The sequence below is a fragment of the Hermetia illucens genome, chromosome 3 (assembly GCF_905115235.1).
Source record: "Hermetia illucens chromosome 3, iHerIll2.2.curated.20191125, whole genome shotgun sequence".
NCBI classification, from domain to species: Eukaryota; Metazoa; Arthropoda; class Insecta; order Diptera; family Stratiomyidae; genus Hermetia; species Hermetia illucens.
The window spans coordinates 88,036,163-88,108,251 of NC_051851.1; the positions used below are offsets into that span (position 1 = coordinate 88,036,163).

Here is a 72,089-nt window from a genome sequence, read left to right on the forward strand (position 1 = left end):
GAAAGGAATTAAACCTCAGAAAAGGCTTACTACTTGAGCATGTATAGTTTCAATTTTATGCAGTGCATACCAGGGGGCGGTCATAGTCATACATTGAAACATATTTTTCCTATGTATTGAACTGGTTTGGGTAGATTCGAATTATTTTAATGTCACAGTCAACGGAAATTATATCACATCACGTTGCTGTTTCATAGTCTTCGTTCGATTGAAACATGCTTGAGATAATTAGGGTGTGAAATTGGTTATTGGGGATAATATCAGGACAATATGTTATGCTAGATTCTCAAGTGTTATGGAAAATACTCCAAAAAATGCGGAAATTGTGAAATCCATCCAATTCCAATGAGTGGACTTCAGTTTTTCATTTGAATTCAAGACTATTTAAAGTAAATGCTCGTAATTTAATAAAAAAACAAATATCACCGAACCGAGCGCATATACTTCTTAGCTAGTTTGTATCTTTTGTAACACATCGTTCCAAGTTTCCAACCTGTTTTTCGCTGGCTGCATATGTATTCCCATAGTGTAGCCATTGTTGCCTCAATGTCTCCATTGTTGATGCGACCACTCTACCAACAACCGACTCGCCAAAAAACCAGCAGAAGGAGATGTTTCCCACCCATCAGCCGCGTATAACCGTCATCATTTCCGAGCAACTATAGCATCACTTTCAACAGTCGTCAGGTCCTCCCCCTTTCGGGGTGTTCATGTATTTACAAGAGATCTCTGCTTCAATGTATTTACCATGTCGTTTGCTGCAATCCGGTTCGCCTTCTTCGGGCATAACTCTGCCTCTTGGTTGGCTACCATGCCAAAGAGGCCGAAGGTTTGCCTAGGCCGCAGTCACCTGAATACAATACAATAACTCTAAAACTTTTGTATATTGTACATATTGCAGATACGACATATTGCAAGAGTTGATGATGACGAGGAGGATATTTTGTTGCCAAAAGACAAGAATTTTATGGTTTCAGTATCAATCGGAGGTTTGACGAGCCATGACGTAAAAAAGTGGATTGGTTGGTTGAGATTTTTAGTCCTTGACAGAATTCTGGAGTTGTTGCATTCAGGATTTTGATTACAAGTGTTTGGAAAAGTGTCCTTTAGGCTGTGTTTCAAATATACACTGTATACGTTGGTGCTCTCTATTAGGATTGATATTGATATTTCCGGTCAGTTCTGAAGTGTGTTCGTGTTTTATTGCGTCACCGTTGCAGAACAATGTTCATTGAAGTGTTGGCGTTTTAATTATCAGAACAAAGTGGTGTAAATTCAAGAACAAAATAGTGAAGTGAGAAAATAGTAGGAAAATTGACATGAGCTTGCCAAGTGGAGTGGATATGTCGAACCTTATGTCCCAGCATCCCGTCCTCGGGGCTCTCCCGCCTGCATTCTTCCTTCGTGCTGCTTCTGAACGTTATCAACGAACACCAAAATGTGCCAGATGTAGAAATCATGGAGTTGTAAGTACAGTTTTTCTAATTAATTTTTTGATTTGGCCTTCAAGTTAATTTCATTGCTCTCTAAACATTTTTGCTTGACCTTCCTTGATAAGAAATACACTCTTTGTGGAGACAAACTAGTCTGTATGTTCATAGGATCAAAATATTTAACTACCGCAATGTAGCCTTGACTGTTTGTGATATATAGTCAAAGTATGTGTTCGGAAACTGCAATTAGCGTAAGGTATCTCTTTGAAGATTGCATTCAATCCAGCTTAACATAAACAATTGTTAACTGCTTCCGACGGCTCTAGAAAAATCTGACGCCTCAACATCCAAACATGAGAATTGCTAATGGTTATAATTTCTTAGAGATTAGATTTTCACCTGCTACTTGCAGTCCAGCCTAATAATCTAATCTAATTAATAGACAAGGGGTACCTTCGTCCAAACTACAATTTTTGGTTTTAAACGTATATATATATTTCGGGAGCAACTGACCCCATTCATCAGTACAGTATTTCTTACTTATTCCTTTAGGAAGGTATACGGAAAAAGATGGAAATACTATTAAGTGGTACTCAGAAATGATCAAAAAATTGTGTGAATTTTTAGAAATAAAACTTTGCCGGCAGCCTGTTTTTGACTTCCTAGCTATCCCTTCCATCGATTGTTACATCTTTATAGACTGTATCAAAAACTAAAGAAGGGAACAGCTGGCTTACGAATCGATGTCAATATGCATATGTCAAAAATACGAGTATAGCGGTTCTGCGCTTAATTAACAAACAATCTCTTTTCTTTATACACATTTGAAGGAGTTTATTAACTGTTCGATAATTTTGCAGTTGGGTGTCATAAAGTTTAAGACGACAAGGAAAAAAGTGAGAATCAGCGGGAGGGGAATATTATACCAGAAAAAATATTAATTTTGAGATGAGGAACTTTAGAGAGGTTTATCATGCAATAAAGAGGATATAACCTGTACAATACGGACAAACCCTAGGAATTTTTTGAAATTCATATAGTTAGCAACAAAACTTTAATATGCCAGAATTTCACTAATGAGCCAATATAAGAACAATAATCTACTTACAAATTTTCCGTTTTTATTTGAATTGTCCTCAAAACCATATTCTCAGTAAAGTTGTTTGGTATTTGAGAAAAGGCTTAGATTTCATCAGATTTACGAAGTCTTACTTAGAGTCATTTAACATTAATAAAAACGGTGCTTGAAATTTTTAAGACAAATATCTTTCATTGAGTAATAAGCGTTTTTTTCATTCGATTCAAAACCATATGCAACATATAAATATATCTAAATATATAAATATAAAAATAACAGAATAGTTCCTTGTCAATTGACAAAACGTTAATTTGTTAGTTACAATATTTTTTAACTTTTATTAACTCCTGCTTAGAGCTGTTTGTCACGACTTTTACAAAGTGGGACTACCCACTCTTCACAAATGCTTATTCCTTTCAAAGGTGTCTGCGGAAGTTATATACCCAACTTTTCTACAAATTTTAACTTCACACATGATTTGTTCACTTTACTGCTATATTTTTTAAAGTAATTCTTTTTCATATTAGTATGAAGGACACTAAGAACGATTCTGGAACAGTGAAAATAATAAGTTCCTTGACTGCGAGCTTTACTAGAGGTTTTATTAAGCAACAATATTATTTTAACATCGGCCATAATTATGTTTAATACTTGCTTATCGTATATGGCTTTGTAAGTCCAATTCTCCAAACGATTTTTTCAATTTTTCTAAACAATTTCAAAATTTTCCAAACCAACTTAAGAGTTTTTCAAATCGATTCCAGACTTTATTCTTTTAAATTGAAAAATTTCCCATTTCAAATTCAGAGTGCTACCACGCGCCCTCTTGAAATTTTATTATTTCTTGTGTTATTACCTCTAGTTTCTCTACTGTTGGATGGATTTTATTTCAGAGCTTGTTGCTGAACCTCATTAATATTCACTGATGACTCCCCTGAGTCCTTCTTCCTTTCCAAGAATAAAAAAAATGTAGTTAAAGTGACGAAAAGTATGCATATGGTTGCTATTAGTCCAAAATGTGAGATAGAGAGCGTCAACTATTCCTATGCGCCATCGCTGTCAATTCCCGGCGAACCGATATTAATTTTGACATTGGTCGTATAGGGGAGGAGTATAGGAGTCCAAAAACGGTCAGTTACTTTAAGGACTTATTCCGAGAGCATTTTGAGGCTTAGATACCTGTTTAATAAAGTTAATAATAGTATATTGCCATATTAAATGAAAGTATATTTTTTAAAAATTAACTGGAAAGCTCCTGGAATCATCATGCAACGCGGTAGTAAGGGTGTGCTATATAGCATGATTACCAAGTTTCGTAGAAATCGAACTTGTACTAACAGAGTCACCTCTGTGTGGATTTATTGCACTCTAAGAGTTTGAGTGTCAGTTTCATACGAAAGTGTATGGTCTAACAAACCAAATGTATAAACATTATGAACTAAGTACAAATGTGCATTAAAATATACTTATATATTCATATTTGAAGGGTTTAGCTTCCGGTCTCCAGACTTGTTGATTAATTAAAACTAGTTTATTATCGCTAGATAATTTATAAATTTTCGTTTAGTGCAATTTTAACTTTTCGGGAACCATCTTACCTGGAAAAAAGATAATTTTCTTTTAATGCGCTCTGCGTTCAGATACATTCCCTGCACTGGTTACCGAAATCGATGAGGAGCACAGGAAGCTGAAATTTTAATTCCTGATACTGTTCCACAACGATCCGAAGGCTGCTAATGTGATCGCTACAGCAGAATTCAGAACGGAAACCAGATGCTTTCTGTCGATCTGCTTTCGAAGTGTCTTTTAGTGTGTTCCTAGTGTCTTTGCGATGGCAACAACCACACTAAACCCCCTCCAGCGCGTTGTGTTCATCGCTCCCCGCACAGCTTTCCACAGTCATCCAGGCCTTGTGGTGCCCTTTGGGACTTGGCCAACACCTTCATCCACCCCTGAGATAAACAGATTTTTAATAGCGCTCCAGTGCTCATTAATGTTCTCGATTGGGCTGTTTGAAGTCTGTGCGGTTTATATAGCAAAACAGTTTTCCCATTGCTGGATTGGTTGGTGTTGGATTGGTATCCGCAGCTTTGGGCTAGATTTCAGGTGTATGTGTATATGGGCATGCAGATTCTTGGCTTGAAGTAACCGATTTGTAATATTATCGCTTGGTAATGATTGAATGCCGACGGCTGATTCATTCAAGTGGCCAAGACGACTGTCGAGTGCCGATGTCGATTATCCGTTGCGGATCTGATCCGTCGGCTGGATTTGGTGTGAAAAGATGATTTCGATTTTATGCCCAAAAGCAATATAACTTCTAAGGAGTGCTCGTTCACAGAAATCATGATTCTCTGTTCTTTCCATGTGAAAATATTGTATGTACTGTTAATATATATGGGATCTATTGTTTTTATGGTTTTATATAAAACAATATCTTATTAAAAATGTCTGCCAGTCGGTCCCACGCACTTTTGCCGGAAAGTTGAAGTTGTGAACGCCTAAACCAGCAGCGAATTGCATCCTTCTTCCTTATGGTTTTTTTTTAGATTCAAATACTTGAGAGGAAATCGATGAAATTTTGTATAAAACCAAAAAAACAAATAACTCCAATTTTGTAAAGGTATAAAAAAAACTTCCGCGCATAACGGTATTTGTAATTAAATACATTTTATTCGCTTATCTATATGGTATATAATGAACATTGTAAATGATTTTTAAATTTCTAAATTGCTGTTAATGAATTTCTTATTTAGATAGTTGCCACTTTTGCAAGTGTTGTGAAGCTTCCCTTTTAATTTTAGAGCTCATTTAGTCACCATATTTGAATAAGACACATCAAGCACTGACCTTTATTTACCAGTGAGTGGCAAAACACTTCAAATCCTTTGCGCAATTTAATTTGGTGATAACAGCATGAAATTTATTGTATGTGTCCTCTGAATGGTGCTCATTTGAAAATTCTGCCTTGCGCCAGGGACTTGTTATAAAGTCATAAGAAAGTTTGGGAAGATTTCTCTATTTTGGAGACAAAACAAGCAATCATTGCAAATATTGGTCGTGAATTTCACCTGGCACTAAGGAGAGAGGACAGCTTTTCATTCATTTCATTAAGGCCATTTTTTTGCTTCTGGTAGTTATATCCTTCACAGAGTTCAAAAAAGAAACTGAAAGTCATCTCTCCATATCAGGTTTCTGGATGATGTTGTATTTTCTATGCCACAATAGTTGCTTTGCATAGTCTCGTATTCTACCAAATATATTGATAGTTGAAGCTGGGCGATGGCAATTTGGTTAAAAATACGAAATCCATCAAGTCGCGAAGAACAAGATCAAGAATGTTATGTTGACACTATATAAACTAAGACGCTCCTAGCTTCTTTGGTCTGAATTGTGTTTGGAGTTTTGCAACTACTCCGTTCTCCTTTTCCGTGTTAGTTACAGCTGTGTCAATTATATTAGTACTGCTCCATGCATTGTTTTCATCCAACAAGGCTTGTAAAGTAATCAAAATGTCGTTAGCTGACCCGTTGTCACAAATCAAAACTTCAAACTGCAAAGTCCTTTAAAAATTTGTGAGACAAACCACCTGATGTTCTTTATTTTGGATTCTCTTTCCATTAAAATGCAAACTGAGTTCCTCTTCGGCGAAAAGTTCTTTAAATCAGTTCTTTACCTCATCTGCATCCTTCATAATTCGATGCCAGCTTTGAAGAACTTTCGATGCTTTTCTTTTTGACACACCCAGTATTGTTACCAATTGAGGTGCCGGTTTTTTGTAATTATACTTTCGGTGCCGAGTATACTCTTCTGCATCAGTGTAATCAGTACTGCTATTATCTTCTCCAGTACTATCGTTTGTAAAGTATTATTCTTGGCTTGTTAAGTATCCTGATTTCCTTGCTCATTTTGAAGGATGAACTTCGTATAACCTACACGACCTCCCGATTCAACTTGTTTCCAGTAAAGCTCCTTGTCTTCTTTACATATCTAATGTTCTTTCACTTTTGTAATACTAAAAAAATGTTTGAGATTTCTTTCAAACTGTTCAATACTTTGCTTCCTGTGAGTTCCAACCCATTTTATTAGTTTGCGAGCCTTTGAAGAAGTTTATTGAATTGAGACGGTAGGGAATTTTAGTTTCTCCCATATAAACCTAAAAATTGACCAACAATGTCTCTATTTAAAGGCATTTTGCACATAACTTCATCCATATATTTTTTCATCTCTGGAACTAAGAGGACAATTGATTTCAAATATCAAATAAGTAATGACAGATTTATAAAAAACATTAATACAATTTAATATCAACAACGTCATTTCCTAGGCACAAATAACAACAAAACAACAAATAAATTTGCTAAATTGTGTTACTACTCACAAGCTACAAACATATGAAATCCAAAACCGAACAACACCAGAAATAAAATAAATCGAAAAAAATTTATCAACGGCAAGTACAGGAAATTCAAAATTTGAAGAAAGTGTAAAAAAATTATAATCCTACATGCAAAAGGAGTTGTAAAATTTTTGATCAACAAATATTGTTGTGTGGGCTGTGAAATGAAAAGTCTGGATCAGTACTTTCCGAAGCTAAGGTTTTGTTTGCAAAAAAGGGGGAGGGGAGGGGTGGAAAGTGATGATTTCTTTAACGGACCCATTCTCAGAAACTACACAACCGAAAAATCTAAATAAATCATGAAGCTCCCTCTATATGGTGCCCAGGCCTCAAAATATTCTCCATATCGATTCTGTTTAAAGTTTAAAAAGTGTGCATAGATCTAGATAGGATGTACGTTGTTGTTGGAAGAGAAGGTTCGGGCGAGAGGGATAGTCCACACGAGGGAAGCTTTTCTTAAAGAAGAGGGAACGGGTGAATTTACGTTGCACATTTTCAAGGGCAAGACAATCACCGTTATGGGAGGGAGAACATATCACAGAGCAATTCCTTACGAGGGAATTGAAGAGAGCTAAGGAGGGTTGGATAGAGTCAAAATCAGAGGAGGAGCGAAGTATAAAGCCTGACAATTTTGCAGCTCGATTGATGACATCGAAGCAATGGGTGTCAAAACGGAGCTTATGGTCGAAAGTGACTCCGGGGTCTTGAGTGGAATTTAAGCAGGATAAGGAATGCCCGTTAAGAGAGTAGGAGAAAGAAGTGGGTGAGGATTTTAGGTAGTAACAAATAGAGTGACACTTTCTGACGTTTAGCGCTAAACCATCCAGCACCAACGAACCAGAGTGTCCAGGTTAGATTGAAGGGAAACACAGTCCATTGGCGACAATATAGCGGAAAACAGCTTAAGTTCGTCTGCATAGAGCAAACAGGGACAAGTAAGGAGGGAAGGAAGATTGTTAATAAAAAATAAAAATAAAAAGGGACCCAGAATAGATCCCTGTGGGAGGCCAGAGGAGGGGGAGAAGGAGCGAGAAGTATAGCCATCAAAAGAGACGTGGCAGGATCGGTTGGAAAGGTAAGAGGTAAGTAAGCCATAAAACAAGTGGTATGGGAACGTTTAGAGACGAGAGTTTGGATAGAAGTATCTTGTGATTTACAGTGTCGAAGACTTTAGCGAAGTCAGTGTAAATGGTATGCACTTCTTGCCATGAATTTAGACATTTGGCGACGAAGTTGGTAAAGTTAAGCAGGTTGGAGGCAGTGGACCTACGTTTAACGAAGCCGTGTTGTTCTTTCACTATGTGTTGGCCAAAGTGGGCGGACAACCAGTCACTGACATATCTTTCCAGGATTTTGGAACAAGAGGAGGAGGAGAGGAGGGAAATGGGACTGTAATTCTCGGGAAGCGTACGATAGCCACTTTTCTGTATGGGGATGATGAGAGGCTTTGTCCGCAAGGCGGGAAAATGATTCTCTTCGAGGCTTTTGTTGAAAATAAGAGAGAGGGGAAGGGAGATGGACTTACCAGTTTTGAGCAAAAGAGGTTTTCAAGACCATTGTAGCCAGGTCGGACATTGGCATCAAATTTGCCAATGAGGTACTCGACAAGGATAGGGGTAAGAAGGGGAATGGTAGCCGATGCGGGGCATCAAATTTGCCAATGAGGTACTCGACAAGGATAGGGGTAAGAAGGGGATTGGTAGCCGATGCGGGGCAGGCTACACCCACTATCGGGAGGGATTCGGTGAAAGGAGGGGGAACATTGACTGACGAAAAGTAGCGGCAGAGTAAATCACAAGATAGTTGGGGGGAGTTAGCAGAGAAGCCAGAGAATTTAATGGACGGAGGGGATAACTGGACAGGGCGGCGGGAGTTGCGAATGTGGGAGCAGAAAGGTTTCAGGTTTCTGCGCTTGAGTGAGTCTTCCATCATCATCATCAACGGCGCAACAACCGGTATCCGGTCTAGGCCTGCCTTAATAAGGAACTCCAGACATCCCGGTTTTGCGCCGAGGTCCACCAATTCGATATCCCTAAAAGCTGTCTGGCGTCCTGACCCACGCCATCGCTCCATCTTAGGCAGGGTCTGCCTCGTCTTCTTTTTCTACCATAGATATTGCCCTTATACACTTTCCGGGTGGGATCATCCTCATCCATACGGATTAAGTGACCCGCCCACCGTAACCTATTGAGCCGAATTTTATCCACAACCGGACGGTCATGGTATCGCTCATAGATTTCGTCATTGTGTAGGCTATGGAATCGTCCATCCTCATGTAGGGGGCCAAAGGACCAAGGATTCTTCTCTCGAACGCGGCCAAGAGTTCGCAATTTTTCTTGCTAAGAACCCAAGTTTCCAAGGAATACATGAGGACTGGCAGTAAGAGCTTTGACCCTATGGTGAGACGTTTCGAGCGGAACAGTCTTTGTAAGTTGAAATAGGCCCTGTTGGCTGACAACAACCGTGCGCGGATTTCATCATCGTAGTTGTTATCGGTTGTGATTTTCGACCCTAGATTGGAGAAATTGTCAACGGTCTCAAAGTTGTATTTTCCTATCCTTATTCTTCTTTGTGTTTGACCAGTGCGGTTTGATGTTGTTGGTTGATTCGTCTTCGGTGCTGACGTTGCCACCATATATTTTGTCTTGCCTTCATTGATGTGCAGTCCAAGATCTCGCGCCGCCTGCTCGATCTGGATGAAGGCAGTTTGTACATCTCGGGTGGTTCTTCCCATGATGTCGATATCGTCAGCATAGGCCAGTAGTTGGGTGGACTTGAAGAGGATCGCACCTCTTGCATTTACCTCGGCATCACGGATCACTTTCTCTAGGGCCAGGTTAAAGAGGACGCATGATAGCGCATCCCCTTGTCGTAGACCGTTGTTGATGTCGAATGGTCTTGAGAGTGATCCTGCTGCTTTTATCTGGCCTCGCACATTGGTCAGGGTCAGCCTAGTCAGTCTTATTAATTTCGTCGGGATACCGAATTCTCCCATGGCCGTGTACAGTTTTACCCTGGCTATGCTATCATAGGCGGCTTTAAAGTCGATAAACAGGTGCTGTAACTGTTGTCCATATTCCAACAGTTTTTCCATCGCTTGCCGCAGAGAGAAAATCTGATCTGTTGCTGATTTGCCTGGAGTGAAGCCTCTTTGGTATGGGCCAACGATGTTCTGGGTGTATGGGGTTATCAGGCCTAGCAGGATAGTGGAGAATATCTTTTAGATGGTACTCAGCAACGTGATACCTCTATAATTGTTGCACTGTGTGATATCTCCCTTTTTATGTATGAGACAGATAATGCCTCGTTGCCAATCGTCAGGCATTGATTCGCTGTCCCATACCTTGAGCACAAGTTGATGAACCACTTGGTGTAACTGGTCGCCTCCATATTTAACCAATTCGGCTGTAATTCCATCGGCTCCTGGCGACTTATGATTTTTTAGCCGATGAATTGCACGGACTGTTTCTCCTAAACTTGGTAGTGGCAGTATTTGTCCGTCGTTTTCAGTTGGCGGAACCTCCAAATCGCCGATGTTGTGGTTGTTCAGTAGCTCATCAAAGTACTCAACCCATCGCTCTAATATGCCCATTCTGTCGGAAATCAGATTTCCCTCTTTGTCTCGGCAGGATGAGCATCGAGGTGTATAAGGTTTCATCCTGCTGATTTGTTGGTAAAACTTCCGTGCCTGGTGCGGTTGCTCCCTGTACTTTTCTAGTTCACAGACTTGTTGGTTCTCCCAGGCTTCCTTTTTCTGTCTGTGAAGTCGCTTCTTCGCTCGACGGAGTTCGTGATAAGTCTCTGTGCGTGCCCGGGTTCTTTGAGAATGCAACATTACTCGGTATGCGGCATCCTTCCGTTCCGTTGCTAGCTTACATTCATCGTCAAACCAGTCGTTCCGACTCCTTTTGCGGCTGGGGCCAAGTATGTTTGTGGCCGTATCCATGATAACGTTCTTCAGGTGATTGTGAAGATCATTTGTTGATGCTTCCTCTCCAGGTCCTCTGTTGACTGCGGTTATTGCGGCATCCATTTCTCTCTTATAGGTGTCGCGGAGAGTTGTGTTGTGGATGGCTTCAGTGTTTACTCTCACCTGATTGTCAGAGGGGATTTTAGGTGGTATTGTTATTCGAGCTCGGAGCACCATGCCAACGAGATAGTGATCCGAGTCTATATTGGCCTCCCTATATGTTCTGACATTCATCAAGGCTGAGAGGTGGCGGCGTTCGATCAACACGTGGTCAATTTGGTTGAAAGTGGTCCCGTCTGGAGAGGCCCACGTATGCTTGTGGACCGCTTTCCGCACAAACCAGGTACTTCCAACAACCATTTCGTGTGACCCTGCTAATTTAATAATCCGCAGTCCGTTATCATTTGTTTTTTCGTGTAAGCTATGGGAGCCAACGTATCGCTTGAATACGGGCTCCTTCCCTACTTGGCTGTTAAAATCCCCAAGTATGATTTTAATATCATATCTGGGACAGGCTTTGGGGGTTCGTTCTAATGCCTAGTAGAAGGTATCCTTCTCCGACTCTGCAGTCTCCTCTGTAGGGGCGTGAACGTTTATGAGGCTTATATTTCTAAACTTGCCTCGCAAGCGCAGAGTGCATAGCCGTTCGCTTATGTTTTCAAAGCCGATAACAGCAGGTTTCATTTTTTGGCTGACTAATAAACCTACTCCGAGCACATGGTTTACTGGATGACCGCTATAATATATGGTGTAGCGGCTCTTCTCCAGGAAACCGGTCCCTGTCCATCGCATCTCTTGCAACGCTGTTACATCAGCCCTATATGGGGACAGGGTATCGGCTAGTCGCTCGTCAGCTTCATCTCTGTACAGGGAGCGCACGTTCCATGAGAAAATGCGCAAATCGTTATTCCGTGTTCTTTGCCGGGTCCGTCGTTTTAAAATCCGTCCTGTCCGAGGCTCCTGTTGTGGCTTCGTAACAAGTTGTTTTCCGTGTAGGGTTGTCAGCCCTACCCAACTCCCAACCTGGAGGCACGGGGGAGGAGGAGTCTTCCATACTGCTCAAATATTCGTTTCTGGACTTACGTATTAAGGATTTGACCGATGAAAGTAGAGATTTGAAAAAAACTAAGTCAGTATCGTTTCTAGAAGACAGGAACTTCTTAGTAGTTAGTTAGTAATTGACTTCAAAACCGTCTTTAGGTTCAACCTAGATGGGCAATAAGAGAAATCATGGTACTCCCAAGTTTAGTGGAAGACGCATTATTAAGTTATATTAGGTCAAAGTTGTCACTTAAGCGCAAGTGGATATTCTTGCATAATAGATGCATATATTATGTGCTAGGTATTAATGGGACAGATTTTCACTCAAATGTTTTTATAGGAGAAATATACAAAACCCTTCATACCTGAAGCGTCCACCACGATGCCAAAAACTGAAGTTCAAAGTGTGTCTCTGTTGATGTTCATCAAGGAAGCGGCCTCTCATCACCCCTCTTTGTTCTTGTTATGGACACCGTTACACGGCACATCCAACATTCAATGCCCTATACGCTGATTTATGCAGATGATGTTTTCCTAGCATTAAATAACAAAAACCATCTCGAACAGCTTATCCAAAAATGGAATGATTGCCTCATGCAATATGGTCTCAGATTGAATCTAAACAAAACTGAATTTTCGACGACCGGTCCCCATGAAGCAGGCGCAATCACTGTTAGCGGCGGTGATCTGCCCAGAATTCTGCGTTTTAAATAGCTTGAGTCAACGCTTTGCTTTGCTTCAACCTGGATGAAATGGTGTGACAGAACTGGTGTTCTTTGTGATCGACATATCAATCGTCCGTCGTGTCGCCCTCTCTGGTTCTGAGTGTTGGTCGACTATAAAAGAGAATGAACGGCGTCTTGCGGTAATGGAGATGACGATGTTGCGTTGGACTAGTGGCGTGACATGTTTTGATCATATCTGAAATGGGGATATCCGCGATCGATATGGAGTTGGACCGATCGTGGAAAAACGTAATTCGTGCTAACGAGAATTCACTTGCTAAGATTAGTGTGGACATCGAAGTCGATGATAAATGGCCACGAGGTCAACCGACACAACAGTGGCTTGATGCGCTGGATGGGAATTTAAAAGCTTCGAGATTGCATCCAGATCAGGCATATGATAAAATAAAATGGCGAAACCAATCACGACGGATCGACCCAGCTTGTGAATGGGACAAAGGCTGGAGAAAGGTAATGCACCTGTTGAGAAATTGGCGGCTACATATGTACTATTTCATTAAATTTAGTTTTAAATTGATCATACACCAAATGGGAACGTTAGTTAGTAAATAGTTATTGAACAGTTTCGGGCCTACAGGTCGACGGCAAATTAAAATAAACAATTATATCAAAGAACTTCCATGATTTTCGGCAAAGTGAGCAATTATGTATTTTATTCAGCTAATGTAAACAACGTACATACCCATGTCCATACTAGGAGAATTCAATTCCTGAATTTTAAGAATATGAAACTTACTGCAACATTTCTCTTTAAGTTTAAGGACATACTAGACTCTCAAAAGAGCAAAGCCCACATATATCGCGTCAGTTCCTACATTACTCTTGTAATTAAACGCTGCCTATTAAAAAGCCTAAATCCATTTCATCCCTCATGAAATAGCAGCGCACCATCAACAAGCAATTCAACCCTTTCAAACAAATGCACAAATTTGTTAACTAGTGCATAAATGCACACTTATTGCCGTTATTCATTATTCACTCATTGTACGTACTCGTAATTATTGCAAACATAAACGCAACATCACACAGGCTGCATTTATTTGCAGACATTTGAAGTTCTCACATCGCAGGTTTATACACTACAAGTTTCCAATTACCCACTCATTAACTTTCTTTCTTACAATGTCACATACGAGGACCTCGTAAACGTACGGCATTCAAACGAAACCATTTTTTCAAACATTTTCTTTTCAATTACCATTTTCAGGTAAGTGCACTCAAAGGACACAAAAGGTATTGCCGTTGGCGAGATTGCGTTTGTGCAAAATGCACATTGATCGCGGAGCGACAACGAGTTATGGCAGCACAGGTAAGAAACGTTCTAATGCAGTTTACGGATTTTCATTTAAAATTAATAATTGTAAGCAATGTTCGTGGACTTAGTGAGTAGTGAAAGGACTGTGTAAGCGAGCAGAGATTAGAGTACGCATTGCTCAGTACCAGTTTAGTTTTCACCATTAATGAAAATATAGAGAGGACATAAAGCATTATGCATACAGGCGTCAGGACAAAGTGAATTGAAAATGTTTATAGTCAGGTAAGGGTTTAACATTTCACATGCAGATGATGTCAGTTTCGTGGGGTAGCCGGGTTGCTTAAACGACAGCTCTAATCATGAAGATACTCTTATTGGTGAATTGGTGGATAAATGGGTAATGGAGTAACGTCCAATCTGTTCTTCCTGGGCCCATGTGTTCTTATGTTATTATATTTCAATTCTAACGTATTCCGTTAAAGTTCACTTCCAACATCGAACCAGCTATCAACGGATCGAATAAACCAACTCAATTTGAGACTGATCATTTGACACACAAGTCATAATTCTGAAAAAAATTATTCAGTTATGAAAACTTTGAATTTAGATATATGGTTGCCATAAATCCCCATGTAGAACACAGTCCATTAACCACACCTGCACGCTATTGCTGGAAACGAGCTTCCGGCGCCGAGCACTTGGTAAGGATTACGCTCGTCTTCTACTGCTCCGCGTAGCTTTAGGTTGATCTATTTGTCCTCCATTTTGGGAAAGCAATGCAATGCAATGCGTATGCTGGCGAGGTTTTTCATTGTCAGTCACGCCTGAACAGTCCATATTCCACCCGGCCGGCAGTTGGACTGAAAACACCATCCACGTACCGGGAAGTCGGACGAAACCATGTGTTCAACTCTCTCCGTGAAAAGCTGGCAGGTTACTTTGTAGCTTCTACTTTTTGCCTTTTTTCGTCGGGTTCTTCTTTCATGGAATGTATTTCTGTTATAGGTACCAGTCGTTACCATCCATTTTTTCGGATGCCTATTCCTTTTTACGAATAGCCTGGAGAGTTCTTCTTTTATGTTCTGCATGTGCAGTACATCCTTCTTCCCTTATTTATTTTGTCTTTTCTTAAAGCCCCAATTCACAGACAGTTCGACCTGTTAGTTACGCCGGAAGAGCCCGTAGTGCACCCGGACGCCGTTTGAGCTAAAAGCACTATTCACGTATCGCCAAACCAAGCGGTATCATTAGTTCAACTCTGGACGTGGAATTCGTTAAGACCCAAATTTAAGATACTTCGGTGAAAATTTATAAAAAATGTTTACCAGCGGTAAAAACGCTCACAATCTAAGCAAACGTGAAACTTTTACTCACTGTCTAATCTAACATGTCTGACCGATTAGCCGACTCATTTTGCCTTCGATCATCGGCCGCTTGAAAGGCCCACACTGACAGGCCAGCTGAATGCAACTCACGTTCCGGCCTTCGGTCAACTGGGTGTGTATTCAGGCGTAACTGGCATACCGAACTGAGCGTGGATGGCGTCCTTTTGGGGGCACTGTGACCATCCGATGTGCATATATGAACACAATGTAATCATGGCATTGTATACTGTCATTTCCTGCTTATGGCAGCAGGCCGAGTTAAAGGGAATGGTTCGTTGCAGATAACCTAATTACAGTACACACAAGGACTGACTTTCGAAATACGGTAGCTGTTAATTGTAAAGTAAATGTAAATTATAGCCAAAGAGGATGATCTCTTTTTTCACTTCGAAAACCGGCTCTAATTCTAGTATCATGGAAAAGTATACGCCCTTAGATTGGAGAAAGGAACCCGCAATACAACGAGAATCCAAAGTGGAGTATTGCATTATTAAATTATGTTATAGACAAATCTCAGGGGAGTTCAGTACGGCACAATTAACAGCAATACCCAACAGAGGAGTTAACTATGCTATCAGGAAAAAGGATCCTGAAGGAATAAGTCGCTAGTGTAGAGCATGAAGAGGATGCATCCGAAAGGACATCCTGCATATAATAAAATCACACGAGTTCATTCCAAAATTCTAAATAAGCACAGCAGGATAATTGACGAATTTAACAAAAAGCTTGTTTAGCATTTCCCACCGATAAGGCAAACGATATCATCCTAATGATCAAGTAGTGATATGATGAAAGCAAATTCTTTGAAATAAGGAAGGATCAAAATGCACAAAGAAGGCAATGAATTCAGCGAAATCATAACCATCCTTCCCCAGCCCCATCTTCTAAACAAAATAAAACGGCTTCACATAAAGAAAGGTAAAATATCCGCTAAAAACAGGCAAGAAGTCATCATCGGACGAGCAAGAAAGGATGAATGTAGCCGACTTTGAAAGCCTTTTTGAGATCATTCCAGTACTAAGAGCATCGGAAACCTAAATTTTCCTAATTAAAGTGTTGTACCTTTGAATCACAAGGCACTTGCAATTGAAATATTTCCAATCTTCAGCAGTTTATATTTGTTAAGACCTCATTCAGCATACATATATATAATCATACAGACTGGGAATATCATACATCATCAAGTTTTGTGGAAGACCAGCTTTCCATCTTTGGACGGTTTCTACACCATGAAGGTTATCTACCGAGCAAGTAGTCCTGTAGCATTCCCACTTACCTCGGCATCTTCAGGCAATGAAATGCTCTGATTCTGTGAGTTTTGCCAGGAATTAAAAAGAAGTATGAAAAGGGACGAATTGGAAGCATTGCGAACTCTTGGCTGCGTTCGAGAGAAGAATCCTCGGAAGAATTTTTGGCCCCCTACATGAGGATGGACGATTCCGTGGCCTACACAATGATGAAATCTATTAGCGATACCATGACCGTCCGGTTGTGGATAAAATCCGGCTCAATAGGTTACGGTGGGCAGGTCACTTAATCCGTATAGATGAGAATGATCCAGCCCGGAAAGTGTATAAGGGCAATATCTATGGTAGAAAAAGAAGACGAGGCAGACCCTGTCTAAGATGGGACAATGGCGTAGGCCAGGACGCCAGACAGCTTTTAGGGATATCGAATTGGTGGACCTCGGCGGAAAACCGGGATGTCTGGAGTTCCTTATTAAGGCAGGCCTAGACCAGATACCGGTTGTTGCGCCGTTGATGATGATGATGATGATGATGAAAAGGGACCCGTAAATTAGAAAATCAGTTAAATGTTTGTAAGGGTTTTGTGTAAAACAAAACTTTCCTAAAATCGGTTTACTGTCTGACTGTCCACTTGTCTCTCTGTCTGTCACACGCTTTTTTTTTTCTTAGAAGAGGTTATAATGATTGGCACCCAATTTGGTGGAAAGGTGGGAACTGTGAACATCTACGCATATAATAAGTGACATCGTCATAGGGGGAATTTAAGGGGAGGGGGGTCACCATACCTGCGAATATAATCATGTGGGGCACCAAATGAAAGGTTTCGATTAGTACGAAGCTGCCACCATTCGGTTCGTAGGCTCCGAAAGACCCTCTGTACTGATATTTGTTCAAATAAAGTTAATAATAGTATATTACTATAATTTTTAATATGTTAAGTTCATCCTAGAATCATCAGTAATATGAAGCATGATCTTACGAAATTTACTACAACAAAGTTACAATAGGTCAAATTTGTCGCTTGAGCGCAAATCCTAAGACTTTGAATGTCAGTAGCACGCGAAAGTGAATATTCTGACATAATATATGCATATACACTACGTGCTAGATACTATTGGGACAAATGTCCATTCAAATGTTTTTGTATAAGAAATACACAAAACCGGCTTTCGGACTTGTTTTTTATTCCGTGGATTACAAAATGTAAATTTGTACCACCTTCTAACGTCTGCTAAGTATACGCTCTTTAAATAGTATTTTCTACAGTGTAGTTAGCAGGAGTAGTATCGCAACACAGCGTATATTATGCAATAAAGGTGTAAGCGCAGTCGAGCGTAAATTTTGCACATTGAGAACATAGCAGAGTAATATCATAATAATACGCACGAAAATGCAATGGCGGAAAAATATTCAAAGTGATGGTTTCGCTTGTCTAAGAGTTAAATTTTGGTATATGCAAAAATACTTTATTCATGGTAGCTAAAAAGTATTTTCCTTAAAAAGAAATTGTTTGTCAAGCAGGAGAGAATTGGCATATATGAAATTAATAAATTCCAGAAAAATGTAGCGAACTATTGGGTTCCTAGAAAAAATCGTTGAATATGTTAGAAAGTCCACTGAAACTCTTATTGTAGGAAGCATTAAGCAGGATATTAGAAAGCAAAAAACAAAACTAAGTGAACCAATTTCACCAAAAGAAAGACTGATAATGATGATTACATAAATATAACTGGAATACTTATCAAATTTAATATAGAGTGGATTGTTTCATAAATGAAAATGAACTTTTGAAAAATAAAAGGTTTTTATCTTTGCCCTCGTTTTTGCCTCTCGTAAATACAACTTATACATCAACATTTCTAATGAGCTTAATTTATTATATTCTGAAACAGATCGGAAACCCGAAGCTGGACGCTTAAGTTATGAAAGGTTTTGTGTGTTCATTTTATGAAGGCATTTGAGTGTGCATTTGTCCCATTAGTATGTAGCACGTAATATATGCATATATTATGCGAAAATATCCACTTTCAAGTGATATTGACACGAAAGTTGGTAGGATCATGCTTTATGTTATAGCCTACAGTACCGCACATTATCGGTATGTAGAGTATTTCGCAGGCTAGGCACCATAAAGTGGCAACATCTTGATTTTTTCAGATTTTTCGGTTGCGAAGTTTCTGAGAATGGGTCCGTTAAAGAAATAATCACTTTCAACGCCCGCACCGGAAAGTGCTTCGGAAAGTACGAAACGTTTCATTTATACCTCATATGGTGTAAAAAAAAATACACCCCCTTTTGCATGCTTGGGGACGCTCCCCTCTTAAATTTGGCATAGAATTATGTAGCTCACTGTATGCTTGAGCATTTGTAGTTCCCACCTTTCCATCAAATTTGGTGTCAATCGTTACAACAGTCTCCAAGAAAAATCCATGTGACGGACAGACAGGCAGACAACAAACCGATTTTAGTAAGGTTTTGCTTCGCATATGGCATATTAATTTTGCTCATTTTTTAAAACAACCTAACAGTGGGTTGCTTTCGCAAAATTTAAGAACCCAATTTTTTTGATAATTTTCAAACGGTACAAGCGAAAATTGGCCGAGCGAATCCTTTGTTGTATTGATCGTTGTTGTAATACAATGCAATAGGGTGCAGTTATTGCCGTCGCTAAGTCGACGTTGATTTTAAAGTCTAAGGCCGTGTTTAGCGGATTCAAGATTAGCGTGGCCGAGACTAGCTGATTGATTGGACAGCTGATACGCTGAACATGGGAAAATCGTTTTTGTTGTTTGACTCGTGAAGACGTTAAAAACAGTTGGCGCGGTGAAGTTAATGAGAATTGGTCGATTTCGTGTCGTTTTTCTAGTTGGTGAATTAAATTTTGGATTTCAATTTTCGTACATTTTGGTTTTCAATTTTCTCGGGAACATGCCAGTGAATACGTTTTGAATTCCAATTTTTTTGAAGGTCGATATTAGTTTAGATATCTTGATGGCATTGAGGATGGATTCCTGGGATTCATCTGCTGGAGGTAGTTAGAGGTAAAAGGTATGTCGAAAAACAAGTGAACCGCTTCCAGTAGCAGCTACAGCATTTCGGAACTGGACGACAGGAATCGAAATTATTTTAGTTCCTCGAATTGATTAGTTTCTCCTTGAGTTATTTAGTTGGTTGACTTATAGTGCATTTTAGGAAGATAATTTAAGGAACTCCTGATTTTGGCCAATATCACAAATAATTTTTATTATTTGAGTATTTGTTATGCATGCATGAATGCAGAATTGTCTATTAGGAGAATATCGTCCCCATTAAAAATAGGGAAACGCTCAACTTGTAACCGGTGGGCAAGGAGTAACTAAACAATGTAAGAGAGTCTTGAAGGGATACTGTAACTAAATCTGTCAAGCTTCTAAAAAATTCTTGGGAATTTAACCATGAGAACTCTAGAAAGGGAAGGGCGCTGAAGTTTGGCATGAATTTTTTTTTTTTTTGATGTCATTATTATGTTTTTTATTTATTATTCTTTTACTTACGAATTTTATGCAAGAATGTTATCGTCCTTTAGTTTCCTTTTTGTTTTCTTCGATAACTTTATGTATTTGCATATTTTATCCTTTTATTATTTTATCATTCTTCCAAAATTTAGTGTTTTCTTCTTCTTAGAATACCAAGAAATACACATTATAATGAGCTCTAACTAAATATTGCTGGTTTTAGGTCTTCCTTTTCTCTTACTCCTCTCTAGCCCCACACAACTTTCACTTTAATAAGGGCATGCTCCAATATAATAGCGTAAGGATACTAATGCAGGGAGGCAACCTCGAAGGCCACGTCTCATCATACATTTGATCGATCGGGGGATTTGATGGTCGTGGGTCCTCCCTTTCGATCATGGCACTCCACATGCACGGTCGAGCCATTTTTTTATCCATCTTCATTCCAGTTTTGCGCGGACTCCCGCATCGGAAAGGACACCAGAATTTTTGTAAAATGACACGTGACGGATCGACCCAATGTGGTACAAATATCAACTTAATTGCAATTCATAATGGCCTTACAAAAGTTTCCAACATCGTTTGGACAATAAGTGATTCGCAACTCAATACCTTAGGTCTCCAAACCGGTATCTGCTCAAATAAAATTAATAATGGTACATATTAATTTTATTGAAATTTATCCGAAAACCGTAAATAAGATCAAGGGCAAAAACATGTTTGACTAATTAATTAAATTTCACTTAATCTAAGTTTCCCAAAACCTTTTTGCTAGTGATACATCATTAGAGATGAATAGTATATTCATCACTGACGCAACAGAAATTAATCCTGATATGGAACGGAGTTCCTTACGTAAAAATGTGTATCCAGGCAGTTAGAAAAACTACTTCTTCGTTTTCTCTAGCCTTTGTCCCCACGCCTAACGCCATTAGCCTGACGCAACATTTACGTTCCGGATGGGACGGCCAATATTCAGACTATAGAGGGTGGCAGAGCGAACAATACTGCAGTAAATTTTAGGTTTGGGACAATCGTTGATACATCGATCACAAAGAACACCAGTTGTGGAATGCGGCCAAGAGTTTTTTTCTTGCTAAGAACCTAAGTTTCCGAGGAATACAAGGGGACTGGCAAAATCATTGTCTTGAACAGTAAGAGCTTTGACCCTATGGTGAGACGTTTCGAGCGGAACAGTCTTTGTAAGCTGAAATAGGCTCTGTTGGCTGACAACAACCGTCCGCGGATTTCATCGGCATAGCTGTTATCTGTTGTGATTTTCGACCCTAGAAAGGAAAAATTGTCAACGGTCTCAAAGTTGTAGTCTCCTACATTTTTTTCTTCCCGTTTGACCAGTGCGGTTTGATGTTGTTCGTTGGTTAGGTTTTCGCGCGGACATTTCCACCATATATTATATATTGCCTTCATTGATGTGCAACCCAAGATCTCGCGCCGCCTGTTCGATTTGAGTGAAGGCAGTTTGTACGTTTCGGTCATTCTTCCCATGATGTCGATATCGTCAGCATAGGCCAGTAGTTGGGTGGATCATTTTCTCAAGGGCAGGTTAAAGAGGGCGCATGATAAGGCATCCCCTTGTCGTAGACCGTTGTTGATGTCGAATGATCTCAAGAGTGATCCTGCTAATTTTATCTGGCCTCGCACATTGGTCAGGGTCAGCTTAGTCAGCCTTATCAATTTCGTTAAGATACCGAATTTTCTCATGGTCGTGTACAGTTTTACCCTGGCTATGCTATCATAGTAATTTAAACATAATTTAAATATATTGAAAGGCGATGAAAAGATGGCGCAACTGATGTCCATATTCCAACATTTTTTCTATCGCTTGCCGCAGAGAGAAAATCTGTTGCTGATTTGCCTGGACTGAAGCTTCTTTGGTATGATGATGTTCTGGGCGTATGGGGCCATCCGACCTAGCATATAGATGGTACTCAGAAACGTGATACCTCTATAATTGCTACACTGCCTGATATCATGGGGATCAGTCGTCAAAAATTCGAAAATTCATAATTAAAATTAAGGACACCTGAGCCTGTCTGGCAATCCCATTGGAGTCAATTTCCATGAATTTCAGGCGGTGGTTACTACCATAAAGTGATTGAATTAAGAGTTAACAAGTTACAAGTTAACGAGAACAAAACAAAACTCGTGGTCCAAACATGCTGAAAGTCTTCAAATTGAAAGAAAATTATTATTTCGTTTATGTTAGTTATGGGTCCAAATAATTCAATAAGCATTGTTCTGCAGGGTTTTGATAAGGTTTGTCCTAGTATAAGGGTATGAAATGTGAATAATGACAAAAATATCTGTAAAGATGTGTGACGGATACTGCAGAAAACGAAATGGTGAAGTGAAATGTGTGAAGCATGTATTTATCATGTGCGGCCTATGTCAACTTTGATCACAACAAGGATACCTAAGAAAGCATTTAACGAAAGTATATCATGCAATCGTGGCCACAAAAGTGATCAAAGCCTATTACGAATAAGCAAGAGAAAATCGCTGTTCAACTCGAATGTGGAGACGAAGCCTTAAGGGAGAATATGATGTAGACAATACAGAAAGATGGTCAAAGCTCGCTGTCGAAGATAAGAAAATGGTGAATTGCGAACGTATTATTATTTATTTGGTGGTTGATCTACTTTGAGTGCTGGCTATTTCATGAATGTTACTTGTCCAGCATTTAAAATACTACGTGTATACTATCCTATATATACTATACTATATATACTCCCAGGGAAAAGGTTCAGTTTTCCTTATAGAATGAATTTATTCCCTTAAATTTTAAGAACCCTTTGTTTTATCACATACAGCATTATCTAAGGTTGTTTCGCTTTGAATATCTTGCAGGTGGCTTTGAGGCGGCAACAAGCACAAGAAGAGAATGAAGCTCGTGAACTAGGTCTGTTATATTCAAGTGTTTCTGGTCAGCCTAATAGCGCAGATAATGTCCCTCAATCGGCAGGTGTATTTCATCCCGGAATCCCTTCGCCACCTACTGAGCTGGATAGCAATCAACGAGTTCAGTTTAGCGGAAACGAATCAGATCCCGAATCACATCGTATTCGTTCGGAAAGACTGAATATCACGTACTCACCGGATAGAACTGATGTCGATAGTCCAGGTAAGTCCATTGATGTTTACATAGCTTGGTGACGTAATTCAATATAGACCAGGTATAATATCTAACACTACAGTCTTTTATCATTTGTGTTTATTTGAGAATGTACTTTCGCAAAAGCGTTTGTTTTGATTTGGCAGTAAATCAAAGATTTTTGCATCAATCTTTTCTGACTCACTTCCAGACAGCTCCCACCGAAATTAATCGCATCAGTGCTTCTGAAAAGTAGCAATATAAAAATTTTGATCTGAGCAATTATGTAAACCTTTCTCAAGTGCACTTGTTTTTTCCTCCGCCAGAATCACTATTCAAGCCAGAAATAACAAAAGATACCCACAACAAATGTATCTTTTTTGCTACTAATGAGTACCACTCGTATATGCTGGTCTTTCTTGTGCGGTTCATTATTGGGAAACCCTCCACTCAACTGAAAATATAGTAACTCTCGACTTGTGGTCGTGTCATGGTTAAGAGCCATTTAAACCCCCTTCTGGTTCAACTGTATTAAAATTGTTACTATGTTACTCAGATGAAAAAAGTTGAAAGCGAGATGTGATTCTGGAAAATTATTGAAAAGGAAATTCAAGAAAGGATAATAATTATCTGATAGTGGCCTAGCATATGCTTTTCATGAATACAATGTGAGGAGGGTATATGATACTTTTGGGGAAATTTCAAGTATCGATTTCAAGATTTAATTTGATTTGAGCACTCTTGAATGGGGACTGTCTGTGCGATATGGTTCTGTGCCTCAGGCTGGTCTTTGTCCAGGAACGTTTTATACCGAGCGGAATGGAGTAATGAAGTATTCGAAATTATAATTATTGTACTATATTTTCTTAACATCTGCACTGGAATTGCAAATACTGGAATACGATAATCAATGAAAAGTATAGTGATAAAAACTTCGTTTCGCAACTCTTCTAGTGAAAATGAACTCTGACCAAGGAATGTAACACTCATTAAGGCTCTTTTGATCTTCAACACTTTCTATTCCAGTGTCAGACATCAACGTAAGATTATACGATCCAGTGTAAATATTACAATGCTAGTCAGAGGAAAAATATATTTTCTTGGAGAGCCGGAGCAGGGCTCTCGTGCCCTGGTTTAAAAGGTTTTATTGAATTTTTCCCAACTGAAACGGTAACAATAATAATTGCGTGGAGCTTAAGATGTTCGACATACATATTACGAAGTGAGGAAAGAATATTCTCCTTTATTAACAGTATCAAATTTAATTGTGACAAAAAGAACACTAGATCTTTCGACGAACTGAATGCGGAAGGGTACATCAGTTGAATAATGAGGAAACGATTTAAAGATTAAGGTATAACATTTTTACGACTTAACGTGAGGGACCAATTACTTTAGTGTACATTCTAAGACCGAAGCGATGGTTTGGAACCTGTACACATATCCTATCCTAGTTCATGGCTACCCGCTTCAATTCTTGGCAGAATGGTGCTATGTAATTTTCGAATAGAATTCTTCATTTCACTGGTTGTCATCGCATAACATAACCAGCAACAGAATTGTCGCATTTTCTTAGAAATGTATTCTTCGTGATCATATTTTCATATTATTAGCTTAGTTCTTGAAGCTTCAGTTGATTTGCTATTGTGCAATACTGATTTTCAAAAAGAATGAGGGTGGCGAGGAATTATTTGGAATGACGCTTAAGTTTCTGTGAACAAGTAATTCTTACTTTCTATTTGACTAAACCTAGGAATTGAAGGCGAACTGCTGAAGTAGACTCCTCGCATTAGAAAATGACTAGTAGTTTGACCTGCCCAATTACCATATCCGAAACGGTTGTTGGAAGTAGCTGGTTTGCGCCCAAAGTGGTCCACAAACATACGTGGGCCTCTCCAGACGGGACCACTTTCAACCAATTTGACCACGTGTTGATCGAACGCCGCCACCACTCAGCCTTGCTGAATGTCACAACATATAGGGGGCCAATACTATCACTATCACTATCTCGTTGGCATAGTGCTCCGAGCTCGAATAACAACACCACCTACAATCCCCTCTGACAATCAGGCGAGAATTAACACTGAAGCCATCCACAACACACTCCCCCGCAACACCTATAAGATGGAAATGGTTGCCGCAATATCCTTAGTCAACATGGATCCTAAAGATGAAGTATCAACAAATGATCTTCACAATCACCTGAAGAACGTTATCATAAATACCGCCACAAAGATACTTGGCCCCAGCCGCAAAAAAAGTCGGCACGGCTGGTTTGACGATGAATGTAAGCTAGCAAGTAGCATTCTCAAAGAACGCGGGTACGCACAGAGACTCATCACGTACTCCTTCGAGCGGAGAAGCGACTTCACAGACGGAAAAAGAAGCCTGGGACAACCAACAGGTCTGTGAACTTGAAAAGTAGCAACCGCACCAGCCGCGGAAGTTTTACCAATGAGTCAGCAGGATGAACCCTCATACACCTCGATACTAATCCTGCCCAGACAAAGAGGGGAATCTGATTTCCGACAGAATGGGCATATTGGAGCGATGGGTTGAGTACTTTGATGAGCTACTGAACAACCAGAACATCGACGAGTTGGAGTTCTCGCCAACTGAAGACGATGCACAAATACTGCCACCATCAAGTATAGAAGAAACAGTCGGCGCAATTTATCGGCTTAAAAATCATAAGTCGTCAGGAGCCGATGGAATTACAGCCGAATTGGTAAAATATGGAGGCGACCAATTACACCAAGTGGTTCATCAACTTGTACTCAAGCTGTGGGACAGCGAATCAATGCTTGACGACTGACAAGCGATGGAAATGGATCTCTTCATCGACTTTAAAGCCGCCTAGCATAGCCAGGGTAAAACTGTACACGGCCATGAGAGAATCCGGTATCCCGACGAAATTGATAAGACTGACCAGGCTGACCCTGGCCAATGTACGAGGACAAATAAAAGCAGCAGGATCATTCTCAAGACCATTCGACATCAACAACGGTCTACGACAAGGAGATGCCCTATCATGCGTCCTCTCTAACCTGACCCTCGAGAAAATGATCCGTGATGCTGGGGTAAATGCGAGGGCTCCACCAAACTATTGGCTTATGCTGACGATATCAACATCATGGGAAGAACGACCCGAGACGTACAAACTGCCTTCATCCAGATCGAGCAGACGGCGATAAGCGCGAGATTTTAGGCTGCACATCAAAGAAGGCAAGACAAAATATATGTTGGCAACGTCAGTACCAAAAACCAACCAATCAACAACATCGAACCGCACAGATCAGACGAGAGGAATAAGGATAGGAGAATACAACTTTGAGACCGTTGATAATTTCTCCAATCTAGAGTCGAAAATCACAATCGATAACAGCCACGATGATGAAATCCGCGCACGGTTGTTGGCAGCCAACATAGCCTATTTCATCTTACAAAAACTGTTCCGGTCGAAACATCTCACCATAGGGTCAAAGCTCTTACTGTACAAGACAATGATTTTGCCAGTCCCCTTGTATTCCTCGGAAACTTAGGTTCTTAGCAAGAAAAGTTGCGAACTTTTGGCCGCGTTCGAGAGAAGAATCCTCCAAAGAATTTTTGGCCCCCAAAATGAGAACGGACGATTCCGTAGCCTACAAACGACGAAATATTTGAGCGATACCATGACTGTCAAGTTGCGCATAAAATCTGGGTCAATAGGTTGCGGTTGGCGGGTCGCTTAATCCGCATGGATGAGGATGATCCGGCCCGGAAAGTCTATTAGGGCAGTATCTATGTTAGAAAAAGAAGAAATAATAGTTTCGATGGCTTCAAATACAAATTGACTTTCATGTGCTAGAGGCAATGCAGTGACGGGTGTGCAGTCAATGCGGAAGGACAATGTTTACACGGCATTAGCGGAAATAATGCCCGAACACAGGTGTGCAAGAAACTTGGGTATCGATAAAACGTAGGTTTCTGGAACATTCGCAGGCCCAAAAAAAAAAAATGGATTTGCACTGAGCAGGATTCGAGCCGGTTGAATATTCTGCGGTATTTCTTCTCTTGTGAGTTGATTTGAAAAGGAATAATAGTAACACGAAATTCTATCGCAGTCATATATTATCAATTAAAATCGGAGTTCAAGTTTAAAAGATGTTAACTCACATTGAAATGATCCTCAAAATTTCAGCCTGATTCCAGAGAAACTGAATAGCTGATGGCGATCTACTTCTTATGAATATTTCCTTTTAGGATAGCTAAAAAAGCTTTCAGTGAGTTTGCGTGTGCACATTGAATTTGGTTGAAATTTAAAATGCAGATAATTTAAAAAGTACAGTATTTCTTCAAAAACGGTCTTTAAGAGTTTTGTTAGATTGTACAATAGATGATGATGATGAAATGAGTCGCTAGTGAAAATAAGGCGGCGAGTCTATTCTTATAACTAAACTTTGAAATCCTTAGCCATACTTCTTTTTCTCTAGCCTTTGGTAGCGAATCCAGCTTTTCAAATGACAGCCTACCCTATTAAGCCACCATCATTTCGGTCGGCCCTTTGGATTGTTTTCAATGAATTTGTATGGCTAGGCCATTCGTAAGGGAAATGATATGAATAAGTCGAAGAGCTTCTTCTTAATGATGGGTATAGCACGAAGTCGATTCACGAATGCTCTCATTTTGACCATGATCAAAGAGAGAGTTATCCTATTGCAATGGCTGTGTGGTATTTTGTTATTGGCGTGCAGTGCTTGGATTCATAGAGGACTACAGCGCTAAAGGCATATCAATATTATTTTTCGTTCAATTTTCGTTTCGAGCTCCAGCAAATGACATTTGCCTGATGTTGCGCTGATACGGGGAGTAATTTCAGGCTGCAGGGCCCCACTGCTCTAAGTTACGCCCCTATATCTAATGCGAATTAAGTTGCCCGTCATACCTTAAAAAGGACCTTACAGGAGCTGGCTGACTACTGTGTGTCGCTATTGCAATGATCAAGGGATCAGCAGCTACTCCAATCAATAGTGGTTTTGCTATTGGATTTGACATGATAAAAAACCTCGAAGGTTTTGGTATGGGTTCCGATGTTCCTGTAAGGGCACCTTATCTACGATAATGGGTGCTGAATAAGAAGAAATAAGAACACTATAACATTTGTTAAAGTTCTCGAAGATGCAAGTCACCATAGCACGAGCACCTGGGCACCTTCCTCGGGTAGACGCGGAATCGCCTCTGGTGTCAATGTGCACACACAAGTCAAACCTATCCCGGCTGAGAGTTTTTCCGTTCTTTGCAACTTCGCAGTTTCTGAAAAGATACTATTTCTGTTTATCCTAAAGTCATTGGAAGTTGAGACGTTTTTCTAGAGAGTTCAAAAACGGATAAAGAAGATTAAAGTGTGACAACTCGATGGGTACCGAATTCTGAAACGCTTTGACGAACACATTGGAAGCTTTAGAGGAGGGATACAATTAGGGCTTTCCAGAAATTTATTTTTTTAATAATTAGTATTATACTTGAAAAATATTTCAAAGTGAAATTTGAAAAATTGTTAAATCTGCGGCCCCATGAGCAATGCACTTCAACCATGTCCATATTGACAGTTAAAACTTTAAATGCCCTTATATGCCGATCGACTTGAACATGATTCTCTTGAATATGGAGGTAATTGTTTTTCGAAACTGTCAAACAAATAAAAATTTGTACCAGCTGCAACGAGGTTAAACCTCGAGGGAACTTGTGATTCACAGGAGGGAAGAGGGTTGGAGGACTTGAAAGAACCATGCCACCTTTCCTCAAACACCTAGACTATACTTGAGAAGAAGTGAAAAAGTCTGAATAATCATCGCGGTCTTCCTAGTTGCATAAACGGACAGTAAATCGAGGCAATTGAACAGTTTGGCCAATTGGAAGCATTGTATCTTCGGGGTTTCGTTTAAAGTCTTGAAATGCAGATACCTAAATACCAACATGAGTGACCCTATACGGCGTAAATGCTTGAACTTGAAAGTGGCCCTATCGTTATTCGAAAGCTCTAGTCTTTCATCAAGCCGTGCCCGCATGTCGTTGGTGTGCTTTGGGCTGTGACAAGCGTGAGAGATGACCATATTCAATGAGAAAGCTCGATGAAATCCACTATCTCAGAATGACCGAGGAATTGGTTGGTCTAAAGGTACACCGTGTTGAACAGCGGATAAAAGCTGGAAGCTTCTGAAAAGTGCAGCGAAACACTTTTCGGAAGTCGTCAGCGGCGGCACTTATGGTAAGGTTTTGTGTAAAAAGACCTTATTAAGGTTTTGTGTAAAACAGTTTAATCTCTGTCTGTTTGTCTGTCACACGCATTTTTCTCGGAGACGGTTATAGCGATTGACCCCGAATTTCATAAAAAGGTGGGAACAGTGAACGTTCACGCATACAGTGAATTACATAATTTTACGTTGAATTTGAGGGGTCTCCATACACGCGAAAGGAGCGAGGGGGGATACTTTTTGTTTTACCAAATATGACATGACTATGTGGGGTATCAAACGAAAGGTCTCGATTAGCATTTTCCGAAGACGGTCTTAATTTTGACATTTGTTTGGGAGTGCGGGGATCGAAAGGGATAATTTCTTTCACGGACCCATGTTCGGAAACTGTGTCCAGATAGCTGAGTGGTTAGACCACAAGACTGTAGTGCGGAAGGTCGCGGTTCAAATTTCACTGGTGGCAGTGGTATTTGTATGGTGATTTGACGTTGATACCAGTCGACTCAGCTGTGAATGAGTACCTGAGTCAAATCAAGGTAATAATCTCGGCGAGCGCAATGCTAACCGTTACGATCTTGAATGAAGTGTTCTAATACACTTCAAGGTCCTGATCCAATTGGATTCTTGTGCTAATGGTTATTACTATTATTCTCAGAAACTACTAACTAACCGAAATTTTTTTTAAAAAAATCAAGAGTCTGGCACTATACGGTGCCTAGGCTGTGAAATTCCCTCCGTACCGATATCCTTTCAAATGAAGTTTGGTATTGGCACTATTATTTACAAAGTTATAATAGGTCACAGTTTTGATTTCTTTGCAAATTCAAGACTTTGAATGTCAATATCACCCGAAAGTCGATATTCTCACATAATATATGCATTTATTACGTGCTACGTACTATTGGGACAAACGCAATTATAAGAGAAATACACTGAACCTTTCATACCTAAACCGTCCAGCTTCCGTACTTGTTTAAGGTATAGTGGTACTGGCGGTAAGAGTTTTACGTGAGTACCCTTGCCAAAACGGCAATTTCGATTGAAAGTATAGCCGATAAACTAAGGGGTAGAGCTTCACAATCGACGACATACCTGGAATTGCAGTAGCGGCTACCATAGTCCTTATTGTCGTGGCATCGGCTGCTATCTGTTTTTTTCACCAATCATTGAAGCCAACCGTAATGGTGATATAGTCGAGACCAGGCCTTTGTGTTGGGTAGCTATTAGAAGGCATCTATCTCAGCATCGAGCGGACCTGTATGAGGTTCGACAGCGGCAAAGAAATGTATTTCATGCTTCCAGTTGTAACGATAGTCATCGTCATCAACCAGCCATCCTGGCTTCGATTTCTGTTTCGCCGTTCCAAAAACTGGTAAAGATGGCAATAACATAGCACTATACGCATGGACGCACTATACCAAAGGAGAATAAGCTTTCCTCCTTTCCCTTTCAATGTCCGGACTTTTGGGCACCACAGCATAGGACATAGTCTTATATAGAAAACGAATTCCATAATTTGAAATCTCGCATTATTTCGGGGACGATGAATCTTAATCTTTGAAGAAAGTTGTGTGTGTGAGTCTTATCCATGATTATTAAGCAGCATGAAGTTTGGCCACGATCAGCTCTCATGATTTGCTTCTGAAATCTACTCTGTTGAATCAACTTTTCTTCTGATTATTGGTTACTATTCATGTGAAAATCTTTGGTAATAATTATAATCTCCTTGAGATCTCAACAAAATGTCTCAGTCAATCTTAAGCCAGCTACAACCATGTTTACGTTTTTCTCTGGTTGTATCTTGGACGGCGGACTATTGCAGGATTATCTGTGCATATTCAAAATGTAAACTCCATCATGTAACTATGGTTTAATAAGGAGGAGGCTCTAATAATGTTTGTAAGTCGCTGGTCATTTTTCTAATAGACAGTTTTCCAAACAGAAATGCCTGATGAGAGATCTCACGTTTGTTTTGAAATTTTATTAGAAGTTAATCGTTCAAATAATGTGAATACTCTTTCGCGGAATATTTAATGCTAGAATGTACTGAAGGGATTATGATCCTCTAGCTCTAACCGGCTTGAAAATAATACTTTCGTGAATGCTATAACCATGAAAACAATTTCTTTACATTCCACCTCCTAAATTTCCCTTTCGAGAAAGCATCTCCTCTCATGCATACGCCCTACTTGCATGGAAATTTTCCAAGAAATTTACGCTTCCTGATAAGAAACGTGCTCCTAATGCCGCCTTGTCCAACAAAGAGTCAACGTGCATGTTTCTCCTCAAACGCTATCACAACAACCCTGGAAAAGAACAATTTACTTAAAATTTCTTCCACAATTATATTTTCATGTTTCAAAAAACGCGAAAAGCCAAAGTTGTTTTTTTTCTGTTTATGAGATTTGCCTTTTGACTGTTTTACCCAAAGAATTTCAAAGAATTCTTGCTTTTACACCCCAAGAAAGAGAAGTCCTTCGCTGCTACAAAAATACCACATACATGGAAAGCACACAGCCTATTTCCATATTTCCATGGATGAACTCATTCTGAAGAATGATATTGTAATGTGTACAGCGTAGCAGCGAAATGCTCCCTTCTTAGCCAGGACTCGGAGGAAGGCGAGAAGAGCTCGTTGACACGAACATGCATTTTAAACAAAACAAATACATTAAAATACAAAATGTTCAAGGACTTAGCGCTTGTTAGAAGGATGGGCGAAGTACATAAAACGCTTATTCTTAGATTGTAAAGTGCGAGTGCTCCGCGTAACGAGTTTAACCGCTACCACTTAAGTTAGGTTTTAATGGTACTTAATGGTAAGCGATCCTTACTCTTGGAAGGATTTCTCGGTAGAACAAATGTGCAAGCGTTTGGTTAGATGGTAACTTTTAGCAATTATCGTTCAACAAAAGTACATCGTTCCTATAATATGCAGGGTGTAATATAATTTTATTTATAATCGCGAGTCTGTTGGATTTTCTCCTGCGAAATATAATTATCACTGATTTGTTCAGGTACCCCAACTTTTACAAATTGTGTCACTACGGCAAGACAACTGACGTCCTCAACTATATGTTTTTTGAATATCAAAGAAACAAGACTGCAACTTTAGGCCGTCATTATTCCCAGACTAATAAACAGGAATTTATTTTGAAGGTAATATTTCACACCCTGTCTCTCCTATAAAATTGTTCGGAATCATACTTAATCTCCAATAAAAGGTGAAATCCTACCAAACTTGACAAAACCACAAAACAACGAAGCGTTGAAATTCGAAACGTTTTTGAGAGTCTTCGAAACTACAGAAACTCTTCCCTGAGAGCATTCAATAGAGGATATTTTACGCCCTCAAAAAGTGACTTCTTTTGGTTAACCCTTCCGTTATGCGGTAAGCGTAATTTATATGGACCAATTAACTCTACTAAATTGGCAATACTAATTAGTATATAACTTCTTATGTAAAGATATTTTTCAATTTAAATATATATTTAGTAGTGATTTAAACTGCTTAAACTGCTCACGATACGGCATCATAAATCCACTTCCATGATCTCGCAGTCAAAATCTCGCCAAAGCTGTGGAAATTGCCGGCCCCAACACACAAGCGAGGACAAGCGACCATCAGATAATGACCTTTTTGGAATCCGATGTCGGCCCCTCTTTTGTTATGCGTATCCAGAAGACAACTCCTTCTGTGAAGCTCCGTGCTCGAATAATGTGTCACCAATGACAAGGCAGTGGAAACTGGAGAGATCCACAAATTTCTCGCCATTATTGTAATATTGCGAAAACCCGTATTTTCCCAACGCATCGCGACCACGTATCATGAGACCCCACTGGCTACAGATGAGCAAACTTGTTAGCACTGATGAAGGGAACAAGTGGTTCCCGAAATATCGGTATTTGCAAGAATAAATATTCACACCAACGAAAAAGGAACAACAAGTTTTTATTATTTTAAATAATTAATCGTTGGAAACACCGCATAATTTCACTCAGATATTGATAAATAGCTTTCAGTTCCTTTACAACCTGGTTTCAAGTCTCCGTTGACTCCTGCATGAGCTTCATAATATTTACGGATGTTAAGCGCCCGTTTGCGATTGCAACCAATCTTGTTCTGTGCGCGGTAAACGTAGGGGAGTCATATAGGACATGCTCCACAATCTCGGTCACGTTACCCCATCTTGGGCGGCATGGTGACTTATGGTGCCTAAATGGATGTAAATAAGCACGATAAGTTCCATGTCCGCTTAAAAACTGTGTTAACTCGTAGTTCAATTCCACGTGGCTTCGTTCAATTCGTCTTTGAATGGTCAGGTTGTTGCAGTAAGTCTAATGACCAGTTTGTGATTCGTCCCATTCCTTTTTCCCACTTTGCGACAAATTTCAACCATGCTCACTCCCATCGAAATACGCTAGACTCCTTAAAGGGATACGTTTCGTAGTAGAGACACCCTACCTAGATATTTCCCTCTAATTTCTCACCTTCCCGATATATTGGAATTCGTTTTTTCCTCGCTTCCTCTGTTTATGAAGGTAGGACCGAATTATATGTTTGCTTTCGTAGCGTTGTAATACTCATTCGATAAGATGTCTATGGGAAGCTCCCCTGCTAGTACATATCCTGCTTCTCTCGATGTTGTCCAATATGTACTGCAAACTCGGAGTGCACTTAGCCCATAAGTCATTTCTGGTTTCCTGCAGTTAATTTTATTTTCCAGGACAATTGCAAAAACTGGAACTGCGTAAAGTAGCACGGAACTGACTCCTCTTAAAAGCAGAAGATGTCGACTTTGTCTTGGCCCATCAATGTTCAGTAGTATTCTCGAGATCGTTACAGCGATGGAAGACGCCCTAGCTGCTGCACACTTATTGTGTTTTTTGAAGTTGTCAATGGTTGTCACGTTTTCAGGAAGGCATAGCGTCAACACTCCATCATACATAACAGTAAGGGACCTGGGATCGAACCCTGTGGCACTCCGAAAGTTGTCGAGAATATTTTCACTGCATCGTCTCAGTCGTAGTATAGTCTACTCCCAAGAAGAAATTCAATAACAATGGCTAGTGTCTCGGTGACTTTTTTTCCATTTTACAGTATTGAACTCGTTTTTTACGTCAATGGTTACTTCTGCGCAGCATATGCCTTCTTGTATTGCAACCTAAGCTGGGTCAAAATAAGCCTGGGTACACATCCGGAAGATGACCGAACTCAGGACGGTCTCTTCTGCGTTGCGATCGTCTCCTAGTTTTGAGGCAGTTTTCCGACATTCCTCGATTTTTGAGTTCCACCAGAAACTGACAGGCAGAGAGGAAATGCATGATGGCTGCAATTTTTTCCCGACTTGGGAAACTTTTTCTTGTGCGCTTCCGGATAACAATGTATCTTCGAGAAGTGCCTCCTTAAATTCCTCGCTGGCACGCCACTGCAAGTCTCTGAGTAGGGTATCATTGACGAAGGTGAGGTTTATTACCGATTCAAATTCTTCCCTCAGAAATGTGTTGATTCTCCCATTCTTGCCCATGCCTTGAAGTCGTCGGTTATTACTTTGGGATCGTAGCGGCTTGAAATAAAAGATAGTTTTCCCGGAAATGAGTCAAATGTGAACAAATAAAGTTAATAATAATATCATATTATGACAATTTATTGTGAACGCCTTGAGATAATCTTCGAATTGTAAAATTACGACAATGTAGATTTTAAAACCTACCAGTATTACCAGTATTAACAAAGTTATAATAGGTCAAAGTTGCCCCCTCCTCGTCAAATTATATTAGTACCACATCGAATTATATATTGAATATATTGAAAGAATATACACTACAAGCAATGTATAAATGCAACATAACAATAACAATCATATACGAAAGATCAACAAAATCTTTCCTAGCTGAAGTGCCGAGTTTCCGGTTTCCGACGTGTTGAGTTTTTGCTGTCACTATTACGCTCTGTAATCTCTGCCCGGAATTGAATTTTACCTACGCAAATCCGGTTTCTTTTGTAATTCGCTCTCAGTAAGGCTCGTTTCACACAAATGTGGTTCCATTCGGTTCACTTTGTTTTCGCTCGGAGCCTAAAAGAAACCGAACTGATTGGAACCCTCTCACATATGCACGATTCCATTCTGCAAACTGCACATTTCACCCAATTAAAACCCGACAATTTTTAGCAATTTATCATTAAAATCCACTCACTCTGAGGTCAAAATCTAAACTGAACCGAGCATGTGTGAAAGTTTTGTTTGCTTGTTTGCTTTACACGAATTCGAACTGTATTGAAACCTGATAGAACCTATAAGGAGCCCACTAGACGCCGAAATGGAACTTAAACATTGTCACATTTGTCGCAGAGGATGTTTATGATGTCGATGCAGATATTCCGGACCATGAAACCTCTAAATCAAAAAAAACTATCTGTCAATTCAGAAATGTCTTTTTTATCGTATCCTAGAAGTTTTCTATGCACGGTATCGATTTTTACAAAGGCAATCAATATTTGAGAAGAAATCGATCTTTACAAAAAATTGGCCTTTTTTTGTGTTGCTTTGCAACTAAAATATTTCCGTATAATTTTTTTAAGTTAGGTACATTGGCGTCTAATGTGTAATTGTGCAATCTGTTCCAAACATTCTGAACAAATTGAAATTTGGAATTTGAAGGCTTAAGGTATAATGAATTCGTTCTGGAGTGTACAATATTGTACGGCTATAGTCGCGGATTAACCTACCAGTCGTTGACAAACCATAAAGAACTACTAGATAAAAAAGTTCTACGGCCGTGGTATTGCAGATTAGACCCTGATTGCCAGCAATCACGTCTTACACTGTCATTTATCTTTGAATAAAATTTTCCAAAAGTTCCCTCTTTTCAATTTTGTTGTGAGATTTCTATTAGAAATATATGTAGAGTTGATCAACTTTTCTAAGGTTAGGGTTCTCTGTCCTCCTTTCTCAAAAAACATTGTCTGTTTATGTGTCCTTATTTTTACAGAAATCTTCAAAGAACACTGGTCTGGATACACCAGTGTGTGGGAGTTTTGCCCACTAAAACCACTTCCGTCTCCTCCGCCTCTTACTTCGTGAGACTACTGTTAAGTATTGCGTCCCGGGGTGGAGGTAGCTCAATCAAACTTCGTCTCCTTTCGTTCGAAATCGCGCTTTTTCCGTGTCCTCCGCCTTTAGAGGTTAGATAGATCAGATCATAAAGTTGATCCCAATCCTCCTAGCTTGGCAGAATGCTCCCTTCACGAGATTTTTCTGTACCTGCATCTCCCCTAGAGTTCCGTCTATGTTCATCCTTTCTTTTACGAACCTTGAACAGTGGAAGAATAGGTACAATGGAAGTCCGCAGTAAAGTTGTTCAGGTACTGACGTGAAAAACTGCATTAGATTATAACCAATCTTATCATGCCGTCTCTCCAATCATTTCTTAATGGTAGGGATTGGCGTGTGGGACCATCGTCCCTTTCCAGAGTTTTACCAACGATCTTCACAGCTATTTATAAATCTCTCCATTTCGACGTTCGTCATCGGCGATGAAGTAGAGATAGATTTCACATTGCATAAGCTCTTCATTACATCTGCCTAGTTGTCAATCGGGATAATTTCCGAGGTAACGAATGCTGAATGATCTGAGACAACTCTGAAGGTAGAGCACACCAATAAGGCTCCCTCTTGTAGATTGCAATGCCCTTCCCTAAATTGGGGCTAAATAGTGCAAGATCAAGTTCACCATTCTGGCTATCAGCGAATCATAATTATACCGTGGACCTCCTGCTATCGACATAATCCCTACCAGAGCGATGCTTATAACTAAGCATTAGGTCAATCATCACTACCAAGTATTTGATGGTCGGCTCGATTCCGAGCTTTAATGCCAACGTGATTTTTTTTCCACCGCAAGTGACAGACCAGAAACATCTAACCAAACCTTAACACCACTGATTGCTTGGGATGAGTATAATTCTGTACCTTCTAGGTGCTTTGCGACTACAACCAGCACTACATATGTCTGTTTGTTTGTCTATCTGTTACACGCAGGTTTCTCAGAAGTTGTTCTACCTATTGACATGAAATTCACTGGGAAAATTGGAACTGTGAATCGAAACACATGCCATGAGTAACATGGTTCTACATTGAATTGAAGAGGGTCCTTGCAAAAGGGCGTGTTAAAGTTTTTTCGGCGAATATAGCCATGTGATATTAGCCAAAAGTTATCTGCTAATACTTTTCGAGGCCGACACATAAAAGCTTGAAAAGAATACATTCAATGAAGTATATCTCCAAAGTAGGAGCAGTTAACATACTTTCCTCCCGCCCCTTCGAAGAAGGAATTATGTCCTTAAGAGGTGAAACCACATTAGAAGGCCTATATTCACGTATATTTTTGGAATTGGGTTGGAATTTAATCAAATGTGGACATTATATTAGTCACATTCCGGAGAACTTTGGCAATTGTCTGGAAAAATTCGAGCCAAAAATAAAAGAGTTTCGCGACATTATTCCGATATGGGTAGTACCAAGAGATTTTCAACTACGGGAAGTGTTGCGACTCCAATTTTTATCTGAAGCAATAAATCTTCTAATTTTCAATCATTAACTTATTTTCCGAGAATATCAACCTGAATATAGGGCATCCTTAAAAAATGAAATGTTACCTCTAAATTTCGTAATGATTGGCATATAACTTTTTGAACTAGAATTTCCACAAATGTGAAAAAAGTCATTTGAGAAAAACGCGTTTAAAAAAAAATTGCTTGGAAAGTCACGCTTAGCATATGGAGATATTTCTCATTCGTAATTACTAACAAAATACAGTTACAATAAGTCCAAATGCACTCGTAAAAAGGACTGACGCCGAGTATTTACATATACGCTATTTACACAGCGCTACAAGATTACGCCAGGACATAAAAGATACATACTAGAGGCGGAGTCTGTACTCATAAAATCTACAAGAATAGCTAAGTTAACGATCCATGTAATAGAAAAAGTTGATTTTGAAAACCTCCTAATGTGGTTTCCCGTTTTAATATGAAATTTTCCAAAGCAGACTATAGGGTGTTGGTTTTTGTATTATCATTATTTTCTTAAGTTTTCTTTTGTCGCAAATTCCGTTTATGAAACACAACTTTCAGTTTTTATCACGTTTAGATGACGACTAATTTCACTTTCCTGTTGATATTAGATGTTCAATATCAGATACACGGCGGACATCGACGAGTTCTGTTATCTTTGAAAAGTTAAACAAAGTTCTAAATTTTCAGCTTTTTTCGTATAAATCCTGAGGCATAAACGCAAGACCTTAGCCAAAATGGACTTGTGCAGTAGAATTCACATCTAAATGGAGAAATTGGATGTTCGATTATTTTAGGTGGCAGTTGCGCAAAACGCTTATGCAGGTTTAATATATTAAAATTGATTTTCAGAACACACAGCGTTCGAATACACTAAAAAGTCCCAGGACTAAAGTTATTTTTAAAATCTTCGAAGATTTTATTTCGAGAGGTGTCTTTGAGGTCTTCCAAGACCTTATTTCTAAGGCCATATTAGAGAAGAGCTAAGCGAGTGCTATACAATGTCCATGTCCACTGCCTGGCTCCTACTATTTAGTCAGGTTTCGACCCGCAGGATAGTCAATTGTTGTCTTATTGATGTTTTCCATGGATTGACACTACTGTGAGTGAGAAAGGACTAACTATATTCCCGGAGCCCCTTTTGTTTGATGACTAGGGGTACACCTTAACTAACCTTAGTTTTAACATCGACCTCCAGCAGCTGTTAATCGTGATCAATTTCGACTTTACACTTTCTCAAGGGCCTTAGCAGCTACAGCAATGCTCAAATGATAAAAAAGAAGGTAGTCGATACCAGAAGATTGAAAAGATTTGAATCATAGTAAAGGCACCTGTGGTTCTTCTGAGTCAGAGTATAGCTATATAGATTAGTTAATTGCCATCTCTAATAGTTTAACCTCCGCATTATTCTAAGCCTATTGCGGTAGGTTCTGTTTGGTAGTCCTATCCACGAAAGTTGTTATTAAGTGGCTCTTGGTCACCTCATTAAAGGTGATCGGACGTCCTTTTCCTTCCAGATCTGGCTTCCTTAGCTTGCGCAAATTCCTTACCTCTCGTGATAAGTTGTAGTTAGTGAGTGTAAATTTGAGCTCCAAGTAGCAGCATAGGCGATTCCTAAATCAATGTAGGTATCATAGAGTTGAGGTTTCATCCAGGGCATGGGCAACCCATCAGACACTGTCTTACCTTTAGGTACAATTAACGCCACACGTGAAAATTATTTTTGCTTTCTGAATTCCACAGCAAAGGTATTTGAAGGTCACCTATTTAAAAGAGTGAGTTCTAGTTGGAATCCAAGCCAATAGATCGTTTAGGCAGATTCTACCCCTTGGAGAAAATATCAATCACAATTTATTACTGCTAAAGTCAGGAAGAAACAGAACTAATTTTAACGGCAAAGCTTTCTTACAAACAAAATGTATTGCCAAATCTTCCGATAAATTAAATCAGGAAGAATATACAGGAAGAAGATGAGCATAGTCTATATAAAATAATTGAAGACGTGCTAAATCTGTACTTTCTAAGGCAAACCATAAAAGACAAGATGTTTTTTCGAACCGGCTATTTTCCGATGAATCGTAGCGCACATATTGGAGGGCTGAAATGGTAGAATGCTGAGCTGCTAAAAATTTTAATAGGCTGGGCTCATCTTAGATACGAAAGAGAATGCAGAATACCGGAACCGCACATCAAAAGAGCACCAGGTTTTGTCAACTTGAACTGATGCTGACTCCAGCACCGTCGCTAAATCGAGAGGACTGCTGGTATCCTAAATCCTTTAACGATTGTTCATTCCATTCCATTAGGTGTCCTTTCTTTTAAGCTTTTCCTTCTGAAATTTCTTGCTATTTGTCTCTCTCTGTTTGCCTTCCTTGAACTCAAATTCATTTTTATCAAGTTTGTATATTCCCAAAAGGGCACTCTTTTCTAAGCGTCAGCATAGTAATAATTAGGCCCAATATGAATTTTATCAATGTACGAAAATCATTTACGTTGCCATCAGGCCAGACTTCAGGGGGTTTCCCGCCGAAACCGGTGTTTTTAAGGTTTTGTTTGCAAAACAAAACATATTATCTCCAAGTTTGATCAAAATCATACTATTAGTAACAAACTTACAGTAACCCAAATTTGTCTTTACCGTGTAAATTTACAACCCGAAGTACTGAATCTGATATGCTAAATGCATATACATAACAGGCAAGGTACAAATGGGATAGTTCTACACTCAAACATACTCACACAAGAAGCAAACAAAACCTTTCATACTTGAAGCGCCCAGCTTCCGGTTTCCCAACTTGTTTAAGGAGCTTACAAAGAGGTTTCAATTAACGAAAAAGAATAGACTGCCCGGACAATTCCAATAGACTACCTGCACAGTTTCAGACGACGCTACCTCGAAGTCGTAAAATACAGGGTCTCTATGCCAATAAAATGTATGTTTTCATACATACATATATTCAAACGACATGCAAACTTTATAAATTCCAGGATTCTTAAAGGTGACCTGCTTTTCCGTAAGTTCCTAATCTGGTGAAAGCGTTTTTTGTAAGATTGGTTGTTTTTAGTTTCAAAGAAAAAACCGATCCACTTCTTCTGACAACTATCCGACAAACCCGAGTTCATACCCATTTGTTCTACTATATTTCTAGCTATTTATATGTATGTTCTGTAAAACAGGACTTTCGGCGGAACTTCCACTACCATTGTCAGTATGTCATGTATTTTCAGTAGAATATTGTTTCAAATAGTATGCGAATATTATGTAAATTGAATACGATGTCATCCCAAAATTCATTGTTATGTGTATACACCCAGAAGTCTATACACAGGAGGTGAAACTGCCTAAGAAAGTCTTGGAGTTTCGCAGGACAAACAATATAGCGTCCGGTGACTGAGGCTTTTCAGTCAGGATCGTAGTTACGTCCTGTGCATCATCATTGGTATTGATTCCTATTTGTTTGACGGTGTTCGCAAAAAACGGCGATCCGAATAATGTTGAAATGACACTTTATCAATTTCCTATTGTATTTATGTATGTATGTATTGGTTGTTTATAACTGGTTGAATATGATAATAATATGACGATATAGAAACTCGATACACAATACATTAACATTTGCGCAGAACGCACTGCGATCCTAACTCGACCTTTAACCAGATGATTCATTTTTTGTCCTGTTTTTTTTTTTTTTTTGACTAGTTGCGCCTCCTGTGTGTGTCTTCTTGGTATACATAAAAGTTGGGACAGAATCGCGAAACTTTTTACTTTTCGAATCTGTTAACACGTTTTCCATTCTTTTCTTATTTTTTCGGAGATCCTAACATCGCCTTTTTAGATCCTAATAAATTGCCAGGGAGAATAGAAACGTAATTTGTCCGTTAAATCCGCCAAACAATATTTAAATTCGTTTAGTGACAGTTTCTGTTTACGCAGGCTGCACGCAAGTTGCTCGCCTATTTCGGATAAGTTAGACCTTGGCGATTTGCATCTCGCCCTGCTAAGTCTTAAAGCAAAGTTGTTAATGGACTTTACTCAACGGTTACCCCAAACCTTAGCAAATGACAGATAATTTTATTTTAAATAATGCATTTGTTCAGTAATTAATCCTGAATTTTTTTCTTTACAGGTTCAAAACGCGCCCGAATGTCCAATGAAACTGATCATGATACTGAATCCGAATCGTCACCGAGCAGTCCGCGGCACAAAAATTCTCTGTTCAATTTGGCTAATAATATTTCTCCAGCTCGGACGGGTCCACCCAGTTCTCCCGAATCTGATCTGGATGTAGATTCAGCGCCCGATGAAGCAACACCAGAGAATCTAAGCCTTAAAAAGGACGACTCCACATCACCACCTGCAACACCCGCAGATAGTCTCAATCTGCTTCGACATCCTGTCGGTGGAAATGGTCAAGGCTTCATCCCATATCATCATTCTCAATACATGGGTGCAATACCAAGCCAAAGGTCACCAGTAGATGTCTTGCTACGAGTCTTCCCCACCAGGAGAAGAAGTGAAGTAGAGCAACTGCTACAGCGGTATCGTGGTGACGTGGTTTTAGCAATGGAAGCTATGCTGTCTGGGGAAGATGCCAATCAAATTGCTAACGTGGCGGCGTCATCTCCACCCTTCCCAATTAAGTCAGCTTTTTCACCATTAGTTCCACCTGCGTTATTTGGATCTCCGACCAACCGATATCCCTTCATGCAAGCTCATGCGAAGCGGTTTCTTACACCCCCTTTTGCTGGGACAGGATTCATGTCGACCATGCTGCAACCCGAAACTGAGCAATCCGAATCAAACGGTCCGACAAATGAACGGTCGAACGGTAACGACCAGTCACAAGATTAAATAGAAGCAGGTTCTGAACCTTTCTCCGAAATAGCCATAAATATAGTCCAAAATATACAGAAAATATTAATATTTATTTCAAGATCGATAAGAGAGATTTTAATTATTATTACAATAGGTGTAAGCATATGAAGTATTATAAATAGCTATCCGGCTTTAATCCAATCAATCACAAATTTTATTTTGAAGATATTCAAAGAGGAACCACATTGTAAATAGATGCTTATTGAAATCTTATAGGAATATTAAAGTGTATGGAAGATATAATGATTATTAATTAAGAATTCGAATTAGTTGAAACGAAAGTTGATCATGTATACGAAACTATTGACAAATTTATGAAAATATATTAACTGTATGGAAAATATAAATAATTATATGAAATTGAGTCAAATAAAGGTGCGAAACTTACAGCGGACTTTCAATTTATTAACCCAACAGTCTTGAGGAGTGCTAAAATTTAAACAGGCAGAGGAAGCGTAAGTAATATATTTTCGAGCTGCGGAAGTACCGGGTTTTTTGCAAAGAGGAACATTTAATCCTTTTTAAAAGATTCTGGAGATTATACACACTAAAAGCAGTATGAAGCTTTAATATTGAGCCTATGGCACAAGAACAAGTCGAGAAAGCAGAAGCTGAACGCTTCAGGTATGAAAGGTTTTGTTTATTTTTTATATAAAAATATTTGAGTGGACTTTTGTTCCAATTGTACCTAGCACGCAATGTACCAATATACATACATTATATCATACCCACTTTGGCGTGATATTGGTATTCCAAGTCTTAGAATCTACACTGACGCGGCAAATTTGACTTACTATAATATTGTTAATGATAGTGCGATTTCTACCAAACTTATTAGAGCCATGCTCTATATTATAGCCTATATTACTGCGACACAATTTCATGATTCTAGGATGAACTTAAGGAGGAGAAAGAGGAGAGGAGAAGTCAACTACTAAAAATTATTGTTATACTATTGAGTTGTCACAATTTATAGTAATACACTATTATTAATTTTATTTGAACAGATATCGATATGCGGGCTTTTCGTAGCCTAGGAACCATATAGTGGCAACTGCATGTAGAGCCCCCTTTAAGCTCCACGAAAAACGACATCACCCACTGTATGCGCGGCCGTTTGCAATCGTCGGGGCAATCGGTATAACCGTTTCTGAGAAAATTCCGTGTGACTGACAAACAGACAGACAGACATCCGCCTTTCTGTCTGCAAACCGATTTGAATGAGGTTTTGTTTTATATAAAACTTTGAAAATGAAGTAAGCACTCCAAGTCGCAAAAGTTTGTTAATGTTTGCCTCTACACTTCATGTGTATCTATGAAACTATTATAAAAGGTGAAAAATGTTAATGTACATGATATACTTTTTGCATTGCACCGTATTAAGAATGGAAGTTCTGGTATTGAAAGCTGGAGGTTATGGATGATGAAATCGGTAAGTATCGCCAAATAAAACTCCTTCAATGAAGTTGCTCTTCCGTGGTATATTTCATAACGGCGAGTTCGGTACCGGATGTTACTAAGGGCAACCGCATAGTCTGAGGACGAGTTTCTGACAGAATCTTGATTGCCAGATTCCAGTCAAGATTAAGAAGCATTTCAATTGGCAAGAGCTATACACCAGCGAAGTTTTCGATATAGAGATACTTAGATACTTTCAGTAAATAATCACCCGCGGCTCAGAAGAGGTTTCCTAAAGGTTACATTATAGCTAAGGTGGGTGATCGCAAGATGGGCTCTCAGAATATTTTGCTAAGGCATGCGATGGGAAGGTATCGCCTTTGTGACCGTGACGACAATAGTGAAAGGTTTGAAGAGTTCAGCAATCATTACCTTACCATCGATGGCACATTATCCGAGCAGAGTTGCTAAGTCTACCTCACTTACAATCTAGCTTTTCCTTTAAATACCTAAATCTTATGTAAGTGTGTTCTGTCGGTGTTGCTAACAATGAAATTAGTAGGAATGATGGTTTTTATTTTTCGCTAGAATTTTTATTTTGATATGCATATACCGATATTTCGGATTCGGTAGGCGAAATATCGGTATAGGTATAAGTATTACAGTAAAAACATAAGCGGGAAAGAAAAATCGTTCAATCATTTCCACCTCAATCTTAATTACTTAATTACTATACCTAGTTCTTCGGTATCCTGTACACTATGAGGTTTTCCAAAGCATCTAATTTGCGGAAATCATTAACATCCTTGATTTCTCTTCAAATATCTTTAGTTATTGAGTGGAATTGATTATTATTAGTCCTCTCGCTTGCCCTAAGTATAAAACAAGTTATCTGGTAGATTCCTTTCTCGATTTCATCTTTGGGATCTTTGGCGCTATCCACGGCTTCAATTCATGTGATATGTTGGTAGATATTACTGTGATATCGTGTTTTTAGATGATTTTTGAGCTGACAGCTGTTTTGGGAATGGATGATAAGTACTCACCGTTTTTTATTGGCCCTGCTTGTGTGGTGGGCGGGAACACTCACGCGTGTGGTCCATTGTATTCGACTCGACCGCTTAATGGAACACCACAGCTTGTTATGAAAGCCCATGGCTGAGGTACCAATTGTCAATCAAAGTAGTGGTCTGTTTTATATTTTTAGACTTCATTTCGAGATCTCGAGCAGCAGCTGACACAGTAACGTTATCCGCAGAAGCCTGGGCAATTATTGACAGATTTTACAATTCGAATAGTGCTGAGTAGATGAACCTTCTCTACAGGCTGACAAACATGTTGATTTTTAAGGTTTTGTTTACAAAATAAAACCTTATTAAAATCGGTTCAATGTCCGCCTGTCTGTCTGTCACAAGCACTTTTCTCAGAAACGGCTATACCGATTGATACGTGAAAAGGTGTGAACGCCCAGACATGCAGTGAGTGATATCCTTCTACGTTGAGATTAAGGGGACTCCGCATACATGTAAAAGGGGGGTGTAAATTTTTTTTTCACCGAATATAGTCATGTGCGGTATCAAATGGAAGGTCTTGTACTAAAGTACAAGTAGTGTAAAGTACTTTTCGAAGCCGGTCTTAGTTTTGAGATTTGTTAAAAAGGTGGGGAGTGGAAGGGGTGGAAAGTGATGATTTTTTCCACGGACCCATTCTCAGAAACTACCCAACTAAAAAATATATGGTGCTCAGGCCTCAAAACATATCGATATCTGTTCATATTAGGTTAATAATAGTGTATTACCATATTTTTGGGAAAATTGAGTAAAACCTCCCGTTGGTGTATCCCAGACTTATAAAAGTTGGTAGTAGTATAAAATATAATATGATGTATATTATCCTCAAGATTGATTAAAATCATACTATTAGTAGCTCAAAGTGGTCTTTACCGTGTAAATTTACAAGCCGAAGAACTAAATCTGAAATACTAAATGCATATACATAGCGGGCTACGTACAAATGGGATAGTTCTACACTCAAATATACTCACCGAAGAAGCAAAGAAAACCTTTCATAGCTGAAGCGTCCAGCTCTGTGAGGAATTTGAGTTCCTCACAGTATGCTCTATACGTGTCTTGTTTCGAACTTTTTACGAGCCTCTTATAATCAGTCATCCTTCTAATTACTTTTACAAACATAGCTCAGAAGTTGTCTGATTAATCTCCAGAGTACAAGAAGCTCTCGTTTACACCAGGTACCCGTTTTACCTCGTTTGCCTCGCGTAATGACACAAGCCTTTTCAAAGTACCGTAAAAGTGTGAGATTCACAGTTTCCGATTGATCGCCGAAGGAACGCTTAGTCATCGGGTTAGTTAGACTAAATTATAAGAACTGGTGGCTCGGCAATGAGACTTTTTCTAACATCCACTCACTCTAAATACTTTTATTTCACTTCTTCCTGGCCACACGAACGTAGGGGCGGACTCTACGTCCGCAGTCATATGACCAATTGAATTGCTGAAATCGTCTCCCAATAAGTACATATATTGAGTATTCGTATCACAATCAATTACGACTTCAGTACCACTTGCTTCAGGTTTTCAGTTGATTATAGACTAAACCCTGAGCACAGGCTTTTCTCCGAAGTGAAGAGGATATCTTCGACAGATTTCTCCGCGAGGGAGTTTGATGAGGCCTCCGAAAATGGAGAGTTCAAATCTGTAGTTTCTTTGTAATTTCGTTTCGATTTCCGCCGAATATCGCATCATGAAAGAGCTCGTAGGTCATTATAACCCTTTCAACAGGCCCGTGAGAGATGTTAACGATAGGCTCCTTTTCGAGGATGCTGGGCAGCTCAAGGGATGTAAAGGTTATGATTTGCAATCCTATTATATAATTTTCAGTGAAGTTCTACCTTTTGTGGATGCTAAGGAACGCAGCTATAACAGTCGATTTGCGGATTGTTCATCCAAACAGAATTGAAATTATCTTTGCCATTCACGCACCCAAACGGAATAAAATCACCAATGGGACAGTTTCCTAGTTTCCCAGCGAACATTTACCGTGCAAACCCTTTAGTTTCGCAAAGCTACTACCTCCTCTCATTCGTAAATTCTGGGAATCTTAAACTCTCTCTTTTCTATTCAGGGGAAGAAGAAAGTGATCGTTAAGATTCCGAAGAAGGGTAGCTATTTTGAGGGCGACAACAAGCTCGAACCATACTGGGATGCATCAGGGAACACCTCGGAAGTTGGATAGACAGAGAGCAGAGACAGCACCGACGGTGCGTCGAGCTTCATGTCACCATTGCTGTTTTTCCCAAAATTCGATAATGAAACTATCTCAACAGCATTTCCAAATTTTTGAAAAAACAGCAAAAGGGGCGATGGACCTCAACACTACTCCCCTTAAGACACCACCTTGTCATGGTGGGGGAGCTTGTGGTAGCTTACTACTACACTAAGGGTGTCCAAAAACAAATGAAGATGAAAGTAACGAATCGTGACTCTCCAAGTGGTAAGAAGTCACAGACTTCAAATCCACCCGCGAGAAATCAGGACGTGGGTGTGACACGGATTTTGGAGGCCCAAGTCAAACCGGGTAGTTCCCTTCTTCTAACTTTATCCCCGCCCACTCAACGGGGATCAAAACTTTTGGGTTGGGTACATTGTGTCCGTAGAATGTCAAAACGGAGTTTTGTTTATTCCATATGGATTAGGTTTTTCAGATATTCCGTTTGATATTAGTTTTAAAAGAAATATTTGCCAAGACTCCGTGCAACAAAATCCATCCTACTCTATAAAGAAACAACGATGGTCGGGGAAACGGCGGTCTTACTTTAATTGGATTGATTTCCCAGATTTGCATTGAAACCTATTTTAGGCTGCGATGTTAAGGTAAATATTGGGTAGATATTTGGGTGCTGAGGATTTGATCTTATTTAGTTCGTCCTTGATAGTGAGAATCCGTTGGAGTGGATTTGGTTATACTTGCGCAACGCCGTAATTAGGAGGACGTGAAGGTATCCAGGTTCCTGCCAATGTATTGCAGGCTATTATCGTGTGTGGGTGCGTACATTCTAGTTGCACAGATTTAGACCTCTGCTGGTGTTGTTCGTAGGACGATGATGTAGCACTTGCTATCTTCAGCATCCGTGTGGCACGGTATCTCTTATAGTTCTACTGATAAATTTTATATGTATGACGCGTAAAGCTGGCCGGCTTGCAACCACTTTATTGAGTGACTCCCTTTTATCTATGTTTAAAAAGGACGCTAGTTTGCTCCACGCATCTACAGACGGAGTCACTTTTGACAGAATATTGTTTTAAAACAGTCCTTTGATGTCCCCAAACGAAATGATTAGGAAATCTTCCGGCGAAAAAGAAAAATTAGCGGATAGAAAAACGAAAATGCTCGCAAGTTAAAGTAATACAGACAGTGGGAACCTTGAAAATCACCCGGAATCGATGCTATCTTTACACCAATATCTGAATGGTGCTTACAAATCATTTTAGGCTTTCCCCTGAAGATGGTAAGGGTAGTATAGTCTTGTGACATTTATTAAGGACATTGAGGCGAGCGAAACTGACCTTCCGGAGATGGGTAAAACTTTTTACACTCTAAATCTTCCAGATCAACTTGCTTGACACCTCTCGTACTGAAAACAGTGGAAAAGTTCTTAGACATTAGAATTAAAGTCCTAACGCATAATCTCTTACACACATGCCAAGATGCTTACGGGTGCGATGATCAATCTCAACTGTCCCGTTTCTGCTCACAAATGTATAATATTTTCAACAGGTATCAAAGAAATAGACGCTTAGTGCGTTTCGGATAGACATCGCAAGCAAAAATACAGAATCACCGAATCTACAAGTAAATTAGAAACTTTCTGGCTTTCTGATTGGGCAAAATTTTGAAAACTGGACAAGTAAAAGTAGAATTAGCCTATTATGAACACAATCCAAAGAATGGAGCATTGTTGTTAGCGAGCTCTTAGAAGAGTTACAAATATTGAAGTAAATGTCCAGGGTTACACTGATAATATTATATTAATGTGTAGGCATAAATACGAGGAAATACTTTTGGTAAAATCCAATTAGAATGCAGAATAACTAGTAATTGCTGCAGGAAGCAGGACTCAGCATCAACCCAGCCACGACCATTAGAATGGAAGGGTTAGCTTGATCAGTTGAGATTAGAAGGAGTTTATTTATTTTATTTCAGAATTATACTAAACCAAAAGCTACTGTGTCGCAGACATATGTAGGAAATCTATAGATAGGTTAACTTCCGTTACTAACTTATAAGGGACAGAATATTGGGATGGTAAAGGTGAACTGAACTGTAAAATCGAATATGCTTGGCTCGTACAAAAAAGTCTAGATAATTTGGACTTCTGGCCATATTGGGTAAGAAGGAAACGAGGCAGCGGTTCAGCTGAATAGTCCAAAACCTTTCTAATAAATTGGGGAAGTGTTTATATCCATTATACCCAGGAAGAAAGAAGAACGAAGAATCAAGTAGGGTCAACCAAAGCTCGAGGAAGAAGGTTTAAACCGCATCAAGAAAATGCTGACTAAATTAATACCGAGGGAAGTAGTGATTATCTATGGAGACCGTCTGGAAAGCGACAAACCCGCATACAAATTCTGGGGCAATATCCGGTACTTGTGCTTAGTAAGTGTATACTTAATACGGAATTCAACGTTAAAACACCTAGAAGTATTTAAAATCTTAAAACTCCGGCTGCTTATACAATTGGTTAACATACTACATTAGTACAGAGGAATACTGTAACTATCAAAGTGGCACAATAGTTCTTTAGAGTGGAGTATACCCTCGTTCATTATCTTTAGCCAAATTAGTATTATTATTTTTAGGGAAACGTCAAAAGTTAATTTTTTTTAACATTTTCGTCTTTTCCTTTAGCCTTTTTCCCGTTCAGAAGTGGGGTCGCTTCGTTTTAATTAATTTCGCCATTTAGACCGGCCTCCTGGTCGTTTCCCATCGGTTCCGATGTTCAGAACAATCTTCGCAATACTTTTTAGCGCCAATTACGTGCTCATACCATTGTAGACGCATCTCTCGCAATTTTTACACGATCGGTACAACCCTATATTGATCACGAATATCCTAATTTAGCACGTGATCATGGCGTGTTACGCCACTCGTCTAACACAACATCTCCGTCTTCAGTTTGCGCCGGCTGTGGAATGCCACTTCATCCAAGCTGCGCTAATACGTGAGGCAATTTCATAATACAGTTATCCATTGGCTAATAGCATTCATCCGAGATACTTAAATTATTCAGTTCTGGGCCACTGACAGTGATAGTGCCTGCTTCATTGGAATTGGTAGTCAGAAATTTTGTTTTAATCAGATTCAGTGTAAGGTCATGATCTTCATTCCATTTCTGAACAAGTTGCTCGAGATCAATTTTGCTATGAGACGCACAAACATAATACATAGAGTAGTATGTAGGGCGGTGAATATTGAATTTTCCGTATGACAGTATCCATGACAAGAACAAAAAGGAATGGTACGAGGGTCCTTCTTTGAAGAACGGCGGCAGAGATACAAAATTTTTCTTCAGCCTTTGTCCCGTTCACAAGCGGGGTCGACTCGTCATGATTGGTTTCGCATTTGGCTCTATCAAATGCCTGATCTGGGTGCAATCTCGCGGTTTTTAATTCCCATCCAGCCAATCTCGCCAAGTGAATTCTCGTTAGCACGAATTGCGTGAGCATACCATCGAAGACGCCTCTCTAGCAATTTTTCCATGATCGGTGCAACCCCATAACGATCGCGGATATCCCTATTTCCGATGTGATCAAAACGTGTGACGCCACGAGTCCAATGGGACATCTTCGTCTCCATTACCGCAAGACAGTGTTCATTGTCTTTTATAGTCGTCCAACACTTAGAATCATAGAGAGCGACAGAACGGACGACATTGCGGTAAATTGTAGATTTAAGACGTCCGTTGATATGTCGATCACAAAGAACACCAGTTGCGGAACGCCAATTCATCCAGGTTGCGTTAAAGCGTGAAGCAATTTCATAACGCAGTTCTCCATTGGCTGATAGCATTGACCCGAGATATTTAAATCGCTCAGTTCTGCGCAGATCACTGCCGCTAACCGTGATTGTACCTGTTTCATGAGGATCGATCGTCAAAAATTTAGTTTTGTGTAGATTCAATCTGAGACCGTGTTGCATGAGGCGATCATTCCATTTTTGGACAAGTCGCTCGAGGTCATTTTTGCTATTAGATGCTAGGAAAACATTATCTGCATAAAGCAGGGTGTAGGGCGCTGGACGTTGGATATCCCGTGTGACGGTGTCCTGAAAAGAACAAAGAGGAGTGGTGAGAGGGCGCTTCCTTGATGAACACCAACAGAGACACGAAGCGGTTTTGATATACCCACCATACTTCGAACTTTACTTTTCGGATCGTGGTAGAGCAATTGAACCCAGCGCACGAGTTCTTCTGGCACTAAGTATTGCCGTAAAGCACACTAGATGAGTGCGAGTGGCACACGGTGAAACGCTTTCTCTAGATCCAGAAATGCAATGTAAAGAGGGCGATGCTTCCGCGGTTTTAGATAAATCCGGCTTGATTTACGATTATTTCAACGATTTCACGAATACGGTTGTGAAGAATGTGTTCAAAAATGGTATGGGAAAGTAATCGGATCGGACGGTAATTTGAACATTCTGCTGGACTACCTTTCTTTTTCCATATTGGAACAGTGGTACTTTCTTGCCAGTCAGATAGTGTTCTACCTTCCTGAATGACCCGATTAAAGAATTCACTGAGCCACAGTGTTGGATCAAAGCTCTTTGCTTTCCAGAGCTCAGATGCGATGTCGTCAGGCCCTGTGGCTTTCCCCGATTTCATTCGTTTTATTGCCTTCTCGACTTCAGTTGCGCTGACAGTGAAGCCCATAGTGTTTTACGTAGGCACCTGTCGTGAGACTTAATCTTACGGTCCTCTTCAGACACGGATTGATTTTGTGACCACAATCAGAGCCCCGCTGAGACAAGCAACAACGGTACCAGTCTATACCAAGTGCATGGCTTAGCATTCATACTGGTGGATGCAAGAATTACCTAAATCTCTAAGGAGTACGGCACCCGTGTTAATACGCAACACCATATCGAGGCCCGAAGGTCTCTTCTCGCTTGAGCATAACCACAGCCACCATGAAACTCCCACTAGGGGGGCCAACCGCAAATAACCGAGCTGTCCTCACATACAACAGGAGTTCACCCGAAGTATGTGAGTCCAGGGGCTTTCCCGGTTCCCATGGTACCAGTATACCTCTGGTAAGGTTTCGTGACCAATTTGCTACTTCAGATGAGTCCCCGTGCAGACTCGGGTCTGATCGCCTTAATTAGGCTTTTGGAGCATTCCCCAACTGAATCACGGCCGGCAAACCAAAGTGATTACAGCGTCTCTCGGTGCCACCACTGTGGAGGTTCTCCTCGACCACTTGGTTTTGGTTTGGCCGATAGGGTTGCCGCCCCATCTTCCTTGCCGCCACCTCTGAGCACCAGTTGCGCTGACAGGTGGAACTGGTTCAAATGTCGGCAATGATTGTGGAAGTGGAGGAGAAGGAAATTCTTCAGTTGAAATCTGCTCGAAGTATTCTCGCCATATATCCGTTGCGGCTTTTTTACATTTTGTGTGAATTTCGTGCATTTTAAAACGTACGTGACGTCATCATAACACATCAGTTGGTCAATTCTACAACAAAGTGAGCTCATATGAATAGAAAGTCGAATGAAAACATTACCTTTTAGTTTTTTAATCATTTACATATCAATATCAGTTACTCCAGACCGATATATGGATGTATTGTATGTATTATAAAAGAAGATGACATTGCAAAGGATCAAAGATTTTGGTGCTGGCCACATTGTTGTAGCTTGCCCCTAGATAATGGCACGGTGAGTCAGTTTATATACCTTTCAAACAGTTGTGAAAATGATGACTGTGATTGGTGACACTTTAAATTCTAAAAATTATTGAAAATACCGCCCAAAAATTGAACATTGGGAGATCACCTAGCCGTGGAAACAGAATGAATGAGAGCCTCTACTGCATTCTTTCAAGTGCCAGGAAGGTGGTGAGACAAGTGTATCATTAGTGTATCCAATAACTAAAGAAAATCCGTAGTTTATGCGAATTTACACACGCAGAACAAGGTCTGCCGAGTTCAGCTAGTATTCATTTATTAATTAGCCTAAGAATTTAATGGCCTTAAATGCGGTAAATTGGATTATTACGACCTACCTCTGGAATTAAAATCACTTATTCAAGCAGAAATGCACTTCTACAACCTTTATAATAGCCCAAGGTTAAAACGAGATGATGTAGTATACGCAATCCAAATTCAGAAATAGCTTTTCCATTGCGTTCCTACAAACACTGTGTTCCCAGTGATCTTTTCGATTCAGTCATTGAACATAGTTTTTAAAGTTTTTGAAATGGCTTTTGACACCAAATATCAACCAATAAAATTCCAATATAAAATATAATTCAATTAAAATTCTGCCCAGCCGGAAACATTTTTTCCCTCACTTGAGCCCATCACGAAAAACCATCGAAAAGGCTAGATGACGAGCCAACATGTCTCACGCGGGAATTTCACTAAAAACTTAAAATCAAATTAAATTAAAAATCTTCAAAGTTTCGCATAGGAATGCTGACTCATCCATCTTTTCGTTGGCTGGACAATCTAAATAAGACATTTTCGATTAGACGTTTTAGTAGCTGCCGAATTAGCCAAAGAGTTAAATATTATTCAGTTGTAGCACATGTCATCGTAAATTAAGACATTTCATAGCTCCTTGAGAACACGCTCACACAATAAGTATCTATAGTTGGGTACTTGAAACCTGCACGGGGCACTGTTTTCGTCTCTCGGAGTGATAATTGCTGGGCCGCGGTTAAGGTACCCAAGGTGCTGTTTTCTGCTTCTTTGCGTTTATTAAGTTAATTTTCTTGACGGAGAACCGGTTCACTAAAGTCTAGTATTGCACAATGTAAGTAGTTGAAGAATAAAGTCAAATAGTGCCGACATCCTCCTCCTTCTTCGATGAACGAGTAAACAAATTTTTTGGAAATTCGTCAAGAGCCATCTCATCGCCACTTCACTAGCCCTCCTTACCCATAGTCTGTCAAAAGAAACATTTTTCGATGAATTTGTTATAAAGAAGCGATAGTCCATTCACACAACATCCATTGACCTAAACCCGTTTATGGTCTTAACCCAGTGGTTTGCAATCTAAGTTGGATGTATCTGGGTTCAGATCCATCCACGGTAACTACTAAATTTCGTGGGAACAGTCTGCTATTTACAATCACGGTCGCCAGAATCCACACCCTACGGTTAACCATTACCAAAGAACAAAATCTTTAACATATCCAGCTCATTCAGAGTGCCTCAAGCCTGTGGGAAGAAGACAAACAATGCCAGAGAGAGTTAAAGGCAAAAGATACCAATTCATTGGTTACGTGTTTAGTTTTAGTTTTTCTAAGCGGCTGTCTGTGTTTGCATTTCAATTGAAATTTTTAACTAGATGTCACATCGAGCAAACACCTGTGACAGCTCATTCTCCTCTACGCAGCTCAATTCTTTCGCCTATATGTCCACTCTTTGGTAAATTGGTCGGTTAACTGGCGTTGTTACCTTGTTATGAGAAAACGAGACAATTTACTTGAGGCCAAGCCTATATAAAAATTTCAATGGCCATTGAATAAATTTTTGATGTCCTCAAAATCGTTAAAAGTTTTTGTTATTGAAATCAAGGTCTTTGTTGAAAACCGCAAAACAGTTGGGGAATATTGTTGTTTTGCGTACGTAAACATAACACTATTATTTGAAGGATCCCTGCACACAATTCTAAAGGACTACGAGCGAATTCCTTTCAATTTAAATGTGGTTTTCACCACCTGAACGTTCACTTTGACGGAATTTATTTTTGCCACTTATGGTCTATTCTGAAATCATGTTGAAAAATTTAATAAGCAGTAGAGTAACGAAGATAAGGTAAACGTGATTGAATTCATCACCAGATATAATTTAACATTGGGAAAGACTTGACCAGTTTATTTGTTAATGTTGAAAGTTTCGGGTGGCAAAAGTTATGTTGCTTTTTCTAGAAACTGTCAAGCCCCCCGCAAGCATGGGGGTTAGAGTGAACCCAAGCATGAAGCCTAGTTTATCCATGTTAGTTCACTACTATTAGCCACTCTACCTGCATTTAGTTATAATTAAGATAATACTGGTGGCGATACTGTTACTTTCCAGCAACTTCTGCTTGCCTGACCAGCACAATGGTGGGATTGCTTTTATCTCGTAGCACACTACGTTGAACTTGTACTTTTTCATATTCCTGCGAACCCGGGAGGATTTAACGGAAAGTCGTTATCAGCTTCTTCATGGTAGAAGACAATTAGTGCGTCATTGAACGCGGTAAAATATCTTAAATTGAATATGCAATGTCAGCCATTTCATTCTCATTTGCTTCCTTCATTTCAGAGTTGAATCAAAATTTAAATGATTAACACGTTTACAATGAAAGACTCAATTTTCGCATAGGAATTTACGCCACCTTCCTCCCTCAGGTGAAATACCAACCATTTCAATTAAATGTTAATTGATTTTGATACCACCTACATTACTTCAACTGCCATCATCGGCTTTATCCTCTCTGTAAGTTTCATCATTTGTGGTTAAGGAAAAGTTTAAGAGTTGCACAACTTTATTCGCACTTTCTCCTCTTTATTTCTGGAATTCTTCTTGATTCATTTGAATATCTTCGGAGGAAGATGCCGGTATTAGACTATTTAGAAGAAGCGACAATGACGGCAGATGCTCGGAAATTGAATTCAGTTCTAAGTGGAAATTCTTCTGATTTGAAATCTAGTTCGCACAGCTCCTGAAGGACACATTTTTCGTGGTGGGTTGAAATAGGTTATTCTAAATACTTGCACATATACATATGTATACAATTCAAATTTGACCCGATATCCCATATTAAACTTGTTTCCGCATCATTACTTTAGCTCGCTTTCAAACTACATAGTTTTAACGAGATTGGCAATTTCTGGAGATATAATGATGGAACCATTGATTTTCATATTCTGAATATATTACGCAGCATTTCAGTGCATCTCCGGCAATGGTTGCAACCATATTATCTTTGTTTCTGTAGTTCGAGTAGAATATACCATGCAATGGAAGCAGAACTTCTGGAAAATTATATATCCTAGTAACCATATGCCAAGGAGGACTTCGGAATAATGTTCCAAGCATTATATATCTACGTATAATCACTTTGTGCTTCTCAAGTCGCATTCGTGTATGGTTGGGGTGGCCTTTAATCCGCTATTCTGTTTGGCGGAAGGAAAGGATTTACCGGTCCTGACAGCAAACAATGCCAATGAATACAATAACGAGCAGTATGCCGTAATGAATGTGCCAAGTGAATTCAAGCCAGGAATACCTTTCGTATGTTTGAATTTCAATGGGCCTTTGTTCAATTTTGAATTCATATCTCTGCAAATGTTGTTGCGATTGCCAAAGGATTCTGTGTGCAATTTAGTGGCAGAGGTTAATCACTCATAATTATAACTGCATTGGCATATAGGGTAGTCAGTTTGGTGTACGTACATATACAGGTCCATGTATGCATAGAACGCTTATTTTCTAATTTTCCTGAGTTGAGAAAGGGTTCTATTCACCTGTTAACCGGTTCTAATTATTAAGAGAATACCTGTATTTTGCGGACAATAACACATACCTGAAATGATGCTTTGAGAGCATTGTCTTGAAATGAGGGGTTATCCTAAGAGTACTGTCACTTTCCTGAAAGCAGACCCATTTTGATGGAAATGGCGCCTTTTATGAAAACGATTTATAAAACGATTCTCCGTAGTAATTCTCGACTTTCATCAGAATCGTATTTTCGGCTTCTCTTATATAACAAATCGGAAAACCGGAAAACCGGTGGGCGCTTCGGATATAAAGGTTTTGTGTTCATCTTAGCTGATGGACGACTATGTTTTCCTTTTCGTAGATAGCCAATAATTCAAAATAATTGTTCATATAAGGTCCAGGGCAGAGCCAATGAATCAAACACTTCCTCACTTCTACCCCGGGAGTAGCTTGACCGAAAGTGACTACAGGTATTGTTTCTCAAGAAGACTATACACTGGAGATTCAACTCCCAGGGTTTTTTTTTTAAATTTTATGGTGACATAAACATTTTGCACACGTTCAATCGCGTCGTTGCGAGCACACGGTTGCACATCTGTCATAACAACAGACGTTGTTCAGCTATTTATCGCTTCCCACAGGCTAGGAGGAAGTAAGGAGATCTATCCTAGACCAGTCTTTCGGATGTATCCATTTTCTACTGGGATAAAATGAAGAATCGCACACAAGAAAATCATCTTGGCCACCTCGACACACCAATACCACTCACCTACCTCGTCCCTACCCGAAAGGTGCACAATGAGATGACTGCCGTGGACAGCAGATGCACCCGTACCTACCCAGGGAAACTTGTCATCGCCGCTGTGAACTGCCAGCTTTTAGGAGTAGAGATTTGTATTGCCGTCAGGCTGTCGCCGGACGTTGTGACTCGTCAGCAAAGTTTTAGGCACTCTGTGCCGACCAACTTTCAAAAATTAATTAAAGTTTCTTCCATAAATTAAGAAAACAATTTTTAAAAATACATTTTAGCATTTCCAGGTAATGAGTACAGAGAAATGCCGCCCATAGCACCGCAAAACCACCAACGATGCCTGGCGCATTAACGACATTTCCGAGGATGATGTGGGGACAGACGAGACACCTGTAATCTATGCTGGGGAAAGTTTTTCCTGCAAGAGCATGGGACAGTGTGCTGCTACATTGACCAAGCCAACGGAAGTACCAGCTGACTATCCTCCACAAGGGACCATCCCAAAATTTTGTCGCTCATTAAAAACCAAAGGCTTAGTGTCAACACAAGAACTTCTCCATCCCTTATAACTCAGTCCATAATTAGCCACGGTCTCCACAGGGAAACTGACCCTGAAGAAATTATGGCCGAATTCACTTCAGAGTACCCACTTTGCTTAGTTACAAACTTTGTGACCAAAAAAGATAAAGTCCTCCACGGGGAGAATTCTTTGCTCCATATTAAATCACAATATGGTCTTTTTATAGCCAACTTTGAGGCCTGCCAAGAGTTCAGTGACGTTTTCAAGATGAAGTACATCCTTCATCAAAGGATTGCCTTTGAAAAGGTTAAACCAGTGGAAGAAGTGCAGTGTTACAACTGCCAAAACTTCAGGCATATCGCCCGAAATTGCTCGATAGTGCACATATGCGTTAAATGAGCAAAGAGCCATCCGCATGGGTGATGCTCAAGACGCACGACCGAAGCTCCGCACTGCTGCAGCTGCAGCCAAACTGGGCACCCTGCAAAATCCGGAAAGCAACTGAGAAATCTTCAGTCAAGCAAACTGTTACTCAACTATAACAGAGTTTGACCAGCCGTATCATACGCAACGAGCAGCGTCATTTCGCCCCGATTAAACTTATCATTAACTTATGGAATTAAGTATTATCACATTTAACGCTGCGTTCGTGATCTCACACGCCCACCGTGCACACCGCCCAATTGTTAATCGACACTCAGAAGGCAGACTTCTACTGCATTTCGGAGGTTCACCTGAAAAGCAGGCATAACGTAAACTTCACCGGGTATAACCTTATCCGGAACGATAACAATTCAGTCACTACCTTCCTAGTCCTCTACTATTTCTGTGGAGGCCGCCATCGAGGACCTGCAAATTTCTTCCACTAGGGCGGCAATAGTTAAAACTACCGATGGTAGACGGATCCTGGTAGTCTCCGTTTACATTAAATGTAATTCTGAAACTGAGTAACTGGGCCATGACTTGCAAGTTTTGGGCAATCTTCAGCTAAAGTCAAAATATCGTCTCTTCGGGGCCGATTTCAACTCAACGCATACCTCCTGGGGCGACAAGCCAGTCAATATAATTGGGGAAACCTTGCTAAAATGGTTCCAAGACCGCTTTTCGCTCATGAATATTGAGATGGTTTTGCCAGATGACGCGACAAAACAGAGTAGTCAGTCTATTCTCGACTACTTTATGCTATCTGACGAAACCAAAGTTTTCAAGTGAAATCGTGTGAAACATCACCGCGCATATCTGACCATTTTCTAATTGAACTCTAACTTTCCTCGTTTTCTCAACTGCATAAGCGAGTCCTAACGACTATTAGATCCTTCGCTCACACAGACTGCGAAAAGTTCAAGTCAGATTTATTGTCTAATCTGAAGTCGAAAAAACTCTTTGTAACCAGAAACTTGTCAAATAACAAAATCGAGGAAGCAATAATTGTGGCCACCAACTCAACACTGCTACACGCAGAAATACCAAGCTAAAAAAGTCAATGAATTAGAATATAATTGTTCACCCCATAATATCATGTTATACATTAAAGTCAGACAAATTTGGCGCAGGAACCTCATGCGGACATTTCACAAATATGGAAATAAAGTCAATGCAGAATAGAAAGCAATGCTTTTCCGGATTAATTGCCTGAGTTCAATTATTCGGCAAATGGTGGTGAATTTCCGCAATAACGAGTTAATCCGGTAATTAGCCCGCTTCGCTCTTTCTGAGAACAGGGAACCTGTCTGCAGTGATGCTAGAAAAGCACAAGTTCTTGCAGTAATATTTGAGGCTCAGCTCAATACCTCTCCGCCTCGAAAAGATTAGGCCTCAACTGCGACTGTTAGAAAATTCCTTTCAAAATATTCCAATAAGTTGGTGACTTTTTCGGCTACGAACATCGCAGTCAAACCAGTGGCTTCGCAACATTTTCTGAGTCTTCCACAACTCGCCACCTTGACTCACCACCTAAACGATAAAAATCAGCTCGACCTGATGGGATTACCAATTTCGTCATTAAAGATTTACCCATCTTCTCCTTAAAATTTCTTTTACCAATTTTTAATAACTGCATTAAAAATCTTTGCGATCCGAAAGAAGGGAACCTCCTCCGAACCAAACAATTTCAGACCCATTTCCCTGCTTTCCAATCTAGAAAAACTTTTTGACAGAACCTGAACAACTGAACTTGACCAGCATTGTAATTTCTAAAATATCATTCCCAAACACCAGTTCCGTCATCCACATTGAACTATTTTCAGGACAATGTCGCTTCTAGACTTAATGTCAACAAAACTAACCGCAGCTTGTTCATTGGACTCATATACAAACTAATCGAAAACAACTTCCCAATTCCGATTATCAGAATTGCCATCAGCTTTTTCGAAGATAGGCTGTTTTATGTCAACGTGGGAAACGAATTTTCCGATTTCTTGCCAGTAATATCAGGAGTACCGCAAGGATCCATTTCAGGGCCTACCTTATATAACGTTTTCACGGCTGACGTTCTCATTCCTGAAACCGGCACTGATGTCATCCAATATGCCGATGGCACTCTTATCTTCGCGTCAAACCTCCGTCCCAACAAGGCCACCAAAGCAATAGAAAAATACTTGGTACTTCTCTGTAAATACTTCCGCTGTTTGGGCATTAGAATAAATGAGGAAAAAATGCAATTGTGTACTTACAGGAGACAATCTAGATACTCAGGATCTAGAAGTATTCATAAAAATGCTAAACGCTTGAAAATTAATTACAGTACAGTAATTCACAGACGATCATATACTTTTTTCAAGGATTTCTCAAATTAAATCCACACCTGGAGCTCGGTATGAGTAAGGCACGCGACACAGTTTGTAAGATCCACTATTTTCTTCGGAAGAAAATTGGCCGTAATACCAAAGCCAAACTGATTCTCTAAAAGACTTTGATAAGACCCATCATCTGTTACGGAGGACTTACGTGGATCACCTGCTTCAACCATGCCATGAGTTAGTGCGAAGCATTTAAACGCCGAATACTAAGATATTGCACCGGCTTTTCTTATAATTGGAAGACTAGAGAGGTCGGGAAAAACGCCGAAGTATATCGGCGATCAATGGTGAAACCACTTCGAGAATATCTTCTCAATCTGTTGGAAGGGTTTTTCGAGAAAATGGAACACCATTCGACAACTCTACCAGCAAGGTAGCACATCTTCTTTGGTTATATTTCTCAGGCACTGCCAAATTGTGAGCAACCTAAAACCATCCATCTTTTCCCTTTTTGACAATCCTGGCCTGGTAGGAGTACGTAGAGGATAAGCATAAGTTTCTGTGATTTGGTATTGTATATAGCAGTTGTAAGTATTTTTAACTAACCGAAGTTAGAATTGAGCATGTAGTAGTCTTTAAGTAAGTAAAATAGCTGCTTTTAGTGCGAGCGCTTTTTTTTTAAAAAATAAAGTTAATGTTCGGTAACTAAGAAATGTTAAGATTTATGTATGTATATTAAATATACTGTAAAGTAAACGATTATTAAAGTAAATTTGCATAAAAGGTGTCCCAAACAATTGTAATAGTCACCCATTGAAATAGAATTAGGATAGCTAGGGTCGCCTTAAACTAGAAATAAGCTACCAATGTTGAACTGTAAGTCGCATCAAGCAAAAGTACAAAGAAACCATCCTTGATTGCCGCACTCATGTTACAAGTTTTCCGAGGTTCTTAGGAATTAATATCTCAACTTCTGGTGTGAACCTGATACACCCTGTTTTAGATACACGAAAGTTTGTACGTTGTGTGTGAGGGCCGGAAATATCGAGAAGGATATGTCCCAGCAACCGATATCAGAGACAATATTCCGATTCAGAATATGGAGCACATCAAAATGCAGTAGAGTTCTCCGATACAGAGGAGTAGGCTTTCAAGGACAGCTAATATTAGTCCAGGAGCAGCCTCCTAAATGTGGGGTTACAATTATTACGGATGAAATGAGTGCCAGTGTGGGCTCCTATAACACCTCGCCCGATGAAAGGAAACTGCAGTGAGGATCTTAAAACCCAGGTGAGAGGCTTGCGAATTTCGGTAGCTTCCACGGAACTCAAGCACAGAATTTGCCATGAGGTCTGTTTGGTTTCAACTGACCGTAAATGTACATCTTACCAAATCGACCACACCATGATCAACAGTGAATTTAAAAGTTTCCTTCTGGATATAAAAAGCAGATACAGATATCTATTTGAAACAAGATCATCACTTGATGATTGCCGGCTCTCGTGTATCAACTCCGCATTTTCTCAGAGTGTTGTAGAGGCTCAGCCCACAAGTTCAATGTGGTGTGTTTTCGTGAGCATGTTGCGTTCGGCGTTTCGGTTTTCTTTCACATGCCCGAGCGAGGTGTAACAACTATCTTCCTGATCGACAGGTGGACAGCCTGAATATCTTATCGCAAAATATTGATGAGGATAGAGGAGCCATAAAAAGCGCTCACGAGACGAAAAAACATATAGCATTTGAAGAAGTTTCACCCCTTGTGGATTAAATATCCAGTTGGGTTAGATACCGGCCAGCATGTTGATTAGAAGGCGAAGGTGGTAGTGCAGTTGCCCTGTAAAGACACGGTATAGAACAGTGGAGAACTGTGGGGATTTTCGGAAAGATCAGGAGGGAGAAAAAACTTATTTAGACGAAGCTTCAACGATGCCATGTAGATGCTTTGGACGCTCTGTGCCCCATTTAGGGAATATTTCTATCTATATGTGTTATGTGACCCGCCCTAGGCCGGCTGGATCACAGAATCGAGTATCAAATCGGAGAATACTGCAAGAGTTTGGGCAGTCCAGAAGATGCAACCAGCGAAAAAGAAATCAGTTCAGACAACTACATGAAAAATACAAGAGTGGGGTAAAGTGCCATAATGGTATTGTATAAACTAAAACGGACTTTTTAACTCCCCTGCGGTACGGCATGCAAAAGTAATAATAACAAAAATTAAAAATAACGCTTGACCGATTACTTGCTCTAACTTACTTCACGAAATAGTCACAAATTTTCCCTTAACTTTCCTTTAACTTTTTCACTGTCCAAGTGCATCGCTGAATTCTTTTGCCGATGCTTTCATAAAGTGAAAAGTCAAGATAGCGGCAAACATATTCACCCAAATATTTACTATTTGTCTCAATGGGAAAGCATTGCCCTCACAGTCAAATAAACAATTTTATGAACCTTTGCCCTACGGGTCGCTAAGCATCCTAAATAATTTTGTAAGATTGTTAAAAGCATGCTTGTGTGCCAACCTCTTGATATTGTTTATAATCTCGGATCGTCATGGACGTTTGTTCTCGTCTTTGCATTGTCCCGCTGCTGTAGGCTTGTTAGTTGCACGGCCTTAAATGTGAGGATAATGAAACTGGGACACAGGCTGACCAGTAATCAAATATAAAATATGAAAAGGAGATAAACGAATTGGTCAAACGACTAATATAAAACAAATTACCGCAGAACGCCGAAAATAGAGGTATGTTCTCTGAAGATCATTTCGGTTATTGAAAGATGAGGCTTACGCAGCTAAGGCCTGCTCAAAGAGAACAAGTACTGCGAAATGATAACACTACTTTTCCAGGAAGAGTAACCGGGAAGGGAATTACGAACTTAAGCACCAGCACAAGATAAAACCCTGGGACTTTAGCATGTTAGTTGAGTAGAAGGTGGTTGTAGTTTGTAAGAGTCCTTCATATCCGTCTGGCAGAAGCTAGTAATAGCCTTTGAAGCCTATTGTCTACCATTAAAATAAGACAGGCAAACGGAGAGACGAACAGACAATAAACCGATTCTTCTGCGGTTTTGTTAAAACAAAACCTCAAAATAAAGGTAAGAGTGAAATATTGTCAATTTCGCTATATTACCTTTTCCCAATATTTTACGAATTTAATTTTTGAATATTTTATGAAAACAATGTTGATTTGACTGTGTGAAAACCACAGTGGCGCAACCGCCTAAGTGATTAGGGTTATTCTAAAAATTATCCAAGTTTACTACTTTCAACCACGAAACAGATTAATAACCAAACAGAAAAGGGTTGAATTTTGACCGTTTGACCAAAAGCATGAAACACCTATCGACTAGTGTTTGTTTGATGCGAGGGACAGTTTCTTGACATCTTGCTCCTCTTTCTAAAGTCGGGAGATAAAAACCAACAGAAAAAATAACACACTAATTAATAGACCAAATATCTTGACAGCCCAGATGTCACGTTTACGGCCGCCATGTTGATCTCAAGCCCAAAGAGGAGGGTTTGAGATAACGTGCTTTGCAATATCACTAGTAAATCAAAAATAAATCCTGAAATCAAGGAAAAAGATAAATAAAGTATAGTTGGAGTTATTCCACTACGCTAAATCCAACATGATCTCTCTTAGTGACAGGTCCCGCGAAGCCAAACAAGAAAATGTATCCAATGTCGTTTAAAATAAAATGATCGGATTGAGTAAAAATGAGCCTCGGAGAAATTCTAACCACCTCAGTAGCAGGATGGGCCCGGTCCTGTCAAGAAATGGCCAAGACGGCATCAGGACGTGAGTAAGTTAGTTCGCGCAAATCAAATACGTATCTGCATTGACACAAATATTGACACCCTGACTGGAAAGACCGAGGAACTCATAAGCGCCCTTCGGAAAAGTTGCATTGATATCTGCACCCTGCTGCGACACAGAACGCGAACTTTTAAAAGTTGGTGTAAACTTCTCTATTTTAGTAGTCGACATACTCAATACGGTATTGGCATAGCCATCTCAGAGAGTTTCCGTAATGCCATTAAAGAAGCCGAACGATTTGATGACCGACTGCTGAAGCTTACCATTATATCAGCTGGGCACACTATTCACTTCTTTATCGCGTATGCAGCACAGACAGGTCGACCTGATGCCGAGAAAGATGCCTTCTGGCAACTTTTCGTTTCAAAGACCTAGAACGTGCCTGCTGATGACTATATCATCATTTCAGGAGACGTTAATGGTAAATGAATGACTACATGGTTTATCAAACGATCGTTTCATCTTTTAACATTTTATAGTGGAAAGAGTAAAACGCAAATCCACTACTTTCCTACATTCTCATAAGACACCGCCATTTTACTAACGTCAATGATACCATCGCGCCACGATAAAACAAAAGCAATGGTGGCGATTTCATGAGAAGAAAGAAGAAATGATCTCACTTACGCGATTACCAACTATTATGAATGTGAAAGAATCGTGGAATCAAAATAAAGACACGCTTTGGAATAACGATGTTGAAATGAAGGTCCGTGAAAAGAAACGCCTCCGCCACAAGTTTCTCAGCGATAAAACGCTCGCCATTTGGCAAGTTTATTAGAATGCCGGACGAGAAGCAAAGAAACCGATCGCTGTCGCCGAGGAGTTCATTATAATGATCTTTACGATAAACTGGACACTCGGGATGGCTAGAGAGATCTGTATCCATTTGTCGGATATCGAACAGTTCTGTTGCGCTAATGACAAAAACGGTACTTTGCTTACCGACCGAGGAGCCGCGACGGATAGATGACGAGAATATTTCGAGCAAATTTTCACGGTACAATTTGTCCATTCTCCACTACCACAAGCATTGCTCACATTTGGAACAATTTCACCCGTCAGCGCAAATGAAGTCGAGGAAGTAACAAAACGAATAAAATCGGGGAAAACCACAGCACCTGACGACATCAGATCTGAGCTGTGGAAAGCGAGAGTTGGGAGTCAACACTGTGGCTCAGTGAATTATTCAATCAGGTTATTGAGGAAGGTCTGACTGGTAAGAAAGTACCATAATTCTAATATGGGAAAAGAAAGGTAGTAAAGCAGAATGTTCAAATTACCGTCCGATCCGGTTGCTTTCCTCTACCATGAAAATTTCTGAACGCATTTTTGACAATCGTGTTCGCGAAACCGTTGAAATCACCGTGAATCAACCCAGATTTGTCAAGAACTGCGGAGCTACTGGCGCAATACACGAGACGTGGTTACTCATGGAGAAATTTCTGAATCTAGAGAAAGCATATGATCGTTTGCCAAATGAATTCCTTTTTGTTCTTGTTATGGACACCGTTCGCACTGGACATCCAACGTCCAGCGCCCTACACACTGCTTTATGCAGATGATGTCTTCCTAGCGTGTAATAGCAAAAATGATCTTAAGCAACTTGTCCAAAAATGGAATGATCGCCTCATGCAACACAGTCTCAGATTAAATCTGAATAAAAATGAGTTTTTGACGACCGGTCCCCACAAAAGAGGCACAATCAATAACAGTGCCCAAAATTGAGCGATTTAAATATCTCGGGTCAATGCTATCCCAATGGAGAACTGCATTGTGAAATTGCTTCATGCATTAACGCAATCTGGATGAAGTGGCGTTCCACAACTGGTGTTCCATGGGATCGACGTATCAACGAACGTCTCAAATCTAAAATTTGTTGGTCCAACACAACATGTTCGTGACATGCTTTGATTATATTCAAAATGAGGATATCCGATATGGAGTTGCACCGATCGTGAAAAAATTGCATGAGAGGCGTCTTCGATGGTATGATCACGTAATTGGTGCTAACGAGAATTCTTAGCATCGATGTCGATGGAAAGCGACCAAAAGGCCGGCCGACACAACGGTGGCCTGATACGCTGGATGGGGATTTGAAGGCGTCGCGATTGCATCCAGATCAGGCTTTCGATTAAACATAATAGCGTAACCGATCACGGCGTGCCGACTCTGATTGTGAACGGAACATAGACTGAAGAAAAGAAGAAGAATCCTTAAATCTAGAACTTTCTAGGTAAACGGGAAGCATAACTCGAAATATTTGTATAAAAAGAGTACCATTGCCTTTAAATAAACGAAGAATAGCAAATGCCTCTCCATATTTTGTGTAATATAGGAACGGTCAAACCATGGTTCCAACATCGATGTTTGTGTTTGCATTTGCGGTTATGCAGCTACTTTAGACATTCCATTTTCACGACGTTGAACGTCATTTTTTTAGCTTATTTCACGGGATCGATTTGGCTTAGGCACTCGCGCGTTTCGTCCTCTTCCAGACGCTCCTCTGCAAATCTTTCTGTATTTTTACATTGTGGAGGAAACCGTAAATTCTAGTTTGACACCAGCGTCTCCTCAACTATATTCTTCAAGTTCAGAATCTTTCCCAGTGCTTGCTTCAGATTCCTTCTCTTCATAGCGAATCACCATCATCATCCCGCGGCATTAAGGACAAATCGGTGAGTCATTCAGAAAAAAACAGCGCAGACACTACCTGTAGCAGCCGTGAGGAACTGGGTAATATTGTAGTTAGTCTCTTCTTGTTTCCATTCAAGCCACAACCTATTGTTAGAAATGAATCTGTGCGTTCACCCATCCTCAGTGTTGTCAGAGATCAGGCTCTGACCTTGTTGTATGGCTGCGTTCTCTGTGCTTCTTTATATGCCTTGCAGGATACAGTACACTCACTTCTTTCACTAGAATGTCGACTGGAATGACGCTCCCCACCACCAGTACTGCTGCATCAGATGTGCTCTAAAAGCTTTGCAAACACTCAGAGCTATCAGCCGGTAAAAGGGATTCACCTTCTTCCTTTTCTGTCAGAGCGCTAGTTAGTCTTACATTGAAAACTCTCTTCACCATCTTCTCGGCTGTATCCAACATACGAATGGGATAATATTATGCTAGATCTTCAGATGGATTATCGGGTTTGGGAAGCAAAACCCAACTTTGCTTCTTTCACAGGGTAGTGAATAGGTCCCTTGCATGTGTTAGCGAAAAGGCCGGGTCTAGCCTTTACGAATAATAATGATAGTCGTTGGAACAAGAATCCAATTGGATCAGGACCTTGAATTGTGTTAGAGCACTTCATTCAAGACCGTAACGGTACGGTACAGGATTATAGTACCCTACTGAAGGCAATGTGGTCAGCATTGTGCTCGCCTGAAATTATTACCCTGATTTGAATCAGGTACTCATTGACGGCTGAGTCAACTGGTATCTGACATCAAATCGCGATACAAATCCCACTGTCGCCAATCAGATATGAACTACGACCTTCTGTAAGATAGTCTTGTGCTCTAACCACTCAGCTATCCGCCACTTTAGTCTTTACTGCCTGACCCAAAGCTCTCTTAGGGATCCCATCCAAACCTGGGGATTTATTGTCACTAATCCTACCACATATTTCCCTTGCCTACCGTCACTTCCGGGTCTTCCGCTAAACCTCTGGTAGAGTGTCCTTGCCTGGAAACATGTGGCTAGCAACCTTTCGATTGCGTTTTTGCACTAGTAGGAGTCTTTTTCTGTGGTTGTACCATTCGCGGATATGTCGAACTCGGGCGTGTCTTCCTCCAAAGCTTTCTGCGTTTACTCGCCTTTGGTCCTCATGCAAATTGCTTGGTGGTCACATTAAGTGTACTCCTCTCCAATTTGCCAAGCAGCTCTTCTCACTGAAGCACCACACAAGGCTGGGAGACTCCCTGGCCTCTCTGACAGTATATGAAGTGCTATCATTCGCAAGCATCACGTCTAGCTCCACGAGCGGTACCAGCAGAACATCTCCTCTCATATTCGTCCAGCTGCCCCATTAAAGAAACCACACACGAAAAACCCGCTTGTCGAAACCTTGTCCCGTAACTTTATCTGTCTTTTCTCCCCCAATCTAACCTAATTCCCTGCCAATGATAAGAAATTAAATATAAATTAATTAATTGGTCTCCCGTTATAGATTTGCTTCGAAAATTAACTTGCATTTATGCATACATTACAATCGGTCTGAATACTTAGTTAATATCAAAATATAACATTTTTTTTATATCTGTACACCTTACATATACACTTATTAATTTCTATTACCGAATACAAAGTACCCAATTAATGCCATCATCGTAGCGACGCCTTCTCCCCAATGCACTCCTGGGCGTCTTCATAAAAATAAAATCATTAACTCCCGGCTATTTACAATTTCACAGTTCAGTATCACCCATCAACAACAAGTCGCTTCAGCTTTGCAACAACCCTAAATGAAAAATTACCCCCAAAGAGCTGAAAGCATGGGGACGCAATTCTATCGATATCCAGGCAGAAGCCAAGTGTGTCTAAATGTCTGCGGGTGACATTCTAAACACCAAACAATGTTTTATTGAGGGGGTTGATCTCTGGCCTCGGCCGCTGTAGAACTCAATTGTTATAGGTAGACAAGCAATCTTTCAGTCACTCAATGTTGTTAGGCGTCCACCCTCAATTCCCAGGATCCCCATACCAATTGACCCAGAGTTGCCTTCAGTATGTCCTTCAATAAATAAATTCTTCTCCTGGCTTTTGTCGAGTTCACGAGCCCAACAGCGCCACGCAACGTAAGTAACGCAGAAGACAACATCCTTTACGCTGGCAGATATTAAAAACGGATTAGCATCATGTCTTTTTGATCCCTATCAGGCTCCGACTACGTTTTGTGATACCAGCTACATATTTGGAAAAGGGTGATTTTCACACACAGTCAATCAGAGTGAATTGGTGGAAGGAGATGATTTTGGGGATGCATACACTTTCGGATTTTTGAAAGCAGAGTTTACTTCAAGGATATAATTGCGTCATTTTCAAGGCTTCCGAATTTGTAGGTTTATGTTTTCCATATTGGGAGACACTACCTTACTGCATTATTTACGACTAACTGAATATTATTGCAGGCAGCTGAAGCCGGTGTAAATATAATAGTTACCTTTGGAAGCCTCCGAACTACAGAACTCGGTGAAAACCATGTTTCCACAACACAATTCGCCCGTGTGTGAACCCTCTTATTACGAACTCTACCAGAGTGAAATACAAATTAATAAATTCGAATGGAATGAACCTCGAACCGTGAACTACCTACCCTTCCAACGTATTCCTGCAAATATACAATTTAATTTAATTTCATTATTATGACAATGGGTAATTCTCGAGGACGCTCTTATGGCAAGTAAAGAGCGGACAATATTGTGGTTCCGCCAGTTGGAAAGCCAACGACGACAAATTTAATTTCTGTATCGGATGCATTTAATTTATTGGAATTATTTATGACACATGTCGGGAGAGAATTCGAAGGATTCTATTCAAAAATTTTAGAATGACCGTCGGATGCGGAGAGGATGCGATTCGGTTGGCTTCAATATTAACTTCTTCTTTTCAATTTGAAACAAGGGTTTTTGATATAGTCTTCCTTTGAGGGGAGAAATGTGGAAATATGTTTTGGTGACAGTAATCTTCTGCGTTAAAGATTATCGAAGGATGTTTTGAATTTCCGTTTGAGGTTTTAAACACGTGCACCTCATTACAGTGAATTTTATGAATTTAAAGCGCTTGGTTGTACATTAAATTGTATTGTGGGCAAGATGCTGGAGCCGGATGCTGTAGGTAATGGACACTGCGAAATATTGTAAATAATTTTTACCTGAAGTATTTTTCCAAAGAAAAGGTTGAAATTTGTCAAGTTTGGTGGTTTCGGCAATGATAAGTCAAATATCAAAAATAGTTTGAAAACATTTGATTCGATTTTAATGTTCAATAGTGTCTTATTTACAAACTTACTTACTTATATGTAGTTAATTTGCTTTAACTAGCTTAGCTTTATTCCTATGTGTAGCCATCATATTTGTTTGGCCTGCCTGACCTTCTCCGTTATTATTTTGCGTTTATTTTAAGGTAAACATCGATCATAATAGTTTTATTTTCGAGGCAAATACTATTTTAAAGAACTGCGCTAGTACTATGCGCACTAGAAGGTTTTGTATTTCTAAATTCAAACTACTTAAAACTAATTTACAAATTTAATCTAAGGTGATACTATTATTTACAATAGAACAGTACTATTTACTGCACTTAACCTTCGTGTATCCCTACCGGCTAAAAATCAAAATGAAAGAGAATCGCGGGTTTTATATTATTACTGACAATTTGACAAGGTCTTTGGAATGTGGCAATGGGGTCCTGGAATTATCCTATCGTGTTTGTATAGATGCCTTATAAATGGGTTTGAGTGATTGAGAGCCAGTTCTCGAAAAGGCTTTTTGTAAATGCTCGCACACAAAAATATTTCAAATTTTCATCTCAAAGCCTTCCAAGTCCAGTGCTGAACTACTGGTGGATGGTTCTTTCAGTTCAACTGGCGGCGGGTGCATTGTGGGTTCTTCCGACGTTACTGACAGGCCGAACTGAATGTGGATGGCGACCTTATAGAATCAATGCTTTCAGCTATGGATTAATAGTGAGTGTGAACGGTGGATGACCAATGAGATACAACATTGAGTTGTGGCTACTATGCCGCGAACCACAAGCTGCTAAGACTCGAAAGCTCCAGTGGGCAAACCGCTGAAATGGATTGAAGGAGTCAGTTGCCATTTTGCAATTTACCTACCGCTCAGTTTCATCCATCCATTAAATTTCATCTGTGTATATTTACAGCTACAGCATCTTTGGAGATTCTTCAATTCATTATTCGCATTCGATTGTTGATGTAATTTATAGGTTGGTTATCTTTAAAACTAACGATTTGCAGGTGATAAGCTCTGAAGCTCGACCATCGCAGAACCAAGACCATGTAAATCTGAACTTCGGAAGTAGTCATCAATAGAAGGAAGCATCGTTAGTTGACATTATTTGAATGTATTTCTTGTTTGTCTCAATGTAGATTTCATTTCGAAACAACATTAGAGTCTCAATCGTGTTCTTAGTTTTTGGATTGTCATGCCGACTGACTACTATTTTGATGATGTAATGACGAGTTGGTTGGCCGTGGCCCTCTCGATTTCGGTGCCCGGATCTAAATTCTAACTCGTCACTGATATTTTCAATTCACTTTTTGCTATCCGGGT

General features: G+C 39.9%; 1 protein-coding gene across 2 annotated transcripts; it reads left to right on the forward strand.

The window, feature by feature from the left end:
* The first annotated feature begins 1,040 nt into the window (after positions 1-1,040).
* Positions 1,041-43,234, forward strand: LOC119652345 (doublesex- and mab-3-related transcription factor A2). Of its 2 annotated transcripts, XM_038056371.1 has the most exons (5): positions 1,041-1,466; positions 13,875-13,976; positions 22,917-22,968; positions 23,032-23,190; positions 42,099-43,234. In XM_038056371.1, exons 1-5 carry the CDS (start codon positions 1,320-1,322, stop codon positions 42,821-42,823), a joined length of 1,185 nt encoding a protein of 394 aa, XP_037912299.1. In that variant the 5' UTR covers positions 1,041-1,319; the 3' UTR covers positions 42,824-43,234. The 2 variants fall into 2 exon arrangements, with proteins under 2 accessions (XP_037912299.1, XP_037912298.1); XM_038056370.1 differs by having other exon boundaries at positions 22,917-23,190.
* Positions 43,235-72,089: the final 28,855 nt, after the last annotated feature.

Coding starts and splice junctions, on each gene's coding strand:
- LOC119652345 (XM_038056370.1), top strand. CDS start 1,320: ATGAGCTTGCCAAGTGGAGTGGATATGTCGAACCTTATGTCCCAGCAT. Junction 1,467..13,874: donor GATGTAGAAATCATGGAGTT/GTAAGTACAGTT, acceptor TACCATTTTCAG/GTAAGTGCACTCAAAGGACA. Junction 23,191..42,098: donor AACTGATGTCGATAGTCCAG/GTAAGTCCATTG, acceptor TTTTCTTTACAG/GTTCAAAACGCGCCCGAATG.